The sequence below is a fragment of the Protopterus annectens genome, chromosome 7.part0, assembly GCF_019279795.1.
Source record: "Protopterus annectens isolate FY-2018-M chromosome 7.part0, PAN1.0, whole genome shotgun sequence".
Lineage (NCBI taxonomy): Eukaryota > Metazoa > Chordata > Ceratodontiformes > Protopteridae > Protopterus > Protopterus annectens.
The window spans coordinates 355,197,552-355,269,640 of NC_056739.1; positions in this window are offsets into that span (position 1 = coordinate 355,197,552).

The following is a 72,089-nucleotide window of genomic DNA, read 5'->3' on the forward strand; positions in this document are numbered from 1 at the left end:
GTATGTCTATTTCTCAAAAAAGTGATTTGTTTATTAAATGTAGTACAGATATGGCTGCAGCACACAGGGCTAAAGACAATATCATAATACATCTTTGACACTTAAATGTATAAATGTGTGATTTACCAAAAAAAAGGTCTTCTGCAGAGGGCTCACCCCTTGTACCCAAGCTTGAAAAGCCACCCTCCACAGTTTTACTGTCAATTGTGAGATCACAGTACCTTTTGTGTAAAAGGAATTGTCTGAGATAGTGAAATCATGGAATCAGTATACAGAAAATCTCAACTTAGTTGTCCCCCCCCCTCACATGCAAGTGAGAAAGAATTGTGTAGAGCAAATATCAGAGCAAATAAGTCTACATGGCTGCCTGTTCCTTTTATCTATCTACTATATTACCCCTTAACCATAATGGTACTAGGATTTAATACTTTTTGGCAAGGTCCACAACAGTTTATTTTATCTGTCAACTGTATTACCCCTTAACTATAATGGTACTAGTATTTAATGCTTCTTGGCAAGGTCCATGACAGTTTCTTTTATCTGTCGACTGTATTACCCCTTAACTATAATGGTACTAGCATTTAACACTTTTTTGGCAAGGTCCATGACAGTTTTATTCAAACTGCATATACATTTAGTTTTCTTGCAGTGTGTTTGGTTTACAACTTTTATTCTACACGTTACAGAAACAGTTGGAGAATCATCCTTTTAGAAAGTCAGCAGAATCTGTCTCGAGAGTGTTAATAGCTGATAATACCATGTAGCTGATTCTGCTATATCTGCTGCATGGATTCAGAGCTATAAGAAACATTAAAAACTACATTATTTAATTACTGACAGTGCACACTAATAAAAATATTGAACACCAAACTTAGAACTTAATATGGATTGATGGAACCCTGTTTTAGTCAAAGAGAACTCTAAGAGTCCCAGGAATAAGCAAACCATTTTACAACTAAACCAGAATGGGTAAGACATGTTAACATCATCCCAGGTGAGAATCTTGAAAAGGCGTCATAGCAAAGTCTCTTGGATTTACCCCCACTGATTTAATGAGTTTTAAATAAACCACATCTCAGAGGGAAATTCTTTAACTTCTCAAATGTCCTCCCTGAGAAAATCGTAATGTATTCTTTTTGGTGTGCCTGTCATCTTCAAACTTCAGTCAAACTCCTGCAGGATTACTATGTGTTTGTAGTTTGAAAAGACATGCAGAAAGAAAGATTAAACATTCTCAGAAGATGAAATCATACATTTTTAATACCAGATAAGGAAAAAAAGAGCAAGGCGTTTGAGGCATTTTTTTTCAGAATTATGAAATACATAAAGAGGAGTGCCCCTATGTCTAAGGGATGGTACTATATACTGTTGTGTGTCCTAATTAGTTGAGAATGAATACAAAATAAGCTCATATGAACTATCTCTCGTGTGTATAGGACTGAGTAACATTAGCTGGAGGGGGCCATTAACACATGATTAGATTTTTAATTAATGTCTTTTGCCCCACAATTTCTACTACTTTTAACTTTTATTTTCAAACAGATATTTTCTATATTATCTTTATGATGTAACACAAATGTGCCGAACATTGCTTTTAAAAGATTTTTTCTCAGCAAAAATACATTCTAAAGACATGCGTCTGGAGCATTTCTCCCTGGACCTCCGCTGAAAACAGGCTCTGTGGAGCCTAGTCAGACTTTCCCGGTCAACAAATGTTAAATAAATAAATAAATAAACAAATAAATTATTAGATGGGATACAAAACAATTTTACAGAAGAAAATGTTTGGTGAACTGTATTAATGGCAAAATATTAAAACAGTGATAATTTTCAGTAATGCAAAAATGTCAATTTTCTGAATAGCATTTTTTTTCTTTTTCAGTAAACGTTTCACTGAAATGGCTATGGTAACTGTGAAATATATATAGGTATTTTCAGATTTATTTCAGATTATCTACATGATCCATGTCAGGCCACTGGAAAATGTTACATACCCTTGTAGTTAATGAGCACAAAGCATATAAAGTTATCCCAGAAGGGATACCTCAAAGACTTCAAAAGGTAATTTGGAGGATGACCAATTAACTTTTGGCATTTCTCTGCAATATGGCAGGATGTCAGACCACCCAGTAAAAGCCCATGTTGATTGAGAGAGGACATGCATACTCTGCACAGAAGGTGCTGTAGCTCAGTGTCAGACTGGAAAACCACGTTATGAGACAGCGGTATTAACCACGGTGCTACTGTATTGCACTGATGTGACATCTGAGAGGCAGAATTGCAAATACTTGTGTTAAAATGCGAAGACAGCTAATGGAGGAGGCAAGGTGGTTTGCCCTGATTGAGGACCTGAACATTATACTAGGTAAATGTTAGTGTGTTGTTGAAAATATTTTCATATGTTTTAAACAGTTGTCCAAGTATTTTTGCAATGCGGAAGCAATTTATATCAGTACTAGTAAAATTTTTTATTCAAAATAATAAAAAAGTTACTTTAAGTTGCACAGCAGTATATTACACTGTTCACAGCAATATTTGAAAAGAAGCTTAATGTGTATGTATATAGTTGTGTTTGCATACATAAAATCAAACAAGCATAATTACCTCAGTGACTATCCCCAGGACAATGTTGATTTTACTTTGCAACAGACAGCAGCTTCAGTGATCATGTTCTGCCTTGGAGTGCCATTTTACATCCACTTCCCCAACATTGTTTATTAAGCACTGGTTTGTGAACACTGTCATATGTGTAATTAATTAAGGAGCTGTAGAAGTTTTCAAAATGGGTGACACTTTTACAGAACATTACACATAAGGTTCCACAAAGCTGCCACTTTAATGTCACTCCTGCTGTAACACTCTGACATCCATTTTGTATGCTGTACTGCAACATAAAATTATTTCAAGTTCTACTTTTTTGGGACTCTGGTAATGTATTGTACCACAGCCGTGTGTACCAGCAACAAGTACTTACTGCTCTGCTATGAATGTATGCCTTTTTTGACAATGTCCAGCATTGCATTGCTGGTGCAGGGGACAGAATACTGCAAGTGTATACTACAGACAATTCAACATAGTTGCATTCCTACATCATAAATATCAGACTAATCATACTGAACATTTGAAAAGGCCTATGCTTTTGAAAAGCATTGCCTTGTTAATCTTGTCAAAGAAGTCCACCAGGTTTAGTAGGTAAGACCTGCCTTTGTTGAAACCAGACTAGATTGGGTCCAGTGTCTGATGGTTTCCTATATCATTGTCATTCACTTCCATGATAATTCTTTCTTTGGCATTGCATATGCAAATAGTCAGACTAATGGGTCTGTAGTTCTTGGGATCCATTGATGGTCTACCCTTATTCAGCCTTCCATTCATATGCGATGAAGCCTCTGTGGAGGCTATAACTGAATAGTTATGAGTGGCTATGATAAGTCATATTTTAGGCTATTTAGGAGGCATCCTGGGATGTTATTAAGGCCCATCAAAGTTGTATTCTTGGCTTTAGACAGTGCATCTAAGACTTGCTCTCTACTGATAGTTGGAAGGATTATAGTAGATGATGTTTCCTGGGGTGGGGGCAGCTGCAGGTGATAGAGGAGTAAATTTGGAGCAAAATTTGTCAGCCAGAAAATTTGCTGTATCTCCCATTTCTGAGAACTTGTCTACATTTGCCAGCAGTTTGGCACACTGTTATATGCTGCCTTTGCACTTTCAGATATAACTCAAGAAGGGGTCTATATCACTTCATCGATGTTTACTTGCCTCAAGTGGCTATGCATTGAATCAACACCATCAAGCAGCCCTTCATCAAATGTTCACATCAGTGAACGTTTTTCCTCACAGTAAGAAATCACTTGGCCAGCATACCTACCTACACACACGCCACAGTACATCAAACCCACCAAAGTGGGAGGGCTATGTCTCCCACATCCCCTACTTATATATGCCAACTCCAACATCACACTACAGTGGGGAGAAAGGCAAATTTCTGTATGTTGGCCAAGTGACTTCCTTCCCTGGGAAAAACGTTCACTGACATGAATGTTTGATGAAGGGCCGTTCAATGCTGTCAGTTCAACGAATAGCTATTCAAGGTAAGTAAACTTTGATGAAGTGATATAGACCCTTCAAAAAGGTCTTATGGTTACCCTTGACTTGAGGTGCTACCTTTACTTCAAAATTTGCTTTGTTGGCCTTGATTAGTCAGTTGATGAGAGAGTTTTTTTTAAATCTTTTTTGGTGTTACACTTCCTAATTTTAGCTATGACTTTCTTCTTTTGTTGTGCAACCTGATTAATTTTGGATTCTACCAGTATGGTTTGTTTTTAAGTTAGTTTTGGGCTCACTTGTGGTAGGTACACCAGCTTCTGTACATTCATTGACATGGATCTACAAAGCATCTCTGAATAATACTGCATAGATTGCTGTGTCTGGGTTTAGAGTGTCTTGAAATTTTGACAGGTTATCACTTAATAAAAGGGTGTTTGCCATGGTGTAGTTTCTAACTGTTACAGGGTTTGCTTTGGTTAAATAACTGATTCTTATTTTGGATATTGCTTTGTAGTCTGACCTTACTACAGAGGGCACAACACTGAGGGAGGTGTGTGTGTGTGTGTGTGTGTGTGTGGGGGGGGGGGGGGGTTGCAGATTTCATCCATATTTGTGATTACCAGATCCAATATGTTTGTACTTCTAGTAGGAACACACATTAACTAGTCCAGGGTGCTTGTGTTTACAAAGTCTAGGAATCTCTGTACCTGCACCTGGAAATTTGGGGTCACATAGGATTCCCAATTTATAGAGGGATAATTAGAGTCCTCCATGCGTATTGTATTTGGATGAATGCTGAGTGTCTCTGACAGGTCTAACTATGAGCTATGGTTTTCATGGGACATAGAGGGAGGCCTGTAGCTTACTAGGAGATGGTAAGTGACTTTGTCCATGGTAATCTGGATGTGTGGGAACTACCTTCTTCCTCCTACTTTCCGGTCCTTTATTCTCTCCTTTGCTCTCGCATTATTTTGTTTTGATGTGTCTGGAGATTGACATTTACATATTTTTCTTCTACCGTAACTACAGGGGCACTTACCCATGGTTCTGACCCTGCCTATTCCCTTTCCACCTTTATGGAGTGGCATCCATCTTCTTCTCTGATCATATATTTGATAGTATCATTTATGTAGGTTACTGTTCCAATTCTATTGCTCCATTTTGTATCATTCCAGAAAAAACAGTACCCAGAGCACCTCCATGTTTATACTAAGCATGCTGCCAAAGTGCCATCATGGAGCTCAGCCATGACACTCCTGGGTACTGGGATTATATTTGTTACCCTGGTCTGAAGACTATTTCCTCTTACAGGTAATAAACTTATCAACTTTCATAACAATGGCCTATGTTTTTGTGATGCTAATACTGTCTACCCTCCTGCATCAGTATTTGCAGCTCCGCCATCTCTCTTGCCAAGTAATTTACACTGCATGATCCTTTCTTGTCCTCTGCTATGCACTGCATCTGTGTTTTACCTTGTGTCTTTCACCAGAATATCACCTCCCCATCTACTGCTTCTATGATGATATTATTTCATCTCAGTCATAATTTAAAGGTACAAGCACTGAGCTATGGATTTCCAACCAAGTACTAAGTATGGCTGTGCCTTCTGGCAAAGGTGGATCACCTGTCCCTGATATACAGCTAGTATCTCTGTCATTTCTCCCCACTTCATCCTACCAGTACTAAGCCCCTTCTTCTTATCCACTGCTACAGGCAGTTATTATCCTCCATTCCATGTGCATAGTGTGTTAGGTAACGGCACAAGTCATATTTAAAAGAAAAGGACTTCCAAATTCTTCATCTGGCATCTCTCTGCCATTTCCCTGGCCATTCTTTGTATCATTTTAGATCTCTTCTCTGAGAAGTCACTCCCTTCCATATCTGTGTGTGTGTGTGTGTGTGTGTGTGTGTGTGTGTGTGTGTGTGTGTGTGTGTGTGTGTGTGTGTGTGTGTATAAATACATATCCTGCAGAACTCAGTTTTGTTGTTATTCCCTTCTTATGCACAGGGTAAAGGTCTCAATTGACTACTGGAAGTTGTATTTTTTGCCTAATTATATTATCTATTTACCAGAAATTTGATAAAGAAAAATTATTTGGCATAATAAAATTATACCGACCTTACCAGGTAAGCAGGATGATGGAAGTATAGAATATCTCAATAATGAGAATGATATTCTAGTTGCTTAGTTGCAAATGGAACCACTTATTTATTTATTTTATTTTGAATTTGTTAACCAGGAGAGAACACTGATCACCATACATCTCAGCTGTCCAGATTTTCACAGAATGTTAAGATTTTTACCTCTTATTTTTGGTCTGTTCCTCATGAAATGTGTGGTTTTCTGGGAAATCAGTGCTGATTGAAGTCACTAAATAATACTAAATAATAAGCGATGTGAGTTTCAGACTTTAAATGCTTCAGAAAACATAATAGTGTAACATCTGTAATTTTAGCAACTTTCTAAGTTTATAAGGGAAATATTTAAAATCTGTCCTTATTTTTGGGCCTTTGTTCCCCTATTTGTATTGACTTTGTCCAGATTTTCAGTGCTGAGAGGTTGAGAGGTATGCTGATCCTATTTGACCTATTTCATTCTAGCCCCGGGATTTATATACTGTACACCTTTAAGAATATACAGAACAAGAACAAACTGTTAAAGGCTGCTTTAGTAATTGCCTTTTCACTAATATTAATATTGATACCATACAATCTGTAATTTGCTAAACCCATCCTCAAAATAATCAAGTAAAGGCAGCACAGTATCCAGAGATGAGTGCCCATATTAAGGGAAGGGGGTAGTCCACTTCTGATGTCTGATACCTGTGCAATGAATGCTAAAAAATCACATCACTGGTGTCAGTGGAGATTATATAACAGGAATGTTGAGAAAAAAGACATGTAGGGATACACCCTGGGCAAGGGTGAATGAAAGCATACATGACGTTGTGAGGGGTGAATGAAAGGGTAATGCACAGGATCATCTAGTATGCCTCCATACATGATGGAGCGGGGAACAATGCAGGGCTTAGAGTGCCACTGGAATGGAAAATAACTGGGGATAGATACAGGAAATGTAGATGAAGTGTTGCTGAAGTACATTGTTTGATTCTTATTTTCATTTAAAATAAAAATCACACTGATCATCATATTGCTATTGCTACAGAACATGGAAGTATTTATAGTCCCAAAGCAGGCAGAGTACAACATTGATACACATGATAGTATGCCAGTACAATCCATCTAAATGTACCTAAACGTAAAACAGTGATTTTAAATATATGTATATCTCTCTCTCTCCCTCTCTCTCTCTCTATATATATATATATATATGTGTGTGTGTGTGTGTGTGTGTGTGTGTGTGTGTGTGTGTGTGTGTGTGTGTGTATGACTGCACTTTTTTTAAGTTTTTGAACAGAATGGTTTTGTTGCATTATTGTTGAAACAACATTTTAAAAATAAAAGCAATGAGAAAACAGTGAAAAACCATTGACATCACTGTAGCAGAATTTTAAACAATATGTATATACAGTTAAGACATAACCTACAAGAAAATGTGCTTTAAACAAAGGAAACACAGTGATAATCAAGGGTCATTCATAATGATAACCTGTAGAATAAATGACCATTTTGATACTGATGCAGGAGTTGCCTAGGTAAATAAAATGTTTAACACATAACATGTTAATAGCAGTCATAATTATAAGGGAGGAAAAAAGCATTAAAATATCAAGGTGTACCCCCTTCCCCATCTAGAATCCATGAGCTGTCAGGTGAGACCCTACTGGGAAGTAAATCTAAAGATTTTGACCACATTTCCACATTCTTCTTGAAGTAATCTAACACTCAAAGAGACGGGGATAGGCACCGTTGTTGTCCTTTATAACACAGACTCGCCCTAGAAACAAAATCCTTAAATTAATGATGTGATGTGTCAAAAATGATGTTATTTTGGGAGGGCCTTAGAGACATGTTTGTTAGTAATGTTTAAATACTATTTCTCACAAGAGACCAGAGAGCATTTTGACTTTGGACATCCAACTTACCAGCACTCTGCCTTATGCTTACATGTAAGTTTTAACACTATGATTTCTTCTAGGAATAGTTAAAACTAATAAAGATTAATTAGGTATTTTTCTTTAAAATCAGACCTGTCCTATTGTATTATTTTAAGTTTCTGTGTGATCTCTGAACTCTTAGATATCTCTGTGGTGTAGTAGTTTTGTCTTGTGTTTTAATTATTCATTATTAAATATTTTTGAAACCTTCTACCTGTGGCTGATTTGTGTAGAGATAAGCTCTAGAGTACATTGCATATTTATATAGGTTATTGCAATAGGCCACTCTAAAGTAAGCCTTGACTGTTAGTCATACTACCATTGGATAATAATATTGCACAGTAATAATTGGACACCCTTTTAAGGGCCTTTTAGTAGCTGATATTATTAACTGGGTGGTGGCTGTGATTACTACCGTATAGTCTTGGTAAAGAGGTATAGCTGGAGAATCTGTGTCAGCCTTTCCCAGGAGTGTCTATGAAGTTGTATAAATACTTATCTCAAAGTGTGTGTGTGTTGTGTCAGCTACTTGGCTGGGATACGAACACTGGTTGGACAGAGAGGGTACTGGAGGTTCTAGCTTGCCCAGTTAGGTTGAGACCTGGACCCTATAGCTATGCCAGTGGGGAGTCTTACTGGGGACCTGGTGAGCAAAGGAGCAGCCAGCCCCAGACTGACTGATCTCTGTGTGCACTTAAGGGAAAGTGTACCTTACTGTGTGTATTAGTTATCCTTTTCTCTTCTATGAGATGACCTCCCTGGTGTTAGTGGTGAGGATTGATGCTCCTTAATTTTTAGGCCAGGGCACAGTCATCACAGATGCATTTCTAGGTACTGATCTATACAAACAGCTTGCCCTGTGGCAGCCCGAGACTGAGATTCACAGTTCTCAGGGGACTGGGTATACAACCTAATTTCAGCATGTTTTAGAACAAACATTAACCAGGTATAGGGGATATCAAGACATAATGGCTGGAGTTTCTAGCTTTCTGCATGAATTGGAAACTATTCTATCTTTCTGAGGTTTTCTTTGAGGCCCATTAAAGTCTCAGATTGTCTAATAAATCACTGAATAACTGGAATGTCTGAAGGTGGTTCATTTTTTAGTAATAACCAGTCAACTACAGAGTTAAGTATTTTGACCACATCTGTTATGAAGCCATTCAGTATAAATGGTAGGAGTGAAATGTTTACTCCACAATCTTCAAAGGCTACCTGTAAAATTTTATCTAATGGGATAGTGCATAGTTTAGCTTCAAGCATTCCCCACATGTTTTGAATGCAATGTGGAGGACTCTGGAAGGAATACCATACCAAATGTACTACAACAAAGATATCTCTAGTTAGTCCTTGAGCTCGCCTTAACCTTATCCATGCACACTGGCATGCCAGTAAGTACAACCCTCACCCAATTCAGAATAGTCCATTTTCTCACACCAGAAGCCTGATTCCCCAAGCAAAAAATGGCCTCATCCCTAAACTGGAATATGCATTTCCTTTACTTACCTTTCACTATGCTTCCAGCATCCACAAACTTCCAAAGGTGAAGAACAAACAATGCAGATTTGTACTCCTAACGGACTCCCATATACATCACTGCAGAATTCTAATGGAGGCCAGCCAATGCTAGAGCCACTTTTCTCTTTGACACCTCATTATTTAAAATACTTTGTCAGGGCTGTTGTTCCACCCCATGCTGTAAACTCCAAATGAGACCCCTCCCCCACAGCTACTTCTCTGAGAGACAACAACTAAAATATTATCTCCCTCATAAGAACCATATTCAAAACCACAATTGTAGAAAAAGCCTTCTCCAATAATGTGCCCTCCCTTTGGAATCACTTACTTAATGAAGCATTTAATACTAAACTAAATAGTATTTTCTGAAGAAGCCAAGGGCACATGTTTCAAGACAACAGTAATCTATTTGCAGTGAAGGTTATTTATGTGAATGACCAACCATTCCTGTATAAAAAGTAAAATGCTTCCATATAAAATACAAAACCATACTATCTAAAGATGCAAAATATCTTCTAATGTTTACCTGTGTTAAGTGTTTACTGCATTTGTAAATTTGTAAATTACAATGTTCTTACTGTTCCTCAGACTATCGTGGCCAGGGTCATTGATGAAAAACATCTAACCAGCTCACTTACCTGTTCTTCAAACTGCAATAAATAAATAAACAAATAAATAAATAAAAGAAGGTATCCCTTTCTGCTACTTTTCTGTAAGTATAAGGGTAGTGACAGCTTGCCATTGATGGGTATGTAGGCTGGTAGAAATCTGTACAAAATCCTGACCACCTGAATGACTAGGTCAGGCATTCTAAGAAAGTACTTCACAGATCACTTCAGCTACATGGAACATTGTGGACATCAGAGCATTCTTTCTCAAAGCAATGAGTGCTCTCACATGCCAAAGATATATTGGGCATGAATCTCACCTGTTCAAAACCTACCATCACTTGAGGAAATGCTTAGATCCTTTTAGTTAAGATGGAGGCACACTATTTAAAATCCATTGTAAAGGATAAAAGAAAATAAATATAAATTCTTAATAACATAGGACTCATACTAGATTTTAGAAGGATGATAGGAGGGGAATACTTGAGGAATTCATCGTGTGACTGAAGACCTTTGTGAGTTCAGTGCATAAACGCTATTTGGGAATTTTACAGATAATAGCATTTAAGCCATCATTGCCAGGAGCCATTCTTTTGAGAGTTGAATGGTTGGTGTGGTGAACATCCGTTGCTACAAAGGGCACAAGCAGTACTGTGAAACATTCAGGAAAGCAGACTGCCAATCTGTATGATAGGTCCTATCACTGGACCATAGTACTCACAGATAGCCCGATTCAATGAACATTTCTTATATTGATCCATGACATTGTTATTATCTGAGATAATCTGGACTGTTTTATTCTAGCTGTTAACGACCTGCCCTTGAGTATTACTGCCGATCCTCCGCCCACGGCAGCAGAGCAGCTCTTTTTTATATAAAACAAAACTATATCTCATCAGGTAAGTACATCAGGACATATTTAGCTGCGCATTACTTCTACATTTTCTGTTTAGTCCTGAATGCGTGCTTGAAAGATCCGCTCTTCACTGTGTTCACTCTGCTTTATAGCAAAATACATTTTATCTTGAACAAGTGCCTTGGCAGCTTCCGAGCTGTCTTTTATTTCTGATTTAAAAAACAAAGATCACCAGTGGTTATGGTAAATCCTAATCCTCCACCTTAATAGTGGGGACAAGTATCTCCTCACATCTCTTTTGTTATTTCTGATTTAAGAGATTGTCATATATTTCTGAGTTCATGTTGTCTGGGATGATTAAAATTAGAAAAGTCTTTAATATTAAACTGGATCAGCCATACTGCATCAGGGTCTGGAGAAATAAAAAAAGTCCTATGTACTCCACATCTACTTCCAGAGGTACAAAACATAGTCCTATCACCTGTCACTCTTTTTACAAGATTATTATAGCAATAACCCACACCTGGAATACTGGATTTACCCACGGTTGGTATGGTTTGGTCACGAGGGTGAAGCCCGAGTAGCCAAACAAAGACAACCGTGGGTAAATCCAGCATTACCCACACCCAGAAGTGGGTTATTGCTATTATACAATGACATTATTTAAGAAAACAAATACTTACTTTTCTTAAATAATGGCATTGTATAATGCCTCCTTGCTGCCCTTCTGCAGCTGTCTGGTAGTCTGTGGCAGTTCTGATGTACTGCGCATGTGTATGCTTACGCAGTACATCAGAGCTGTGGGTGGAAGCAACGGAGAAAGCAAGATCTCCATTGGTTTTTACAAAGTGTCTCACTATGTTAAAGGAGTTTAACATAGCGAGACACCTTTAAAAAAAGCAACGGAGATTCCCCATTGCTTTTTTTAAAGCTGTCTCGTTATGTTAAACCCATTTAACATAACGAGACAGCTTTAAAAAAGCAATGGAGAAAGGAAGATCTCTGTTACTTTTTTTAAAGCTGTCTCGCTATGTTAAACTGCTTTAACATAGCGAGACAGTGTCTAAACAGCAACGGAGATCTTGCGTTCTCCGTTGCTGTAAAAAAAAGACTTATACTAATGGAAAAAGTCTGGGCGACCGAACCTTTTTCCATTAGTATACGTCTGATTTACAACGTGCACGCTGACCAATCAGCATGCATGTTTTGGAATATTAATGGGGGGTTGTTGTATAATACTGTTTTAAGCACACACTAGGGACATTCTTATACTCTAGCTGGTTTTATAACATTACAGTAACCCTTCACCTATATATTTGGTCAACTGTCTGATAGATTTTCTTAGACTTGACTAGGAGTCAAAGAATAGCTATCAGTTTAACTAGCTTGGTACTACACAGTAATTCTGGTTTGTGTGTGACATCATGGGTTCATAATTCTTTCCTGCCCCATTCTCTTATAGCTGTAGAAGGTGTTGAGCATAACTGCTTCTTGCCTTTCCCTTCAATTCCCCTGTAACTACAGGTTTAAAACTCTACCTGCAGCTATTTAGTACCCCAGTTTATTCAAACAGTACAAAGCACTGGTTAAGTAATTTTGTTTAACATACTTTGTACATATTTTCAAATGGGTAGACGCTATGAACATCTCTTGGGAGGGTTTTAAGAAAGTAGCTATTAAACATCTATTAGCTCACAAAATAGTAATGGATAAAAGAAGCAAAAACAGAAAAACTTGAGCAACTTGGGAACAAACCTTTAATATCATACTAGCATAAAACGTCATGCACACTATAGAGTAACGTGTTGTAAGGGAACCTAGCAATATACCCACAGACTCACAATAAAATATGGTATTGAAAACATTAATGTATGTGTTGTCTTTATACTGTTTAAACTTGTTTGAGAAAGCAGCTATGTATATAGTGTAAATAGGTTTGTTATATGACCTTCATGTTTCTATATTGACTACAATGTACAACTTTCTCTTATGGTTATGTTGTAAATATGAAAATTTTTGTGTCTTTTATAAATGCAAAATGAAAATAAAAATTATTGAAAACAAATGTATGTGTGTATTTAGTAATGATTGCACAAATGGAATCACTAGCACCTTTGTTTCTCTCTCTCTGGCTTTTGTTAATAATTAAACTGATCATTTGGTTGAGAACATTTTGTATCCTATTGGTTTCTGTCAACAGTTGCATTGCTTGTTTAGCTGAGATTAAATCAATATGTGTTTAGCTGGTTTTATTTTAAAACGAGCATTTTTATTATTGTCAACATACTGAGTTTTATTGCAGTTAGAGCACAGGTAGCAGACCAGCATAACAAGGCTTTGTTTTTATAGTTTGTACAGCTACATTGAGGTGTATGCATGGTAGAGTGCAAGCTCTTACAATGTCTAAACTTCACAAAATGCAGTAATTCTCTGTTGCCCATGCTGTAATGTACATAGTATCATACAAAGTTGCTAGGCTATTGGCCCTGAGGCCTTTATAAGCCTAGCCAAGAGTTTAGCCCATGTTTAGACAAGTCAGCATCCAAAGCACCTGTCCAGCAGGGACACAGGTGTGGAATCCCAGGGGTGTATTTTCTGTTTCCCATCCAGTTATCCATGTTGTGCTTAAAAATGGATAATGAGGTACTCTGCTTGAAGTGGGGAAGGAGTCTGTTCCACAGATGGGAGAGTCTCTGGGGCATATAACAGTAATACTTAAACTTTTCAGATGGTATGGGTTTGGTTGTGTTTTGGTATTTAAAAGTATGTAGCAGAAGAAGGTAGAGTCTGACTAGCTTTGCTCATGTAAATTCTTTGCAGTTTACAACATTAAACTTTGATGTCTGATCTTAGATTCTCTCCTGCCTTAGGAGAGAATGCAGCAATAGTCTCACCTGAGGCAGACTGTTTTTCTTACTCTGTCTGGGCACCCCTAACATGGGTAATTGCCCTTGCAGCTCTCTCAAAAGGCAGTACGATTAAACTTTTCTCCTTACAATGTGTCTGATTTAACAAAGTAAAACTGCACAAATTTAATGTACATGCTATCTTACCCTCTTGCAGACCCAATGTCCAGACTCCTGTGAGTGTACCCCCACCACAAGCATCAGCATAACTAAAAACAAATCAGTGCTACAGAGCCCCATGCATTAAAATATGATTTTTCATGAAACAATTGTTCTAATTAAGGATGCTAATTCCTACTTGGCCTTTGAGATTACCTACTGCAATCTTTTAGTGGTGATGTTCATAGATGGATTTTATACATAAAGGGCGTTGTGTAAGCTGCATGATCCCTTCCTTACATCAATTTTGTACACCCCCTTTCTTTGCCTTCTGCTTTACTCCTCTCCTAAATCCCTTCATTATATTTTATATTATTGCTGCTACAGTGTTTTCGCATACTTTTATTCTACCTCCCTGTATAACTGTGTGTTCTTCTCTGTCTCTCTGTCCATAAATAAATTGTTCCTTCTACCATATTTGTTTACATTGCTGGAATTTTGTGCTGTTATAACCTTTTTCAGCTTTCTTTGTATTATATCACTTTTTATAATTTGTTCCTGTAACACGAACATCAGGGTTGCCCAGTACACCACAGTTATTATCCTTTTTTTTAAACAAGAAACATCTTCATTAAGCTATCACAACATAGGAAATCATACATTTATATAAATGAAAATGCAGCACGCTTACACAGTCCCAGTTGCAAACATTATACATCAGTTATAATCTACGCAGTCATTTTCAAACATTACACAGCTCATTTAAGTCCTGCCTTCTTTTAAACCTCATTCCTCCCCTGTATTTGTGAAACAAGTCTATATTATCCATATAGAAACAAGTCATAGTTAATTCCTTACAAAATTTCGCAGCACTTCTACTTGCACTGTCTACTGATCCATAAACATTTACCAACTTTAGCCGAAGTATCTGTAAAGTGAATATATGCTCTGTTGGCCTCCTATATGCATGCTTGTTCTCCACTTAGCTAATGCATAAGTACAAAAACAGTACATATAGTTTCACAGATGACATCCTCCTGTAAGCAGCCTAAGATGCTTGGTACTCATTGATTTAGCAAAAGGTTTCTATTTTGTTGACCATAATCTATTATATACTGCCATAAATGCATTAGGAATAAGCCCCAAAGCACTGTTTCACTCTCCAAAGGAGTACTCCGTGGATCAGTTTGTCGTCAGTCTTTTTTAACAAACTTTTCATTGAAGCACAATAACTGTCACTCATGCTTCAGCACTACTGTGTAGTGATAAATGTACTAAAAAAAGGCCTGTCCCATCTTTGCAGCTAGCTTCAAGTGATGCGCCTTCTACTAAACAGGCAAGCAAACAAAAATAAACTAGATCTGAAACCCAGCTAATCTCTCTTCTATACCATCACACTGGCACATCATTTGTAATAACAAACATCAGCTAGAGCCAGTCTGCCATGTCTGCTGTCAAGGAGTATGGCTTAATTAACAATTATGCTCCGATTCATAGACAAGTTGTGTAATATGGTGTGCATTTGCACCTGAATAGGCACAGACTAATGCAGGCCATCAGAGATTTATAGTCCCATGATCTGCTCCAGTGCACTGTGGCCAAATGTGCAAATGAAGGTAGATGCTATAATGACATGCATATGAAACTGGGTTGGGAAATGAGGTCCTAATGAAATGCAAATGTATGCAAGGTGAACACAGTCAAGATTCATAGTCATATGTGAAGTAACTTGTAGACCAGTCTTTGCCTGACTAAGAAAGCGCAGAGTATGGCAAAAACTTTGGGGATGAGCCAGCATTGTGCAGTGGCACACAGTCATTTTTAGCACCACTAGTTCCCACTAGTTTAAGTGAAGTGGCATCCCATGCCAATAGACACATTACCACCAGCAGATGCCGTAACATAACTTCACTAAATAAGAAATCACTAATAACTTTACAGTTGACTGGGGCATTGTATGGTGTCTTAGTTGGGCCTATATTACATGTTCGACAGCTTAGGTTGTCGAATCTCTAAACATTGACACCTAAGCGTCGAAAACTTAAAATCACGAATGGCCATTCTTTCCTTGGAAAAGAATTCGCTAGGCCGTTGTGAAATAAAATAAACTTCTGAACCCAAACATAGTGGGGGGGGGGGCTTCCCCTAACTAAATATACCGACTCTGAGATAGCTCTACATTGGGGAAAGGGCAAATCCCTGATAACGGCCAAGCGAATTCTTTCCTGAGGAAAAAATTTGCATATGTGGCCATTCACAATTTTAAACTTTCAACGCTTAAGTGTCGATAATTAGGCATTCGACAACCTAAGCTGTCGAACATCTAATAGGAATGCTTTTAGTTGACATATGTTGCTCACACATGGAATCAATATGAATGGGTATTCTTCTCATACATGTAAAGATCACACTGTATATAGCTGTTAATACTATAGCTACAGTCATTATTCAGTAAGCAACTGGGGACCCATATGTGTTGCATAGGCATTTACATCTAGAATATTCAGCATGTTCCATATTCTTTCTCTGACATTGGCTACCTCCCTTATACATGTGTCATAGATTGCACACACATAACAATAAAGGCCCACCCAATCCATGGCCGCAGAAGGTTGCAGTCAGAAAGGGCTACCATTCAGATAACTTTTAAGTAGTGATGGCATGCTTGGCATCATAACTAACATATCTGCACAGCAGTCAGCAGTTTGTATGATTCATATATACAGCATACATGTCAGCTTTGTCATCACTTCCTGCACAGTAAAACTTGACAGTGCTATCTATCTGGTAAGTGTAGGCCCTGCAGGTAATATTATGGTATACAGTTGCTGTTTGTAGACATGTATTATCCACCCAAATTTGTTTTACTTTATTGCATGGGATGGTGAATAGCCACTGGCTTATGGCATCCATTTGAAGCCCACAGAGTGTGTCTCATTTTTAGCCTAACACCACACATGCTCAAATCCACAATATTGTAGACCATGTTTTTGGCCTGCTCAAAGCTCATGTCCACTGCTTTAATGTGTCCAGGCTGCACTTAAGTATGACTTTGCTCCACTCTGCAGGATGTTTGTTGCATCATGATGCATGTGGCAGAGCATTGTACATTTCCAGGCACAGATCAAGGTTGTATACATCAAGATGATCCCTTTATATGTCCAGCCCTCATATATACAATACCCAGACCTTCGATAATACTGCTACTATAGGCATTGATGGTGACAATGGCAATCCTGAAATTGGGAAAGGCATATGTGCTGCCATAGAACTCTTAAGACTAATGATGCCTGTGTCCCTAGACACTATGTCATCTTGGATGCCATTCATTGCAGAAATCTACTCCATTGTCACCTAGGTTGCAGCAGATTATACATTGAAGATACTGTAACATATATTCAGATGAATCATGAGAGTAGCCTGTATGTTAAGGGCGAGCTGTGACACGGGATGGTGTTGGTCACTCTTGCAGGATGGGTGTTGCTACCTTGAATGCAGTGTACTGATTCACTTGCACATCCATAGAGGGACCACCACCATTAGTCAGCTCCACAGAGGTCATTTCTCCCAGTACGCTGGATGAGGACTCAGACTCTTAAGCCTAAGTGTCATTTTTGGGTGTGACCACACTTTAATCCTGTACTTTTCCAGCAATCACAGGGACAGTATCAATGTGTTATTAGGCTGTCATTCAAGTAGATGTATTTTCTTATCATCTTTATTCGACCCTGCAGGGGTGCCAACATCCACCTCGTGCCATGCCCTAACTTCTGCAGGTGACATTATAACAATGGCCTGCCTGTAAATACACAGCAAAAGGTACACAGGAATGAGATTAAACATCTGAACAAAAACTGTGCCCATGTGGTATGTGTGCTAAGGATGTCTATGCAAGATGTACCACACAATCTGAACCTACCTCTCCTGCCACTCTAACATGGCTGTATACTGGATATTGCTGTAACCATAAATGGATAACTCATATGCTTTGTTTAACCTACCTTCTGCATGTGCAGTGCTACTGTGAAGAAATCTGTTGAACAAGATGCTTAACCTGATGCATCATCCATAGAGAACTGTAGGGGTATGTCCATCCTCAAATCAGTGTCTGTTCATCAAGGGAAGATTCCAGAAAAAAAACTCCTTTAGCATGCATAGGCAGCCTTCTGCTATGGGGTACACCCAACCATGTGGCCAGCCTGTCAGTTGCCAAGCAACATAATTTTGCTTTGGTATTGTATAGCATGCTGGTAACATGATTATGATACTGTTGTAATTTGTAGTTGTGGCCCTCATGGAATATATGTCATACACTTCTGCCTCTCACAGCTGGTCCCACAAATTCTGGTCAATAACCCTTCTGTCTCCAACAGGAGCCATCAACATGTCCTGAGTGCCTGTTAACACAACATCATTTTTTTAATATGGCTGTCAATCTAACTCTGACATCCACCTTGTCCTGTGGACATGCAGCTACCATTAAAAACATGACATAGAGTTGTAGACTGCATACTAGTGTTACTGGTAGAATAACAGCTATAGACAAAGTGGTAACCTAGTTATACAGTACTTTCACTACAGAGATGCCTATAGGAATATGCCATAAGAAAGATGTAGAGACATGTATGTGCATATATACAGTATGGAGATATGCCACAGATTGGTATTTATGAACACCCCAGAGGGACATCCATTTTGTCAGGACCAACAGGAATGTACTGGTATGACTGTCATCCTTCCTGTCAATATGAGGGAACACCTTGGGAAATTACAGTGATACAGCCCTGTTCTAGTAGATTGAGTGGAATAACTTTTTGTAGGCATAGGACTGCTATATATCTATAGACCACCATATTGATTAGATAGACTATAATTTCATTATAAAATTTAGACAGGAATGTACAGGAAGAAGTTGTCCTTATATTCTGCACTGCTTGGCTGCAGGCAGGAAACACATGAGGTACACATCTCCATATTGCTAGCATTTCCTAAGATGAATTACAATGCAAGGGCACGCACCTTTAGGATGGAAGACTACAACAGCTTTTAAAGAAGTATTTGCTTTCTCAGAACTGTCTATAGGTCTAGGAAATGCTGCTCTGCTTCCTAATAGCATAGGTCCGATATCCAGCACATTCCAAACTCTGCAGAACCTAGCAAACAAAATGGTAGTGCTCCAGTAATGTAATGCAGATTTATGCCTGTTACATGGTGTATAGACGAAGTCGAACAGGTTTGATTTGCAGCCAATCATCTATGATTTAACTATCAGCTTGCTTCCTGGGCTCACAGCTTACAACTTACAACCATGAGTTCATGCATGAGATACACATGTGTATGCATGTCATGCTTGTGCCTGGGCTCACTGTTTGCAACTTATAACCATAAGTTCATGCATGAGATACACATGAGTATGCATGTCATGCTACTGCCTGGGCTCACTGTTTACAACTTATAACCATGAGTTCATACATGAGATACACATGAGTATGTATGTCATGCTACCTGGGCTCACTGTTTGCAACTTATAACCATGAGTTCATACATGAGATACACATGTGTATGTATGTCATGCTACCTGGGCTCAGTGTTTGCAATTTATAACCAAGAGTTTATACATGAGATACACGTGTGTATGCATATCATTCTACTGGTCAGTTTTATGTTTTAGTACTAGTGGTTCAGAAGTCACACTGTAGGCATGAGTTGGTAAGCATGAATCCTAGAATACCATTTTGTTCTATACTAAAGTGGCATTATATTCACTGGATATTTGGAAGAATGGTACCTTCTGTTAGTGCCCGCCAGAGGCCTCCTGCATGATGCATGAATAAAATCAACACCATGCTTTATCCCTTTCACAGTCATTCCTGGGAATGTCTATGAAAAATGGTACTGTGTATTTACCTGGTTGAGGCATTGTCATCAGTCACAGCTGTCACAAAGATGGGGAAAATCGCTGACATGGTTTTGGGGACCAGCGGTGCAGGATCACTAATGATCTTCACACACAGGAAGTGGAGGTTAGGCAAAATCACACCGAATGCTGAGCAAGTGCATAGTACTGGGATTTTTTTTATCACAATACATGTTTGGAACATGATGCTGCTACTGACAAGTATTTGCAAAGGTCAGCTTAGGAAATATTGTTTTCTACTAAATAGACCATCAATGTCAGGTAAAAATTGTATTAATGGTAGTGACACTTCATGTAATAGGACAACTGTCATGTGCATCCTGTAGGGACCTGTTCTGGTATGCAAGTAAGCTGTAGCAACTCACTGAGTATGCCACTGTGCCATATCTGTGTGCATATGGTGGCATATGTGCAGGGAGCACACATTTGTCTGCCACACAGCTAACTGGGAACGGGTATGTGATTATGATTTGTATTTGCTGTTTTAGCAACATTCCTTACAGTTGTCACAGTTGTCTGATGTGCAAAGTTAAAATAATCATGGCTGCTAACATAGGATGCAGGAGAGGTTTTTGGACAGCAATGGTTTGCTCCAATTACAGGAGGTGATGTGTTTCTAAAATTGCAACTCACTGTCCAGAGCAAGTCACTTATGATAAACTTCTGACTGTTTCCTTCACTGCAGATCTATATGACAGATTTGCTTAGCAGGCAATACCATCATGGTCTACCCCTGCTAATGCTGCAGCTGAGGAGCATGAGGGTGAAGAGGCTGGAGCACTCAACAGGGGGGGGGGGTCATATGCCTCCATGAGTTTGTAGCCTACCAGCATTGCCTGAGATAGCCAGCTGCACCTGAAGTAAATGACTATGGCTATGGTTGGAGATAGCAGTGGACTACCACATATACTAGATAAAGTGCCTTCTGGTGCAAATTGCAGTTCCACTTACCCAGCTTGGCCCCTGCCTGTGAACTAGGAGGAGAGGGTGTGACCCATATCAGCAGCAACCCGATCTGTTTCATGGTAATGGGTTCCTGCCATGTCCCTCTGGGCTATGGTGGCAGATAGGATGTAACACAAGCAGCAGCATCATGCATTCCAGCCAGGTGTGCACGTTCCCTCCTGTGGCAGACCCCATACCCAGTGCAAGGTGCATCCTTCCCTTTCACCATTCCTTTACCCTTTGTTTCTCTCAGATCATCCTATATCTCCCCATTCATACCATGTGCTCTTCACATTTGTTTATCTGTGTTGTTCTGTGTGTGTCTGTCTGGCTCTGATCATCATCCTAAACCCCTTTTCCTACCTTGTTTCCTTCTCAGTGTTTTCCTCTTCCTTTCTCTCTATATAAGTAAAAGTGGGTCCCAGTCCTCATAAAAAAGTTGCTCTTCTACCCCTCATCCTGCACTCTCCTATATGTTCTTTTTTTGTCTGACAGTTTATTTGTTCTTCCCTTTTTTCCTACATACTTAATCATCCTTTTCCTATACTCTTATTCATCTGACAGTTGTTCATATAGTTGAATACCAAAGTGTTGCAGCTCAGGTATTTTATGCTATACAGAGTTTTGCAGTGGTTTAAGCTACCTTGCCAGATGGATATGATAGCACACATAGTCTTACAGCTCTTTATGTTTTCAGATGTATTAGCCAGTAAATTTCTGCTTTATTTTGACAAGATAATGCAGTGGGGTCCTATATTTCATGGTGTGTGTTTTCCCTGCATGGAAGGCCTACTTGTATAGTTTCACTACACACCACTACACTTGCATAGTTGTGGCTCTGCTTATTCATCTAACCAGTAGCACAGCTAGCTGCATATAACTAATGCATTTCTCTGGTTATTTAATGCTTCACTATGTTGCCTTGCAGAGCCATTTAACTGAGCAAGGCTTGTAAAGAAGTGCAGCATATCTCTGTTACTGTCAGCCTTAGATTTTCAGCAATATATTAGTACACAACAAGCCAAAATGAACTGAATACTTTTCTGGTGTATAAAAATGTTGCATTTCATTGAGAAAGCAGAAGTAAAATTAGTAAAGGAATCCTGTGCAAGCAGCTAGAATTTGCTCTATTATTTCCACTACCTGAAAGAAAAACCTATTTAACCTGCAGGTAGTTAGCATCCAAATATGCAGATGTATAGCCCCATCCTCCAAAGGGAACACCCTTATCTTATACTAATCAAAACAAAATAGCTAAGTATAATTCAAAGGCCTTGGCTACTTCAAAGCTCCCTCATATTCAAACCTATAAAGTTATAGTCCTTCCTTTTCTCACCAGTCATCAACACTCATACTCTCAAACTATTACCTTAGATCACTTCCCATATCTGTTCCCACACTCAAAACATCATTGATCAATTTCCATACTGGTGATCATAGTTTCTCTTTAATTGCTCTAAAACTTTAGGAATCTCTTCTCAGTCTTAGAAAGTGTTCAGTCCATCACTAAATTCAAATCAAATATCTAAAATGATATATGGAGTCAAAGTGTATATGCTTTCCTTGCTAGGAAAGTACCTGGGCAGTGTGTTTCTGTGCAATGTCCACATTAAATTAATTCATCAAAAATACGTAATGTAAAATATGGTAGAATAAGAGTAATCCTTAAGCCAAACTCTTTCCCCTTCCCCTGTCTTCCATTTGCTGTCATCACTTTCTGTTATTAGTTTTGCAAACCTGAATAACTGACCACTGAAATACTTTACAAGGCTTTACAAAATCAACTAGAATGTATATATTGACTTGCACCTCCAGACTAAATGTCCTTTTTTAAACAAGAAACATCCTTATTAAATTATCATGTATGACACAGGCAATCATACATTTATATAAATGAAAATAAACCATATTGACATAATTTTAGTTGCAAACATTATACATCACAAATAGTATTGACATAATCTTAGTTGCAAACATACATCACTTATAATCTATCCAGTCATTGTCAGTCAAGCATTACATAGCTCATTCAAATCCTGCCTTCTTTTAAAACTCGTTCCTCCTCTGCATTTATTGTTCACACAATTCCCATTTTTACTATGTAATTTGCTGCTACCCTTTTCTAAAGATCCCAATTCCAGTTGTTTTATCTCTATTACTATATTCACTACTTTTAGTACAGTTGATGTAGACTTTGATTTCCATTTTCTAGTAATTGCTTTTTGGCAGCCACCGTAATTAGACTTAATGAGGCCTTACTATGTCTATGCAATTGCGATTCTGGATCATAGCTCAAAAAATCATTTCCTTACTTACAGCAATTTGCTCACCCAGTATCTCTGACAGAATAGTCTTTAGGGAATCTTTAAAGTCTGTCAACTCATATTACTCCCAGAAAATGTGTTCTCAATTAACTCTTTCTTCCACATTACACCTCCAACATTTGCTGTCTAACTGTGGAAAAATGCTTTGGAGTCTACTTTGGGTATAAAATACCTATATAAAAATGCTTCCAAGCAAAGATCCTAAATCTTCTAGACTTTGTTGTATATCTGGGAGAAATACATATATCTGCCTATTGTTTCTTTGTGAATTGCTTATCCAAGCTCTTATCTCAATCCAAACCTCCTGTGATTGATTCTTATAGTTTCTTACAGTTTTCATGCAATATTTGGTATGTTTTACTAATTATTCCTTTTTTAAAAGCAGCTTCTGTTCTAGATTCTACTAAAAACTCTACCAGTGCTGGTCTTTCACTTAGGATCCTCCTGTTTCTTTCTCTTTGCCTTTACACTGATATCAATCCCTGATAGGGAAGGCAATCTCTAGCCTGCAGTCCAAATAAATTATTGGCCTCTTCCCATTCTATTACCTTTCCCTCTCTGATTATTTGCTCCCAATACCTTGGTTCATTTGCCAGTTTTCTCCAATAAATTCCAAGCACATTATACCTCATTGACCTATGCTTGTGTGTTGTATCTTCTTGTTTGTGTCTTTCGGCTTTTCCCGGTTAGGGGTCGCCACAGCGGAACTCTGGTCCGCTAATGATAGGCAGTAGATTTTTACGTACTGGCTTGCTGGGCCTAATGCACAACCTTCAATGAAGGAACGCCCATTCATGCATGTCGCTACACAGAAGATGCTCAAACTGAGAATCAAATGGGCAACGTCTAACTGTGAGGTGGCAACGCTACCGCAGCACCACCACCGCAATCTGGTTCATTATTCAAGTTATTGTTCTACAAATTATATGGAGTCTTTCCAATATCTGTTTTCATAGTTCATAGGTTAGTAATAGGCTAACTGCCCTTGTAAGCCATTGTAAGCCTAGCCAATTATCCCTTGTGAGGCTCAAACCCTGCATCTTGTGTTTGTAATTCAAACACCTTAACCATCAGGCCACCCGCCCAACTCATGATTTTTTTTCCCTGGATTATTTATCCATATATTTTTATAGCTTCTGTAATTGTTCAATGCTTTGCACTCAGTATGTTGTCTTGACAATTGTCCCTTTGGATCAGTGCTCTATATTAGAAATCAAATTTAAAATAAATGATTAATTTGTTACCTGTGATCACCAAGCTGAGGGGCACTGTACTGGGATCAGACAGACAACAGGGCCCAACTGATAAATCCTCCGTCCCTGGAATGTAGCAACCAGTCACATTTGCTGTTGTTTTGCAAAAGGGGAGATGTAAAAGTAAACCCTAGACTATGAAGGACTGAGTTCTCTATAGGTCATCTAGGCCGCATGTTTGCTACATGTTTCTCATCCTGCAGATGCATATCAAGAATGTCAGTGGCAATATTATATTCCGCACCAGTTATTACTGGCCCCTGTGTTGCAAATTCATCTAGTGTGGTAAACATGGATGCAGTGAAGTTAAGTAAATCATAATTCATATATTTCCAATGACTAATTTTCTTACACTTGTCTTAAATTTGGCACCTGCACACCTACTTGCAGTGTCTGAGATGCTAAATTCTGATATCTAGTACATCTTTTTACTAATTAGAAGCAACCCCTCACCCTTGGATAACTATGAAAGAACAGTATGTGAAAATGAGTCAAACATACCCCTCAGCTGTCCAGATTTTTGCAGAACATCCAGATTATGCCTCATATTTTTTTGGTCTGCTCCTCATAAAATTTGTGGTTTTCTAGCAAATCACTGGGATGATCTGATGATTGAAGTCACTAAATAATGATGTATATTTGAATTTCAGGCTTCAAATCCTTTAGAAAATGTATGTTTACTTAAACCCTGTATATCTTGCAACTTTCTAAGTTTGTAAGAGCTATATCTGAAATCTGTCCCTATTTTTAGGCTTTGTCAGGCTTTATCTGGATTTCTTGCACTAAAAGGATATGTAGCCAAAGGATATGTTGCCTAGGCTGTATTTATGCCTTTTGCAAACTTTAGTTCTTGAATTATGGCAATGTAGACTTTAACCTTCTCAAAAAATAAGCAATTCATATATTTTTGTCATGGAATTGAACCCTTACATTTATGACAACCAAATTTACCATCACAACATTCAAAATATCAATGCTATAACAGTACCACTATTTATAAGTCTGAGGAGGGAAAAAAGGTACAAAGTCCCACTGCACATGCTCTAACTCTCTCACATGCACCATACATGCTTGTCTGTTGTGGAAACAAATTTAGTGCAGAAGGCAGCACAAAAATGCAGCATTATGAATGTTTACTACATTGACTGCTGATAGTCTACAAACCTACAGTGTTTGTAGGCAGAAGGTACACCATAAACCCTTTAAAGAGCAACTGCCCTGTACTCAAGAATTAGGTTGTGGTGTTGCAATGCTGAAAAAAATCACAAACACCACGCAAACATCTAAAGATGTTTTGCGGGCTTACTAACACTGTCCTCCTGAGAAGCCAAAACTCTCTGTATCCCCTTGATATAAAATTGAGGCATGAGTGGATACCATTTCAATTGGTTGAATCATGGCTGTCACAGAGTCCATGATCTCCATACCACCTTTGTCTTCTGATGCTAGAGCATCAGACATACAGATCACTTACAATCAGGCTGGAACTGCCATGAAATTCCTGAGGTTAATAATGTTTTTGGACATGTTTAAAAGCAAGGGAGAGCTTGAGTTCTGCTTAGCTGTTCTTGGCTTTCTCAAATTGACAACAGTAGGTAGTTACAGGTGCACCCTCGGGCTACAAGTCTTAGGATTATTAATGGTTCCCTGTAAACTTTCTCCAAAAAGGTTTGTCAGTCAGTCAAATAATTCCACCAATCTATCCTTCACATAACCTTCATAATAGGTTCACCCGTACTTGCTAGGCTATTGCTTCAAGAGGATCTTTAGAAGCCTAGCAATGCATTCCCATGAAGTTTTTAATTATTATATTTTATGTATGAATAACCCTGAGATGAGCAGAACATTTACTTTTTACCCCTATCCATAAGCGACAAGGTTGCTAAACCATGGAATAATTTGTAGATACCTATCCATTCACCCAGGTTATGTTTGAATTAAGTAAGAGAATTGCTTCACTTTATATGGAGTGAAAGATTATTCCAAAGAAGTGATATTCTCTGTGATACACCTCTGTCCCTCCAACATGTTCAATTTATGTTACAAATGAGATTTAGATCTCTTAAGAGGGTGTTTATGCCCTCATTGGACTTGTAAATGCGCAGTAGGTCTGGCAGGATAGGGTCTATCTAATCTAACATTTTCTTTCTGTGTCTCCACTCATGTACAGATTCTTTGTTTCTCTTCCTCTTGTCTTCCAGTTCTATTGCCTTGTTAGCAAACATAGTTAACTTCACCTGCAAATTATTATCTTGGTCTTCTGCACCTTTCTCTTCTTCCCCACCCAAAAAAGTGACCTCTTCATCTTTGATCTTGAGTAAAATGTCAACATCCATTTGACTATGGAATTTGGCAATTGGCTGTTGACTTTTAATAGTTCATGCAATACAGTCTGCAATGACATTTTCACCACTGCTGCTTGAGTAGATTTGCCAGATCCTTCTTGTATACCAGTGACATCCATCTATCTGACTACCATGCAAGTAAACACACCACATCACAATTTTGCAAATTACTACCTCTGAACAGTTCTCTTCATACAATTTAATGAACATAAAGTACTTCACTTGTCAGTTCAATATATGTTACACTAACTCTTTAAAAAAATAATTTGAAACCACTGCAATATCTCCTAGGACTTTTAAAAATGATTATTTTGTAATTTAAGTTCAATGAACTTTGTGTAGACATCTTAGAAGTGACATTGTTAGAATAATAAAGGGTCCTGCTGACACTGATTTTTTTCCTTTCATGCATACAACATAGATAATGTGACAGGGTATGCAATGCTGAATGCAGTAACTTTAATGATGGTGTTAGAGCATTTAGATACGTGCTGTTTTATAGCAACAGATAACTGGGTGAAAACAATGTATGTGAATGTGATAGCTATGTCATAAGATCATTGCTTCTTCTGGGGATAAATGCATGGTCATGTTATGCACTGTGTTAGAAAATTAGTTTTTTAACCCATTTGGATAAAGGCAATGTAGCTTGTTTACCCAAAATGTCCAATAAAAGGCTGAGCTCTTTTTTTTTTTCTTTCTAACAGGTAGTAAATTATTTACACAAAGAAAGCTAGCGTTTGAAATTGATCTCTTACTGCTGCTTCGGCATTCCCTTTTCACTTTCTTTAATAATAACCGCCATTCAATATGCAGGTACCTACATTTATGTCTGCCTGCATTATTTATAGTCTGAATATGTGGAAGAGGACCACGCTGAGTCACTAGTGAAGTCTGTCTAATGTCTGTTATTACCCAAGGTAATATCCTGATCTAATCCTCTTTCATGTGCTATCATGTATTTGTGTAACAAGCTGCTAAGAATAGTAATGAAAAGTTGACTGTAGTATCAGCTGTAGGCAAGACCAGCCTATTAGTTATAATAAGATGAAGCAAGCTGCTTCAAACATGCAGAGGTAGCATTATATTTTAATAGTTACTACTGAAATTGGTTAGGTTATGAAACTCTAGTTGACCTAAGGTCACTGAGCATGTCTGAGAGGATATCCACATCTAAAAACAGGGATCAAAGGAATTATCTACATCAATAATCTTATTACTCCTGGTGCAATTCTAATAAAGTGACTGTGCTTCAAAGCTAAAATGTCTATGTTAAAATTGTTTGAGGGTGGGGAAGCCCATAGTATATTAAAGTTTCAAAAAAGTAAGACATTTTCCATGAACATTATTGACTCTCCTAAGCATGGTATCTTTTTTAACTGTTTTACCACCACCACCACCAGTATCTGGAGGTATAGGTAACATTTTACTGCCTGTGATCTTAGGTGATTGGTTCCTTTATGTCAAGGTGAAAACTTATATAATGGATTTTTGTATTAAAATTGCTGATACACCACCTGTCCTTCAGGAGTTATGCCCCTAAGGCAAAACACATCAAATGGCTTGGTCATAGGTGACTCCATAGTGAGATACACACATGTGCCCTTACCAGACTGGACAAGGAGAAGGTCACAGTCAGCTGCCTTTCAGGTGCCAGGATGTGACAAATCACACATGCACTCAAGTCACTCAACAACAAGCACAGTTATAACTCTGTCATAGTCCATGTTGGAGTGATTGACTTGAGACATACCAGAGACATAATGGAACTCTCTGATTATGAGTCCCAGACAGGTATGTCACTAGCCCTAAGCAATACTCTACCCTCACCCAGAATGATGCCACAATATAAACAAAAATGATTGACTTCAGCAACTGACTCAGCTTCTGGTGTCAGTCCAGGTGAATCCAGTATCTGTCAGCCTGGGAGGATTTGATAGACAGACCTTGATGCTTTGCTAGAGATGGTCTGCACCTGTGCCCCCTAGGCATTTGGATACTGACAAAGGCCCTTGCCTCCCCCATAGTGCTTTTTTTAGGCAATGTTAGAACAACAAATTTTCCAGCGTAACAAAGTCTTATCAAGACACACCTGGGGTCATGCTGCTTAATGCTAGGAGTTTAAACATGAAACTGCACTCCCTGGAAGCACTCCTCACCTTAGAGGATGTTGATGTCTGTGCAGTTACTGAGACATAGTTCATGGTTACTGGGAGCACCCTGACTGTGTAAGGCTACAATGCCTTCCACACGGTCAGACCTCAAAATGAGCATGAAGGAATCAAAGGCAGAGATGTATCCATCTTCATTAAAACCACATACACCTCCAGACTGGTCAGACAGCATGACTCTCTCAAACTATTCCATGTCCAGTAAACTAACTGAGAAATTACCATACCATATGATTCCTACCTATAGATCTCCCACCATGACCCAGGATAAGCACACCGCCTGTTTCAATTTCCTGGAATCCCTTCCCATACAGCCCAACACCTTAATCATGGGAGATTTCAACTATCCTTCCATAGACTGGGGGACATACACAAGCAAAGACACACTCACCTAGAGGTTTCTGGACTTTGTTAACACAAATGCGCTGTAACAGATAGTCTGCACCCCCACTAGGGGCTCTAATGTTCTGGACATAGTACTCACCAACATGGAGGGGGGTCACTGTACTTCCCCAAGCATGATGCCCTCCCTGGTTAGGTCAGACCACAAATCAGTCTGATTTGAAATAACTGATGGAACTGATACCCTCACAGAAACAAAAATTATAGAAAACTTTACCAAAGCTAACTACAGCCTACTGTTTCCATTTATTGAAGTAATGCTAACATTTTAACATTAACATTTGTGAAGTGCAGTAGTTCTTGCATTTAGTGACAGTTTCCTTTTTTAAAAAAAGCAGCAGCTTTGGCATAGAGAAGGCTACTGTTTTGTTTTAAGTTGGTTGTTACTGTTTCCCATGAGCTGTCTAAATCAGTTTGTATCAAGGTATTTTCATTAATGGACTTTATTTATGTTATTCCAATTGTGCCTTAGTAAATATTTTGTTTATTGGTTGCTTGGGAAATGTGGATGAGTACTTGACACTGTACTTTTTGGATATGGAGAGCAAGAGAAAAAAGTAAAACCTTCTTTCCCCTTCATGCTGCTGAGCATCTGCTGCTCTATGTAAGCCCTAGTGGATTTTTACCTGCGGTTTTCTCCTGGCCACAGTACAGGCAGCACAGGTTTGCGGACCTTAACAGATACCCTGCAACTCTAACTATCTGTCTGGAAGCCACCATTTTAAGCTTAAAATAATACCACTGAACCCTAGTGGATTTTTTCCTGCGGTTTTCTCCTGGCCACAGTACAAGCAGCACAGGTTTGAGGACCTTAACAGATACCCTGCAACTCTAACTATTTGTCCGGAAGCCACCATTTTAAGCTTAAAATAATACCACTGAAGTATGTGTCCCAGTAAATAACTGCTACATAAGCTAATCTTTTAATTAATGCTAGACTTTATAAGCACAACAAGAATTTACAGTGTTTTTTTGCTAGTCAACACGAAAAGCAGATGACAGCAGCTCCTATCCTTTCTCTTTGGTTACCCACTATCCTCATACTGTTTCTGTGTATATTCTCCTGTTCTGCACTTTACCCTTCCCTGAATTCATTTCTAGCCTCACTCATAATTGCATTTCCTAGTGCACCTGCCCTATTTTACTGTCTTCAGACTCTTACATATTAATGTTTTTTTTTATGTTTTGCCGTGCTTTTAGCTGCTAGTAATACCTCTCTCTCCCCCTGCAAAGCCCCACTCTATTCTAGCTTATTTTAACCATACAGCACTGGGTTTCCTTCAAGTAAATCTACTTGTGTAGCTTGAGGCCAGTGTCCTTTTGTAAGCTTACTTCTGCTCATATTTTATTTCTTTTTATTTTATTTCTGGTGACTATACCTTTAGAAACTTTATATCCTTGTCTCTCAAGCTAGTTTTTCACTATCTTTTCTGATTGTTTCTATGACTTCATCTTGACCAGGGTGCTAGCCCTGTTCCGTTCGCCCTCGCTACGCTCAGGCTCACTTCGATCCCCTACCCTACACCCATTCCCACCCACCCCATTACAATTACCTTTATACCTAACTATCTCTCCCCTTCCTGTCCCACTAGCCACTACAATTCCACTTCCTGACTATTGCCACAACTACCTTACTAATCTGTCAATCTTATCACCACTTCATCTATACCACTGTCTCTCTACCTACTCTATCTGACCATATTTTATTCTAACATGTATTATTTTCTAATATCTTCTACACTACTCCTTATTCTCTCTATCTCCACCTCTTACAACTCCAATCTCTCTGACCCACTCCTATGTTCACCAACTTCTCACTCATACAACATATATCCAACTACTTCATCTTTTACTATCTCCCCTAATCTCTTTACTACCTCTATCTCAAGTCTATATAAACTATCCATAATACAGGTTTTTAAACCTTCCCACAAAGCTAAATCAAAACTATACAAACTCCATCTAGCATCTACTACACACTCTCTCCTCACTAAAACCTACTTTGTTCTGGAGATATCCATCCCAACCCTGGCCCCTCTTCTCTCCCCAAAACTACCTCTACCCTGCCCCCCCATCTTACTCCTTTAACAGTCACCAACCTCAGTCACAACAATCATCTCCATCCAAATACTTAACTATTTACTCAATGAATATTCAGAGTCTAGCAAATAAAGTCACTGAGCTGCACTCATGGATATCTCTCAATACCCCTCACATCCTCTCCCTATCTGAAACCTGGCTCAAGCCACACATCTCAAATAGTGAAATACTCCAACCAGGTTATAATATCTTCCGATCTGATAGACCTGTAAAAAAAGGTGGTGGCGTGGCCATCCTCTACTCAAACATTCTTAACATCTCACCATATCCTTCCCCAATTCCTGACTTCCTCCCAGCTGAAATCATCATCCTTAACTGCCATCTGAATCCCCACAAAAATCTTGCAATTGCCTCTATCTACCTTCCTCCTGGTAACAATCTGCCCATTCTTGAAAACATCCTATCCTGGTTCTCCCACAACATACCATATGAGACACTTATTCTAGGTGATTTCAACATTGATTGGTCCAAACTCACAACTGACTCCCCCCCACTCAGTATCCACCTACACGGCTTTCACCAACTTACAACATCTCCCTCTTGCTTCCATAAAAATTCCTCTTCCAGCTCCATCATAGACAGGATCCTTACCAATTCCCCCCACCAATACCACAATCCCACCACCTTACCTGACTCCCTCAGTGATCATCTCCCTACCACCATCTTAAGACACTACTCCCATATTCCTAAACCCCACCTTATCAAAGACTGTCGAAAACTATCAACTTTCAGTTCATCCCAATTTAACTCCATTCTCCACAACATAGATTGGTCCATTCTAAAACACCTCCCCCTAAACGATGCTGTAAGCACTTTCAATAGCATCTTCATGAATACTCTAAAATCCTTAGCTCCCTCTAGGAAGATCAGAGTAAAATCAAGCCATGCTCCCTGGCTCTCCAAAGAGACTAGGTCCCTTATGAAACAAAGAGATCATGCTTGGAAAACCTGGACTAAAACTAAACAACCACCTTTTCTTAAAAAATACAGGCAACTGAGGAACCTTGCAAAAAAACATACAACTAATGACAAAAAGTTATACTATAGCTCTGCTCAGCTTAACAACAAATCCAATCCTCAAAAATTTTGGTCAACTCTCAACAACATCCTCTATCCTGGATAGCCCTCTAATCCCTCCCCATACCCTAACTCTTCCTCTCAGGAAACAGCTACCCTCCTGAATAAACACTTTATCTCTTCCATCCAAAATCTGGTAACCTCTAAGCCAAACTCTACTTCAACACCCACCTCTCCAAGTTCCACTAACACAACTTTGTTTTCTTTTGAGCCAGTTCCCATTACTTACATCAAATCTCTACTACTCAAGCTAAAACCTTGCTCTCCTTCCACTGACAATCTATCTCCTACATTCCTCAAACTTGCTGCTGACTCACTTGCCTATCCTGTAGCTATACTAATTAATCGATCTATTCTGGAATCAACTGTCCCCACCCTTTGGAAATCTTTCTTCATTATCCCTCTTCATAAAGGTGGAAACTCCACCGACCCCTCAAACTACCGACCCATTGCCATTCTGTCCCCCCTCTCCAAGATATTAGAAAAATGTATTCACTCACAGCTTCTCAATCACCTCCTCACACACCACTTACTTACCCCTACCCAACATGGATTTTGTCCTCACCACAGCACCACCACTGCCCTACTCTCCTTCACTCATGTCATTGCAGAGGCCCTAGACAACAATAAACTCATTGAAGAATAACAACGAAAAAAAGCAGGATCCAACACTCGTTTATTGGATAGTCTCTCTAGCGCCTCGGCTTTTGCCTTCTAGGAGAATACTATCTGATACATTCAAACACATATTTATACCATTCAATTAAACTTATTTAATTAAACAATTAATCAATTAATTATAAAAAAACTTTCCAGTTGCATTCTAAATTAATACCTCTAGGTGTCATAGTATCAAATTTAAGTATAAAAACTGTTTCTTTATACAGCAATTTCCTTTTAACTATTTCATCTCTTTTATTCACAACTATATTTTCCAAAATAGTAGCAGATATACCCTTTGGATCACTATTATGGTGATCCCTAAAATGTATTGCAAGTGGGCTTTCTATTTTTTTTATTTTTAATATCTCTTAAATGCTCCTGCAACCTTATTTTAAAAGCACGTTTACTTTCCCCTATATAAAAAAGTCCACATGGACATCTCAATGCATATACAACTACTTCCGTATTACATGAAAAATATCCTAAAGGATAAAAACTCTTCCCATTTATATAGTCAAATGTTCTACATACATACTGACACTATATATATTTGCCACATGGATAAGTTCCCAATAACCTCTTATTTATATCCAAATTTATTTTAGGGGTAAAAAATCCAGCATGGACTAGCATGTCTTTAAGGTTTCTCCCTCTTTTATAAGAAAAAGTAATATTTTTTGGAAAAGTTTCCCTTCGATCCTTGTACTTAAATAATGCATTCCAATAGAACTTAATTACCTGGCTAACTTTTTCTGATAACAAATCATAAGTCATTAACATATATATTTTTTCTAAAGCTTTCACTTTTTGATTTCCATAGGAATCATTATAAAATTTCTTTTTAGCCTTCCTTATATTACTACCGACCCATTGCCATTCTGTCCCCCCTCTCCAAGATATTAGAAAAATGTATTCACTCACAGCTTTTCAATCACCTCCTCACACACCACTTACTTACCCCTACCCAACATGGATTTTGTCCTCACCACAGCACCACCACTGCCCTACTCTCCTTCACTCATATCATTGCAGAGGCCCTAGACAACAATAAACTCATTCACTGTCTCTTCCTAGATCTCTCCAAAGCCTTCAATACTGTCTCTCATCCTCTACTACTATCCAAACATGCAAATCTCCACCTATCCCCCTCCACACTTGCCTGGTTTATTAGTTACCTATCTGGCAGGGAAAAATCTGTCAAATGGCTCTCATCCTCCTCACCTTTCCTTCCCATCTCCACTGGTGTTCCCCAAGGCTCCATCTTGGGACCCCTTTTGTTTAACATCTTCACCAATGATCTTTACACCTCATGCAAAGAATCCTCCCTTATTCAGTATGCCGACGACTCCACACTTATATCCATCTCAAATAACATTCCTGAACTACACTCCCTGACCCAACAGACCCTACTATCCACTGAACAATGGCTCTCTCACAACCTATTGATCCTAAATCCCAAAAAGACCAAACTCCTACTTTTCCTTCCCCGTTCTCTTTCTCATCACAAAACCTCCTTTTTTATTACATCTTCTAACAATACAAATATCCAACCTGACACCCACACAAAACTCCTAGGGGTTATTATCGATGATGAACTCAAGTTCAACCTACACATACTCCAATGTATAAAAAAACAAACCAGAAGCTAGGTCTGCTATATCGGAACAAAAAATTCCTAACCCCTGAATCTAGACTTACCCTGGGCCAGGCACTCCTCCTTCCCTCCCTCTTATACGCCGCCCCAGTTCTTACCAATATCCAGGCCTCCACTCTAAGCAAACTGCAACAGACTTACCATAAAATAGCCAGATTCATTACTAACTCCCCATACAACTCACACCACTGCATTTCTTTAAACTCTCTTCAATGGCTTGAACTGCCCCAGTTTCTGCTATCTTATCAATTTCATATGCTACACTCTATTCTTTATAAACCCTCCTTCTGTCCATCTCTATCTTCCTTAGTCTCCATCTACATCCCATCCCGGACCCTCCATACTTCTAACCAACAATTACTTAATATCTACCACCCAAAAAGGTCAGTAGGCAAACTACTCTACAAACACTCCCTTGCCCATGCTTGGAACAAACTTCCCCGTGACTTACGTTCAATCTCCCACACCTCACACTTTAAAAATGAACTAAAAGCTTATTTTCTCAATTCCAGAACCTGCGCTTGCCATGACCCTACCTAGTCTTCCTTCCCTTTATGTACCCTCAAAAGGACCATACTTAGTACCTCATTACACCTCTCTCTCCAATGTGTCTACTATGCATTTGCACAATTTTATACAAACAAAAAAATGTTCATTGTTGACCTGTTGAACTATATCAATATATCAATTGCTACTTAGCTTCTTTTTAATGCAACTTTTAACTTTATGCATGTATCCAAACATATGTGAATTGTTTTGCTATAACTGCTATTATATCAATATTGTTTAAAATTGTACTTGTTTTGAAATGTATTACTGGAGCTTTTCTCCTCGGGTCTCCACTGAAAATGGGCCACAAGCCCAGTTGGACAAACCCGGTTAACAAATATCAATAAATAAATAAATAAAATAAATAAAATGGCACACGTCTTACGTAAATGGTCATTTAACCATATGTGTAACAATAGTTAATGGTCAAAAAGCAGAAATATGAAGAAATCAGCAACGACACACTAATACTGTGCTGCAAATGAATGAATTACTAAGATTTGTTTCATTGTTAGAGCTTGCGTGACAAAAGCAACATAAAATGTAAACTTAATACCAATATAAATATAGCTATAAAACTAATACCGGATAGTTCATTTTTACAGAATTCTCATTTAAACATGAGTGGGTTAATACCTGTCAGTGTGTTGATGCCAAATTTAGACTTTGACAGATACAGAGTTTGAGTTTGGGTTCACTTTTAAAAATAATAATGCTATGAAAAAACGTTGTGCCTTTTGTTCACAGCATTTCTGAGTTATCTGAATTGCTTCTATGTAAGAATTGGGTTTCAAGGCCTGGGGAAGAAAGCATTAGTCACGTTACTGTTTAGCAAGTAGTAGAAATAGCATTAAATCAGGTTTATGTTCCAGACTGGACCAAATCGAATGATTTGTTGGGAATGGCAATTGTTCCTTAAAAGGTTCTGTTGTAAAATTAAAATGATGGACACCTGTGATGCTAAATCATCTATAATACTGGTTTCAGTTCAATGCCACATGGACAGTCTGAGGGTCTTGGTCAATACTGGCTGAACACCACCATATAATCTAATAGAGATGATGCTGGAAATAACATTCTCCTTATCCAAGATATACAGCAGGGATTTCTGTTAGGGTTAAAAGCTGAGTTTGTGTATGTGTGTGTGTGTGTGTATGTGTGTGTGCGTGTGTGTGCGCGTGTGTGTGTGTGCGTGTGTGCGTGTGCGTGTGTGTGTGTGTGTGTGTGTGTGTGTGTGTGTGTGTGTGTGTGTGTGTGTGTGTGTGTGTGTGTGTGTGTGTGTGTGGTATAAATTTTATGTGAGGCTGGCTCAGATAATACCTAATACTCACTGAACTATATTAATACATATATACACAGATACAGCTCCTGTTGCAGCTGTTCTTCTTAAATGCGGATATGAGCTTTGACTGTTGAGAGATCTTTTCCTGTATCCCATGTAATGGAAAGTGAAAGGAACTGGACCCCTTATTGACTCTTGAGGTTGGCAGTTTAGGGCAGATGATTAAGTCTATGAGTTATTGTCTTTCATCCTATTGTTCTTGGTTGATTACCTCCATTTCTACTTGCCCAGTGCGTGATTTTGAGCAAGTCGCACGACAATGCTCCCAGGTTGCCACTGAAAAGACACTTTTGTGTAGTGGGTTTCTATGTCAAATATGATTGATACTGTTTCCCATGGAATTTTATAAATGGGAGGGTGAGCTCTTGGTTAAGCTATTAGTCCAGGTCTATAATTTGGATGATATGGAGGCCCCTTTGGTAGCAGGGACCAATCAAGCAATTATTGCTCTAATCCCAAAAGTAATGTCCTAGCAGATTGGATATGTTCCTCCCTTGGTTTATAGGGCATTGCCAGACTGTCTTTGTTAATGGGACGGAAATTATGGATTTATTAAGGTAGGAGCTTGTTATATTCTTATTGAGGGAGGGTGGTATTGGTGCTAGTAGGGATATGGTACTTCTTGATATTAAGAAAGTACTTGACTCAGTAGGGTGAGACTTTTTGTTAAGAGTTTTGCAGTTCAGGGATTTTGGTGACTACCAATCTCCTCTCCCAAATTTAGAGTTTCTATTAATGGAATGCTATCAGACCAAATTCCAGTAGCCAGATGCACCATGCAAGGCTGCTATTTATCCCCAGGATTTTTTCTTTTGGTTATGGAGGAGCTAGCAATCAGGGTTAGGGAAATATTATAGTCTATTAGTTTGCAATGGGTAAGTTAAGTTTTTATTTTTTGCAGATGATTGCTCCTGATGAGCTCCTGCCTTTCAATGGTCTTCAGGAAAACTATCGATGTGTTTCATAAATTTGGCCAGGCATCTGGACTGGAATGTAATTTGTCAAAGGTGATGGTCTCAGATGGTCTGAAATTACAGGGTTGTATAAGGGAACTTTCCTCTGAAGCATGTGCAAAGTGCTTATATTTGGGTCTGGAACTGAGGGTGACATTTATGTCCACATTGGAAGCCAACATAAATAAGTTGAGCTTGAAAATGTCTAACCTTTTCCCAAAGCTCATCATTTTCCAAACTATAGCAGGAAAAATTAAGGCCAGCACAGTCATGATTATGCCTCATGTTTTTTATGTCTTCCATAATATTCCAATTTTTTATAACCATCCATGTTTCTTAAACGTACAATATTTGGGCTTCCATGCCATATATTCCCAGCTTCTACAGAAGGTATGGGCTGCCCTACCTAACATCTTATCTACTACCCTTTCAAATGAGCCAGCTTGGAAAATGTGGGATTGGTATGCCCGCTATAGAGGAAGTAGGTATCAATGTCCGTCAAAATCAGATAATGGGAATTCCTCAGGAATGAGTAGCTCACATGGTTTCAGACTGCCACGGACTTGAGGACCTTCAGTGTGGTTCAGATCCAGCAGACATAATATGGCTTAACCAAGGGTCTTATAGGTTCATAGGTTCATAGGTAGGTACTAGGCTATTGGCCCTAGGGCCTATATAAGCCTAGCCAAAAAGGTACCCTGGCTTTCGCCACCCAAGAAAATTATTTTCCTGTGCCCCTGTCGAGCAGAGCCACAGAAGTGATCCCCTGGGTGAATTTCCTATCTCCCATCCAATCATCAAGATATTTCTTGAAGAGTGCTAATGAAGAGCTTCATTTGATATAGATAGGTAGTTTGTTCCGGAGTATGGGAAGTCTTTGGGACAGAAATCTATCCCTCCAGCATGTTCTGTTTATTGTGGTGACAAGGTTTAGGTCCCTAGAGCATGTAGCTCGGAGGGATTGGGATTTCTTTAAGTGGAGCATGTCCAACAGCTCTGGGTTTGACATAGCTTTGTATGTTAGGCAGAGATCGCCTTTGAGTAGGCGATATGTGACGGACTAAAGCTGGAGTTTTTTGAGATGGTCTGTGTAGGGCATCTGTTTGAGGCTAGTAATCCTCTTTGTGAGGTATTTCTGCAGCCTTTCTAGTTCTGGTAGATGTCTTGTGAGGTACATATCAAAAGGGGCATTGTACTCTATAATGGGTCTAATGAGTGACGAGTAGAGGGTAACAATGGCCTCTTTTTTTCCTGGATGAGAAATCTTTTGTGATGAGGTGCCATGTAGAAGGATTTCCTGAGTACTGTGGCAATGTGATTATCAAAGGAGAGACTACTGTCCACCTGTGTTCCAAGGTCTCTTATCACACTTTCAGTGTTAAGTAGACTACCGCCTATGTGGTAGTTCTTAGGTACAGAGTTTTTACCAAAAGGGATGACAATGCACTTTTTGGCATTGAGCTTGAGGCCATGACTTTGACACCAGGCATCTGTCTCAGTGAGGCCCTTTTGTAGGATGTCCACATCATTAGGAGTTGCGATTATGGCTCCTAGTTTGCAGTCATCTGTGAACTTTGTTAGCCAAAGACCTTCTGTGTTAGCCTGTACTTCTGAGAAGTAGATACCAAACAGGAGAGGACCCAAGACTGAACCCTGTCGTACTCCACCTGTCACTGGTCTGAAGTCGGATTTGGAATCTGCTACTTTCACAGTGTGGGTTCTGTCAGTGAGCCAGTTGGCAACCCATCTTGTGACTTAGGGATTTATACCTAGTTTAGTGAGTTTATCTATAATTCCAGAGTGGGGGATGGTGTTGAAAGCCTTGGCGAGATCTAGATAGGCTGTGTGAACCACCTTACCCTCATCTACAGCTTTAGTGACTGCTTCAAAAAAGTCTACCAGGTTTAGGAGACATGATCTGCCTTTTACAAACCCAAACTGGATGGGGTCCAGAGTTTGGAAATTACCAATGTCATTGTTTATAAGTTCCATGATGATACATTCCATAGCCTTGCAGACCAGGCTCATCAGGCTAATGGGTCGGCAGTTCCCGGGGTCCGTGATGGCTCCCCTTTTGTGGAGTGGGATAACCGTAACTGTCCGTCATTCAGTGGGCACAAAGCCTGAGGTGAGGCTATGATTGAACATGGTACTTAGGTGGGGTGCCAATTAATTCTGTATTTCGTGTAGAACACAACCTGGGATATTGTCAGATTCCATGGATGCTGTGTTCTTGGCTTTGGTGAGTGTGGTTTTTACCTGTGCAGCCGTGATTACAGGAACTTTGCATTCTTCTGGTATAGAGATGGGCCCTTTAGGGGGTGAGAGGGGGGTAAAGTTAGCACTGAACCTATCTGCCAGGGTGTTGGCAATATCAGTTGGTTCTGTATATTTAGTGCCATTGTGCTGTAACTCAGAGCAGATCTGAGTGTTGCCATTGAGATTCTTGACATAGCTATAGAATGCTTTGTGGTTGTCTTTAGAATCAGTGAGGATTTTGTTTTTGTAACTAGCTTTGGAGGATTTTATGAGGGATCGCAGCTTTTTACTTAGGCTGACCAGGGAGTTCCTCCAATCATAGGATTTTACTCTTTTTTGCAAGTTTCTTTCCTCTGTTGTAGAGTTTGTGTATGGCAGAGGACCGCCAGAATGGCTTCCTTTTTTTGGAGGAAAGCATCTTGGTTCTGTTAGGGATTGCATGATCCATGCACTCATGTAAATGCCTATAAAGTGCATTTGTGTAGGATTCAGCAGTCATATCACTATTGTCTGTCTGCATGGGTGTCATGAAGTTTGCCACTTCTGTCTTAAGAAGCATGAAGTTGGCTTTGGAGAAATATTTTACGGTGGTTTCCCTAATGGGGGGTGGGGTCGGGATATGGATGTCTAGGGTGATTAGCTTGTGGTCAGATCTGACCAACAAGGAATTGACCTCTGATGTGGAACACTGGTTGCCCATGTTGGTAATGACCAGGTCTAGGATTTTGCTGCCCCTGATGGGGGTGTGGATAAGTTGATCCAAGACATTGGAATTTATGAATTCCGGAAAACATTGAGCAAAAGAGTTGGTTCATAAGTAGTTTTCACAGTTAATGGTGGGGTAGTTGAAATTGCCCATTATTAGGATGTTAGATTGTACCCTAATATTTTCCAGTGTATCAAGAAATGAGGAGTGGGAATCCTGGGGCATGGTGGGGGATCTGTAGCAAGCTACAATTTGGATTGCAGTCTTGCCCAGAGTTAGTTGCACTTGGATAATCTCGGATGCAGTATGCTGAGCAACTAGCCTGGAGGTGTGGATATCCTTAATGAATATGGACATGCCTCTGCCTTTAGTGTTTAGGTCCAAGTTAGGTGGCTAAAAGGTGTGGTATGAATTATAGCCTGGTAATGCAGGAGTGCTCTCTGGAGCCTTGAACCAGGTCTCTGTCACTGCACAGATGTCGATGTTCTCCATTTTAAGGAGCGCCTCGAGTGAATGCATTTTGAGGTTTAGACTTCTAGCATTAAGTAGCATTACCCTTAGATTTTGCTTGCTTGTACCTGTTATGGTGGTGAGTTTGTCATTTGAACCTTTCCTAAAAAAGGCACTATAGGGGTGGCAAGAGCCTTAGCAAGTATTTGGAATCCCAAGGGCAACAGGTGCAGGCCATCTCTGGCAAAGCATCGTGGTCTGTCGATCATGTCATCCCAGGCAGACAGATACTGGATCTCCTTAGAATGACACCAGTAGCTTAGCCAATTGTTGAAGTCAATCATTTTGTCCTTGTACTGAGGTATCATTCTGGGTGATGGCAGAATGCTACTCAGGGCTAGGGTCATACCTGCCTGGATTACAAGATCAGAGAGCTCCTTCATGTCTCTTTTCATGTAGTCCAGGGAGGTACGTCTCAGGTCATTCACACCAACATGGACAATGACAGAGTCATATTTGCACTTGTTGTGGAGTGACCTGAGTGCGTGCATTATGTGGCGGATCTTGGCACCCGACAGGCAGCTGACAGTAACTTTTTCCTTGTTTAGCCTGGTGAGTGGAACATCAGTGTGCCTGACTATAGAGTCACCTATGACTAGAGTGTTGGGTACGTTGTTATGTCTTGTTGGCTGTGGTTGAGTGGCACACTGAGTTTGTGGGCTATGTGTCATTTGGGTTGTGTTGGGAGATAGTTGGATAAATAGGGAGATAGTTGGATAAAGGGATAATCAGGTCAGCTCAAACCATCTGGTCCAGCCTGACCCCACCCCTAACTGTTTCTCTGATTAATCTAATGAGTATGGACTGGAAGCTAAGGATTGGTTTGTTTCTGAACAGATTAAACAAATTTGGTCTCTTCGGATCAAACCAAGGGGTGATCACAGTTATTTTCTGCCTTGGATGAAATGGTCTGGATTCATACTAGGTAGGGCAAATTTGATTCATAAAGATCTCTGGGGAAAAAAGAGACAACACTTAAAATTTTAATGGAAGGTACATTAAAAAAAAAAAAAAAAAAACAGGAGGGAACTATATCTATGCATTTTTCTAAGGAACAATGGAATAAAGTCCAGCTTTTTCTCCTTAACATCTTAGAAACATCATAGATATTATGACCAAAGAGTTAAGGATCCTTTTACATTGGCAACTTACACCGAGATGCAATGGTGAGCAAGTTTAATAAGTGAAGACCACTGAAGAAGATGTAGTCAGGATGGACCCCTGTCAGATTATCGAATGTCCGGAAATTCGAAATGCATGTGACTGAGACCATATGATCGAATTTTTGGAAGTTCAAACGTTTTCAGTGGAAGTTGCTGTACAGCTCAGAACAGGAAATTTACAGTATTCCTCACTGTAGTGCGATCTTGGAGTTGGTATATTTAATTAGCAGGGTGCGTGGGGGAGCAGGTGGGCTTGTCCCCTTGCAAAAATCGTTAAAAAAAGAAAGTTTTTGTTTTTCATTTATTTATTTTTTTTATGTTCGAACTTTCAAAAATTTGATCATATGGTCTGGTCTCGGCCATATGCATTTTGAATTTCCGGATGTTCGATAGTCTGATAGTGATCTGTCAGGATGGTGCAGGCAGAAGACTTCATTTGTATGCTCTCTTACTACCCCAAGGTTAGGACCTATTTTTTAATAGTTGTTGCTCATTAATCCTTAGCATTACCACTCAACCTAGAATGGCATTACTAGCGTCTAGGGATATTCACTGAGTGATCTGATACTTGTTCCACTAAGTCAAAGGTAGGCAGGGTGATAGCTCAACTGATGTCTGCTAAGGGCTGGAAAAAAAAAATCACCCTCCGCAATAGCACAATTTGATAATTTTCTAAAACAGGTGAAGAAAATTGTATTTGCTTTTAAATGTACTGACGCATCTATGAGAATTTCTGTTCCTTGGAGTGATGTTTTGCTGAGTTGTAGTCTTAGTGGTTAGACAATTTTGAAATTTCTGACATTGTGACTTGACTGTTAGGTAACTGGACTTGTACATATTGTAAATATGTTTCCTACTCCTGAATTACTTGCTGTATTGTTATGCTGTTTATCATAAATTTGTTTTTCAATTAGTTTACTGTTGAAACAAAATACAGAGAAAAAAATTATTGCTGTTAACTCTTAAGCATCACAGATTTAAAAGTACAAGAGTACAACAGAAAAATAAAACATGGTTCTTTGAATGGGAAATCAGTGTAGGAGTAAAGAGCTGGGTTCTGGAAATGATCTACAAGTTATCTGCCATGGTGAAATGTAAATAATTATTTAATGGTTTAGGTAGCTTTGGTGAGGGTCCAATAGTAATACAATGGGGAAAACACTGACTGTATAGAGAACTCTAGCAAATACTGCCAGGTACCATAGTGGACAATACTGTGTCCACCCATTTTCAGCAAAAGTGGCATTGCAGAGATCAAGGTGGGAAAATTTGTTTTGCTAATGTCACATTGACATATAATGGAGGTGATACAGAAGATAACAATGTGAACAAGTAATGGCATTTGATTATTCATTTAATTTTGACTGGCTTAGCTCCACTTGACTTGTGACCTATTTTCAGATGAGACTTGAGGGAACAGTTACAGAACTTGGGGGGGGGGGGGCATGTTTCCAGGACACTACTGTACTGTTTTCAGTAAGTTATGTGATATTTTAGAATCCACTTAAACTGCCCCTTACCAGGAAGATTAGATTTCAGTTTAGCTTCACATCTAAATGAGTGCATTACTTCTGCTATGCCGAACCACTATATCAGTATTAAAACAGGAATCCAAGCGCTTGGAAGGGGGATACAATCCACGACTTTCTGATTTTCTTGCCATTGAAAGCAAATGTGCAATTTGCTAAACCATCAACTGGTAGGATTAGTGAAATAGCTTAAAAGATGACAAAAAAAAATAATGCTTACAAAAAGGGAAAAAGAAAAGCAAGTAAATCAGTAGCGACACATCTGGAAGGGACAAAGTTCAAACCTCTCCACTGTCCCTATTTCAGAGAAATATAACTAATTTCAGGCCTAATTTATCCTGCACATTATGCAGTTATTTTAAATCTATTTCCCTATTCTCAGGCTTGATTTATCCTTTCACACAATTTTCTGATTCCCTTTTATCACAAATGATTTTTGAAGCTATCTAGTGCAAAGAAAATCACACTACGCGACCAACCCACTAGTGGCACAAATAATGTAATGACAGAGAATACTGATCTTACATCTCTCTTTTTCTGAAGCAAAAGTAAATAACATTGTGTGTTGGAATTTTGCAATACAGTTAATTTTTTAATGCATTTCTGAGCCATATCCCATATTTCTACTGGAGGCAGGAAGAATTCTGTACTATTTTTTACTTAGATTTTATGCCAATTAGATGTCTAGAATTTTGGCTGGATGTACCTACTTTTCTAGAACCTTTGCACTTATTTTCAATGCCCGCAGGTTGAGAAGTATGCCATAGTCCTAGTTCTATTGTGCATGGGGATGAAGTCCTAACTATACCCAGGCAACCAGAGTTTGATAAGTGGCTCAGATACCAGAAGAGCTGGGCTGAAGAAGGGGTGGAGAAGAAATGGATTATGCCACTCACCCATCCTGGGGGGAAGGAATGTTGTTCCTTGCTGGCTGCTTTTCACTTACATGATAAGAGACAATAGGCCAGGAGGCAGGGGCCCATGTGTATGGTGCTCGCAAGTCGGTGGTGGCAACCCTCTTTAACATGTGTTGAAGTACACATGTACAGTAGGATGGCATACAATGCACTCACAGAGATGCAGGTGCCCTTATCATCCACCAGTAGAGGAGGTTAGAGCCTGAAAAAAATGCTCCATATTCTATGCTGTACTCGAGGCTTGCTTTCACTGGGAAAAAAAGCTATGGAGCTTTGGGGCAGAGGCAGAAGGAATGGCCTCAATATAGCCTCTGTCTGTGGTATAAGCCTGACTGTCTCAGAAAAAGATAAGATGTCTCCCATAACACTGGCAGCCTCATTTGGAGGAATGAGAAAGGGCCTGAATGATAGTCCCTCTGGACGGCTTGTGAAAGTGGCTCATGTTCAATCAGAGAGGGCTTGGTAGCTGGCAGACATGGGGTAAAGAACACACAAAAAAATGTAAAAGGAATCTGAATGTCACTAAATTACATGCTACATGACATAAGTGTAGTGTACTCAGCTCATAATCAGTGCTCTCTGAAATTCTAATTTAACGGTGTGAAAATGTAAAGTTTAATCTAACAGCAAAATGTATGTTATGAATTTGTATTACAAACTGTACGCAGTGCTACACAAAACCAAACTCTAGTATGACGCACAAAATAAAACAAACAAATATAAGGAAATCCATATGTTGATCTGCAAGGCTGTGCCCCTAAAATCTTACAACCCCACAAATGTTGACTCCAAAGTCAAATTATTTCAGAGGCAGACCATTTGGTTTTCCATTGTACTCCATTTTCTCTGATACAGAGCATCCTCAGATTTAATATATTTAGTTTTTAGAGCTAAGGAAGCATAGCTCCCATGTGGTAGGGCAGAGTGGCACAGCTGTCCTGTAAAACAGATGTTTTAAAACAATGTTTTACTTACTCTTTAGTTTTTGAAAAGCCACATATGTCACTTTCACATAGCTGTATGTGCAGCTTTGTTTTTCTGCTACTTAGCATTTTATGGAATTGTTGCTGCCTATTAAATAACATTTTCTTTTACATGTTACTAATCTTTTGTTATGCATGTTCATTATGCTGCTACTGCAGCTTCAGATTTAGTATAAATGCAACTAAATTATGTATCCTGTAGTTTCAGTACTATTGTAGGTAAACTACTTGTATTTTAGATTCAAAATACTAAAACTGTTTAATAAGAAACCTAAAAAGTAAAGATAAGGATGCTAAAGCATTTGTTAATGCATATTTGAAGTTCTTTGCAGTAAGTACTAATGAAGTTGAATTTCAAAGACAATTAAGTGATTGCAATAATCATTAACAATGCATTATGTAGCTATAAATATAAGCAAGTAAAGCAATAAAACAATGTCCGGTGGAAATTTTGATGCAAATGAAGAAACTGCCACTGTAAACGAAAATATTATCCCTCTTTATAGGCATTTTGTAAGACATACACTTAGGCCATCCAGAAGGGCTGTCATTCAGGCCCTTTTTCATTCCTTTTGTCAGTGTTATGGGAGTCGTTTTCTCTTGTGATGTTTATTTACTGATGTTATTCACTTCTGTTGACTTACTGAGCCTGAATAGACATGGACTGTTTTCAGTGTCCAACCAAGGTGGGACTCCTGAAAGGTAAAGAAATTGGCCAAGCTGCCATAGGAATTCCTCTGCTCTTTTGCAGATCGCTTAGAAGAGCTGAAGATGTGACAGGATTGCACAACACAACCAAGATTCAGAAGCTTTTTCAGTCAGTGGATGCCATGGAGCAGATCAGAGGAAGATATGTCTAAAATACAGCTTTAATGGAAAAAGTTAATAAACAATAAATGCTTGAAATTGTGTTAAAGAGGTATACAAGTTAATTGGATTTGCAAAGATGAATTCCCATATAAACAATTCCTGGCAGTAGATATAGCAGAGAATTTGCAATTTACGATGTTCTGACTGTGGACAACAGACTGGCTGCAGGAGAGAGGTAACATTACTGTAGCACCGGAAAGAGGAAAGAACTGAACTGATATGACATGGTATATCGAGACATCCCTTAGCCAAACCCTGAAATGTAATGGAGGTAAATGTGGCTATTATGAAGGAAACATTTGTTGATGAGAAACAAGAACAGAAAAAGCCACCTATAATGAGCCTTAAGAGATATTGTCAATGTTTTGTGATTCTCTCATTTTATTTCTCACCCATATTTGTTGTCACTCACCTCTTGTCAGTTATTTGTGTCAGTAAATTGTGTTGTCAATCAATCATTATATAATTATGTATAGAATATGGCTGGGTATATGGGAAGTTTTTGCTGAATTATATATTCTGAGTGGACAATATGTTGATTTTGATAAGGTTATTTGTGTTAAAAATTATAAAGAAATATTAAGATATAGAAGTTACCACTTAAATGTTATGCATGTAAACAAGTGTGGCATAAACCTTTTGGAAATGTGAAAAGCCAGGAAGTGCAGTTGTTTAAGATGAACATATCATAACAGTAGATGTTTGAATGATCACTGCTGCAGTAGCCTTAGCTATATAGGTTATATCCTGCCAGAGATAAAACAGATGGCCAGCTTCCAAACCTGCAGGACACCTTCCATGCACCCAAACTATGAAGCAGCTCGAGCTGAGCTGACTAAAAGACAAGCTTGGTGTTAAGGCCTTCGGAGCTTTCCTGTCAGCAGATAGAGGGAGGCTCAGCTCTGAAAGGGCAAGGCTAGGGATAACAAAAAATAAATATCCACACTCTGGCATAAAAAAACAAACCAAAAAACAAGGTGGTGGAAGGAGGGAGCAGCTACTGCAACAGTGATCATTTGAACATATACTGTTATGGTAAGTTCAGCTTACACAACTTTACAACATTCTTCATATTGATTACTACTGCAGTAGTTTTAGCTAACTATATTTAAGAGTTGTAAGAAGGATTCAAGAGCCCATTAAGAATGTTCTAGGAAAGCATGATCTAAACCTAAGGAGGGAATCAAAGCTTATGCACAGAGGATCAAGTTGTTGCTTCTAGAATATTTCTAGAATTCAACCCTTTCCAAAAAAAAAACGAACCAAAAAAAAAAAAAACAGAGGAAGCCAAGGTCCTTGTAGAAGGGGCCTTGACCCTGCCTGGAATAGATTTATTATGATGAGTATAACAAAAGGTAATAGTCTTTGACAATCATTTCAAAACAGTCTGTTTTGACATTGGCTGTCCCTTTGTACCTTCATAAGAAAGGAAAAACTGATCCGATGATCTGAAATATTTAGTTCTGTCAAGGTAGTACTTGAGTTTTCTGTGGACATCCAAGGCATGGAGTATCCTTTCTCCCTCATTTTTAGCTTCAGGAAAGAAAACAAAAGAGGTGTATAGATTGACTTAAAGTAAACACGGATACCACTTTAGGCATAAAATAAGGATTAGCTCTCAAAAAAAACTGTCATTGTGGATAATCATGTAGGTTTGACTCATTGTAAGATCTTGCAACTCAGATATCCTTCTTGCAGAGGTCAGAGCACATTCAGTTGCTCCCTGATTTTTATCTGCTTCCTGTTTGATTTCCATTCCCACTTGACACTGATATGCTTCTGCTAAACTAAGCAGGGCAGTCATCTTAGACTTATTCTCCTCATGTTTTAAAACTTTCACTACATTTGGGTCTTGTGAGGTCAGCAGGTATCTATGTAGTCCTACAATTGCAGATCTATACATGTTCATAGGTTCATAGGTTCATAGGTGTGTACTAGACTAATGGCCCTGGAGCCTTTACAAGCCTAGCCCATAGGATTATCCTGGCATCGTGCCACCCGACCTTAGTTCTCAATGCCTTTGTCAAGTAGAGCTACTGGAGTGATTCCCACTGTGAATTTTCTATTTCCCATCCACTCATCAAGATTTCTCTTGAAGAGGGCCAGTGAGGTGCTCTGTTTGACATGAATGGGAAGTCTATTCCATAGCATGGGCAGTCTCTGGGTTATGACCCTGTCGCTTGAGTTGTTCCAAACCCAACTAACCATAGTTGCTACCTCCTACCATATCCTTGCTAGCTACAGATGCCCTAACATGAGTCTGGAAAACCACACTTCGTACCTAAACTTACTGGAATCCCTTAACATTCTTATGGTTGACTTCAACTATGGTATTGATTAAACAGCTAGAATGTATAACATACTTAACAATGAGTTGCAATACATAAGAGTTTTTAGGAATGAGATTAATATTTCTTATTAATAAGTGTGATTTATACTTAAAGGATTTAGTTGAGCAGGGTAAGATAGAATACAAGTTGTACACGTTTTTAAAGGCTGACCGTCCATTAATTCCAGTCATTTAAGGGCATTAGTGATCCTCCACATGTGATCAATAGTGGCAGTAGCTGGATCAAAGACACATACGCTATCTATCTACATTGATGGCACTTTTAAAACATTTTTTTTAAAAAGTTACCCATATAATCTTAGAGATTCGTGGGACTTTTATCACGATGAATGGCTTTCAGCTGCTATCATTACAGTAGATTTATTTTCTTCTATCCCCCACAGTACTGATTTGGAATGGTTTAATGAAGCCTGCCTTACGATTAACACTCTTGAGGACAGGGACATTAATATACTGGTAGAATTAATGGAAACAGTGCTTCTTAATTTCTTATACTTTGAGGGGAACTACTTCAAGCAGACAGTAGGTACTGCAATGGGGGCAGCATGTGCCCCCAATATGTCAATTTAATACTATGGTATTGGGAGCAACATCAGGTTCTTAGATCAGAATACAACTGTCACACAGTCACATTTTTATGTTTTCTAGACTATATATTTGTAATATGGAAAGGGAGTGTAACTCAGAGAATTTCATTACATACCTTAATTCTACTACAGATTTCTTGAAATTTACCTACACATACTCTGTGGAAAGCATTAACTACCTAGATGTAACATTGCTAAAAGATTTCCAGCATCATAAATTTAACTCCAAGTTATTTAGAAAGGTTACATTTTCTAACATATATTTTCATTGTTCTAGTAACCACCGTTTCCATAAAAAAGTCTTGTCAAGGGTCAGGTGTCTAGAACAGTTTCAGAGGATGACCAATTTATGCTGGAGATCAATAAGTTAATTGGCATGTTCATTACCAGAGGGTATGTCACATTTGCACTTAGTGGTAGTTTAACAACTGTATACAGAGTCCTCTTAGAGATTCATTTTGTATTTGCATGTTCACTTACTATTTGTTTTTTTTTTTTGATTGGTTGTATCTGCAGTAGAGTATAACTGATGATGTTGATTAATGTATCTGCTAACAAATGCTGATATAATCATACCCCCCCCCCACACACACACACACGTATTTGGGTATCTATGATAGGAAGTTACTAGGCTATTGGCCCTGAGGCCCTTACAAGCCTAGACAAGAATTTAGCCCATGTTCCGACAAGTCAACACCCGATGCCTCTGTCCAGCAAGGACACAGGTTACACTCACACACAGAACTTTATTTCTTTTCACAGCTAAAATACCTTCTTATCCATTTATCTCTTGCTAAATAGGCCCCAATAAATTACACGTCAGTACAATCACCAGTGCTCACCTATGATATGTTAAAACGCACATACATAAGTGTGTTTATGTGTATGTATATATGTATGTATGTGCATGACTTTACTAGTTAATTATTTCTGATGCATATCTACACTACAGCCTTTCTGCATGCCTTGTTAAAAAATGAGGAAATATCAGTCTGCAACATATTTAACATTCTTAAGACTTTCAAAAGTGTAGGTACTTTCCATACACTGTTTCCGAAACAACATAAGTCAACATCCCTTTTTGTAGAACAACCTTCAAGCCACATACCCAAGAATGTCAAACATTAGTCAACAACATTGTGTGTTAAAAAAATTATGCACAGTCACATGATATGGAATGCCACATAAACCCTCAATGGACAAACTAGAAGTACTTTGTAAGTATGTATCAGATGTTTACATACCTGCACAGCTGTGTTCTCAAACTACAGCAGAAGGTGAACTGTTGCAACAGGTGGATTTTGCCTGTTCCTGTCACACAATAACGCATAGTGCTTACTGGTTCATGAACGGCAGGAGGAGACAACAGTGGACCAGTTGTGCTCAGTAGACTGTGGTCCAGATTCTAGAAGACCTGGTCTCAGTGTAAGTGACTTACTCTAGTGTAAGCCCGCTTTATACATAGGACTTCTACTAGAATAAGTTATTTTGAGGAGGCCCATACCTCCTTCAAAACATGGAATATATAGTCTTGGTATACACTGATTTTTCTAAATCATTTGATAAGCATGAAGCATCCGTCTGATTTTCCTGTCCAACTGATTCAACATCTTTTGGGGCCAGCCAAATACTCCAAAACTGTAAGTTGGGACAGGAAGAGCAAATTGGTTTACAGCTTAGACTTTACTTCCAGATATCAGCACTGTTTTCAGTATTAATATTAGTCATCTAAGATTTCATTTACTAAGTTTTATTTGCATTTGTTCATGTTTTATTGTGGATCCTTCATTAGTTCCCAAATATTTATACACTCCTTCTTGCTCAAGTTCTTTTATATCACATTCCTGTCCAAGGCTGATGTTTCCTTGGTGCTGCAGCTTTCCTAATTTAAACGTTGCCTTTGTACATTTATCAAGACCAAATTACATTTTTATATCATCTGAAAAAGTTTTGACCACTTGGAGTTGTGCTTTAAGTTCCTCATCTGATGAACTATACAGTTTTAAGTCATCCACAAAAAGAAGATGAGAAGTCTTTCCTGGGAGCCAAAGCGTAGCCATGGCCTAATCTGCTAAGTACACAGCTTAAAGGGTTAAGGGCAACACTAAAGAGCAACAGTGACAGAGTCACCCAGGCATATCCCCCTTAGAATGTTTAACCTGGAATAATAATTTGTCCTTTAACATGGCTCAACTGTAAAGTGGTTTGCCACTGTTTCATGTTCACTGTAATGTAATTGATCAGTATAGGGTGTATCTTATACATTTTAAGCACTCTTTTATCCATGAATCTGGGATACTGTTGCATGCTTTTTTGTAGACTAGCTACTGCTCTTTTAATTTCTCTAAGTCTTTTGGGTTTCTAATACCTTGACGGGAATGGACACCATTCCTAAGTCAAATTATGATTAAAGTTCATGAAATTATAATTGTTTGAAACTTTGATGTCAGCTAGAAGTGCTCTTCGTAGGACCCACAATGTGCCCAGTAATGACTCTTTCTGCAATTCGTACGGAATTACATGTATCGGTAACATATCGAAGTATGATTGTAAATTCTTTTTTATAAGACCCGTTGCTCCTACTGGAGCAACTGTCTGGCTATCCTTCTTCTACATTGCTTTAATTTCTGCCTGCAAATCCTGGTAATTTATGACTTTGCATTTCTCTGTTTGTAAGACACTGTAGTCACTGAATGTAGCAATTTCAATGATCGATGCTACTTTTGTCTTCCTCTCATGTAATATTATATTTGGTTTTCTCGCATCTATTTTTTGAACTGTTGGTAATGGATGATCCCATGTGATATAAACATCATAATTTTCTATGATGCTTTGTGGCTCATGCTTCCAGTGATTTTTAGCTACTTCAATATTATAATGTTTGCACAATCCCCAAAGCAACAGTGTGCCACATTATTATGCCTTTCAGCATACAATCCTTCTGCCATTAGTATATGACAGCCAGCAACAAGATGTGCAACTGTTTTCAATTCTGTTTTACAAAACCTACAGTTGGCTGTTTTTCCCATATGTTCAATGGACTTTGTAAACCAACATGTACATAGTCCACTGTCATGGGCCCCCAATATTAACATTTTGTCTTTGGTTTAAATTCATCTCTCCTTAACCATTCCTACACCCTATCCTGATCCACATAAGGTTGTTCCAAGAACTTTCTGTACTTGTGACTATATTTATGCATTTTCCACATATCTTGCTTTCTCATCTGATCCTTCAACTTATATTCTTTCATTTGTTTTTTTGGCACATTCACTTGCTGCCTGATTTTTATCTACTTCTGGTTTGATTTCCATTCCTACTTGATGCTGATATGCTTCTACTAGACTAAGCAGGGAAGTCATCTTAGACTTATTCTCCTCGCGTTTCAAAACTTTCACTACATTTTGGTCTTATGAGGTCAGCAGATATGTATGCAGTTCCACGATTGCAGATCTATACATGTAATCAATTTTGAGGAGGCCCATCCCTCCTTCAGAACAGGGAATATACAATCTTGGTATGTGCTGATTTTTATAAATCATTTGATGAGCATGAAGTATCCTTCTTGATTCTTATCCAACATGTTCAACATCTTTTAGGGCCAGTAAGTCACTCCAAAACTGGAAGCCAGGACAGGAAGAGCAAATTGGTTTATAGCCTGGACTTTGTTCCAAGATATCAATGCTCTTTTCAGTATTAATTTAAGTCTTCTAACATATTCTTAAGTTTTATTAGTATTTGTTCATGTTTTATTGTTGATCCTTCAATAACAAATATTCATATGCTCCCCTCTTGCTCAAGTTCTATTATATCACATTCCTGTCTCAAACAGATGTTTTCTTGGTGCTACAGATTTTTTGCTTTAAAGGTTGCTTTTGCACGTTTATCAAGACCAAATGATGTTCTTATATCATGTGAAAACATTTTGATCACTTGCAGTTGTGTTTTCAGTTCCTCATTTGATCATTTGATAAACTATACAGTTTTAAATCATCTACATAAAGAATATGACAAGTCTTTACACTTTAACATGAAATCCAAAGCAAAACCCCAGAACAAATAACCAACTCACAACAAAACAACCATGGCACAGAATGAGAGCTCTAGCAGGCACGGTCCAACAGAACAGTGAAACAATTTAAAAGGGAAATTTTAATAGAAAACTTAAAAACTTAATAAATTGAATAGCAACCATTACAAGTGTAAATAATCCACCATACCAATCACATGACATCAAAGTGGATTATTTACACTTGTAATGGTTGCTATTCAACACTCCTGAAGAAGTCCTATATTTTTGGATGAAAGCGCTTAAGTTTTTAAGTTTTCTATTAAAAGTTTCCCTTTTAAATTAAGTTTCACTGTTCTGTTGGCTGCGCCTGCTACAGCTCTCATTATGTGGCATGGTTGTTTTGTTGTAAGTCTTTACACTTTGTTGTTTTCTGGGAGCCAAATTGCAGCCATGACCTAATCTGTTAAGTAGACAACTTAATGGGTTAAGGGCAAGACAAAATAGCAGCGGTGACAAAGAGTCACTCTGGAATATCCCCTTTGAATCTTTATCCCTGCAATAATAGTTTGTCCTTTATCATGGCTTAACTGCAAAGTAGTTTGTCACTGTTTCATGGTCACTGTAATGTAATCAATCAGTGTAGGGTGTATCTTACTCATTTTTAAGCACTCTTTTATCCATGAATGTGGGATAGAATCATATGCTTTTTTTATAGTCTATCCATGCCATACTTAGATTCTTCCCCTTTTTACAGTTCTCCATTATGCCTTTATTTAACAACAAATTATCCTTTGTTCCATATGACTTTCTTTTATTACCCTTTTGTTCTGTTGCCATGATTGAGTTTTCCTCTAAATAAATATAAACTCTGCATCAATTCCAGCGTGTAGTTTATACATCATTGGAAGACAAGTTATTGGTCTATAGTTTTCAGGTATAGGTGTATTGTTTTTTCTGTTGTTAACCAGGCTGATGTCTGGTCACGGTGTGCATATAAATAGTTCTTACTCATGGCTAAATCTTCATGTAAAGATGTTAATACTTTTAGCCAGAAGTTAGGTACGGCATCTGGGCCTGGGGTTTTCCAATTAGGAGCTTTTCTGAGCTCAGTTTTTATTTCTCTGGCCATTACGTCATCTCATTCCATAACCTGTACATTTGAACTTATTATTATTTCTTTTACTTCCATTTAGCATCTTTTTTATGTTCCATGGGATCTTCAAAGATATTTCTCCAAAATGTATCTTTCTTCTTTTTTGATGGTGTTTTATTTCCTTTTGCTCTGTTTCCTAATTCTCTATAAACCTTTTTGAGTCATCCAGTAAATTTCTTATTTTGTACTTTTCCTTTATATGAATTTGCATATCTTGTAAGTTTTTCTGTCTGTGCTGATATTTTTAGTTTATTATTTGCAATAGTGCACAACAGATCCTGATCTTTTCTGGTACTGTGCATTGCTTTTATCATGTCTATCTTTCTGAGTATGTTTGCTAATCTCTTCCCCCTTCTATAGTCTTCTAACAGTGACACTTCTTGTCTTAATTGCTTTATAGTTTTCTGTATTCAATACTTCCATGATGGCATTCGATTTCTCGCTTTCCTTTCCCTTAATACTCTATGTTTTTGTGGCAAAACTTTGCCTATTATTAATTTAGCTGCACAGTAATATATCTTATTTACTTCTGTTATACCACATGAATCTCTATGGACAATCCTAATTACTGTGTTCATTTATTTTATCAAACGTCTAACTTTTTGGGTTTTACTGACTTTCTGTAGTCTATTTCTTTCATTGATCTTAATATGTCTGTTCATTTCTATTAAATCAAGCAACTCTTCTCTTAGATCATTTTCTTCTAAACTGAGGGCATATTCTTTGTTCTCCATTTCCTGTAGGCATTCTATAGAAAGTTCCAAAGCATCTTCCTGTGCCACATTCTCTTCAGTTTCATCCTGTGTCTTCCATTTGTCTTTCATATGGCCTATCTCTGTACAACATTGACTGGGTCAGAGTTGCCACCATTTCCTGTTCCTTCCCTTGCTGTGCAGCTCCTACTGAATGTTTGTATTGGGTTCCTATGAAAGGCTCCTAAGTATCTTCATATGCCAACTGATCAGATGTTTCCTGCTCCACTGGTTTCTCCTTAATTTGGGGATCCATTGCTCTATCCTGCTGTAATGTTATCTGAGTTAAATTTTCTACACTAAGCCCTTCACTTCACAGATAATCCATAACCTCAGTTTCTATTTCTTTAACTTCTCCATTACTAATCCTCTTTTTTACTTTTCCTCTTTGTTTTCTTATTTTTGTATTGTAAACTTTTCCATGTCTGAATGCCTTTGCTTGTATTTCTCTTCAAATATCTTTGGTGCTGCTCTTATTGTATTGATTAGTTTTGCTTTCTCCTTTGCATAAATATTGTACCATATTATATCTTTTTTTCTTTCTCATGTCCATATTTCTTCTTCAGATATCTTCTGCCCCTCCTGTTTCTCCTTACTTTGGGGACTTGTTGTTTCATCATGCTGTGATGTAACCTCTGTTAGACTTTTTACATTAAATCCTTCACTTCACAAGTATTCCTCTTCTATTTTTTTAACTTCTGTTTTACTAATCTTCTGTTCTACGTTCACTCTTTTTGATCCTATTTTGATATTGTGAATTTTTCCATATGTGCATGCCTTTACCTGTATTTCTCTTTGAATATCTTTGACACTGCTTTTTTGGGTTGATTAATTTAGCTTTCTCCATTGCATAAATATTGCACTATATCAGATCTCTCTTTCTTTCCCATGTCCATATTTCTTTTAATACCTTTCAGAAGTCTTTAGATTTTGTTCTTTATATTTTCACATTTCCTCAATCGCCTCTTTTTCTGAATGTCCCAATGTTTTGTGGTATATATAATGTTTTTCATAAATCTGTTGTATTAATGAACACAAATTTTTATTTGAAGCTTCAAACACTTTTTTTTTGTGGAAGTATTTTTCTTCCTCTAATTTCTCTCATTATCTTTTTGAATATCTTCTGTCTGGAAATTCTGGGCTTCATGCATAATTGTAACAATACAGGATTTCTTTTTAATCCTCATTAGTCCACTCTATCATCTTTATGGCTCTTTTTTGGCCTATCAGTTTTTGTGATTTTCGTGTACTGCTGCTTCCCTCTACAAAATTGTTTGTGGGGGGCATCCTCCCCCTGGGCCTGGCCTAGCTCCATTGTAGGAATGTTTCTTTGTCTTGAAGATTCTACACTGTCATTTTTTTCCAGTCCTGGCACCAGTGCACCTATCAGGATTGGACACTTTTTTATCCTGGGTTTTGTGCACCCAGCTATCTTTTTCATTTTTTAACCTACTTCTGTTTTGTCCATGATATATGCTGAGTTATCTCTCCATTCGGACCCCTAGTCTATCTACTGCCTTTTTAAATTTCTCCAGGTCTTTTGGATTTCTAATACCATGACAGAAATGGACCCCATTCCTAAGTTAAAGTATGATTAAATGTTCATGAAATTAGTATTGTTTTAATCTTTGATGTTAGACAGAAGTGCTCTTCACAGCACCCACAATGTGGCCAGTAATGAGTCCTTCTACAATTTGTATGGAGTTGCATGTATCAGTAGCATATCTAAGTACAACTGTAAATTCTTTTTTATAAGACCCATTGCTCCAGCTACTATTGGAACTTTCTGGGTATCCTTCTTCCACATTGGCCTTGTTTCTGCCTGCAAATCCTGGTATTTTATGACTTTGTGTCTCTCTGTACGTAATACACTGTAGACACTGGGTGTAGCAACTTCAGTGATCAATGCTACTTTTGACTTCTTTAAATGGACCACTATATGTAGTTTTTTCCCCATCTATTTTTGGAACTGTTGGTAATGGGTAATGCCATATGATATAAACTTCATCATTTTCTATAATACTTTGTGGTTCATGTTTCTAGTATTTTCAGCTACTTCAGTATTATAATGTTTGCACAATCCCCAATGCAACAGTTTTGCCACGTTATTATGTTTCAGTATACAGTCCTACTGCCATTAGCATATCACATCCAGCAACAAGATGTGTGTCTGTTTCCACTTCTGTTTTACAAAACATGTATTTGTCTGTTTCTCCCAAATGTTCAGTGGCCTTTGTAAACCAGCTTGTAAGCAGTTCACTGTCTTGGGCCGCCAATATTACCCTTTCATCTCTTGGTTTAAATTGAGCTCCACTTAACCATTCCTGCATTTGATCCTGTAGGAACACACTTCTGTTACCTGAGATTCTAATTTGGATAAATAGATTAATAAAAATGAATGACGGTATTTTTTTGGACAGAAAAGGTGACGGCTGACTGAAGCAGCTTTTCTTAGGAGGCAAAAAGAGAAATATAATGAGAAACTCAAGAATGCATGGGACAGACATTTGAACAGTCCTTAAGCATAATCTGGAGAAATAACTTGTTGGGTTAATGAAATGTGTATCTTATACACTAGATAGGGGAAAAGGGGCATACAAGTTTCTCTAAGTAATCTCTATTGTCCTGAAAAGTCTGCTTGCATTTTTCTTTGATGAAATGTGCATGCTGATCGGCCTATGTACAAAGGGTAACAGATGGAGTGGATGTCCCAAATTAGTAACAAGTATAACATTACCCCAAAGTTAGTGAGTGAAATAAAAGTGAAGTTTTATTCCTATAGCATAAGTTGTTAGTCATCTGGGCTCTGTCCAAAGAAAAGGGAAGGCCAATCTTCACACAAACAGCACTAATAAACACGATGAATGAGGTAGAAGGCTGTGAAGAACCACACGATAGGGACACCCCTTAAGTGCAAAACAATTTAATGAAACCACATCCACATAAACTCTCCAATTTAATACGTTTTCATACCAATGGACTTTGTCAGATGAGAATAATAGTGGCAAACAGTCGTCTTATATTAACTTAAGTTCTTCACAGCCTTCTACCTCATTCATTGTGTTTATTAGTGCTGTTTGTTTGAAGGCTGGTCTTTCCTTTTTTTTTGGGCAGCTCTCTTAAACATATTAATTACCACTTAACAGGTAAATTAAGAGTAGGGTCATATGTGCAGTGTCCTTCAGATGACATCACTGCCTATTTGTGGAGCAGAAGCTCAACTAGCAGATGTAAAGTGAAACCCTTAAAAATTACCGTGCAGACTGCTCATTAATGGCTTACCCCCCTCCTCCACTCACTGCCTATCCTATATGTGCAGCCATAGGAGAAGAACCTTAACTCTAAATGTTTTACATCCCACATTTGATTGTGATTTTGGAGAAAAAAATTAATCTCTCAGTAGGTATTTCCATATACTTTACAGCAATATTACTTACTATTATGGATAATGATAATACTCTTAATTTACAAGGCTAGTCCGACAAGATAAACCTTTGTATAAGGTAAAATCATACAATGTAGGATACCTGCTCTGTTCTTGACTGAAGTGGTCATACTAAAAATATTTTCATTTATTGTAGCTCATGGCATGGCTTAAAGTCATCAGTCTACCTGTCTAGGCAATCAATAAATATATAAAATGCAAACGACTGGGACCTTGGTTCATCAGACTGCAGCTGGAAGCCAGACAGTGCAGAGCTGGACCACGATAGATCCCACCTCATTTATTAAATAACTACATATACATATGCAAAATGTTATTTCCATGACCATAAATCACCTCAGATAGGAAAATCCTGTTGCACCATCTCTGCATGATATGATATAGCTACAAGTTATAACCCCCCCTTTTTTTGGAATTACCTTTGATATAATGGAATGATAGAGCGTTTACCCAACCTTATTTAATTGTAAGGGCTTGCCAAATTGTCACTGCCAGCAGCAAAGATTGTTTTACATAGGAATTTCCTGTGCTTGCACAAAGAGTTAGTTATCAGTGGAATCATTAAGTATTTCAAGTAAAATGTCATAGTGAGAAGGGCTGGGACGATGTATGTTTACTATTGGACCATCAACCACATTTATTGCAGTCTGCAGCAACTCTTTTTCTACTGGAATGTGATGTGATGTGACTTGCACTAAGAATTCAAACTATTTTTCTTTTTTTACTACAAGAAAGAATTCACTGCCTGGTATGTCACCTGCTGCTGTAATTACTGTGCAGTTGAATGAAAGGTCCTTGTAGTAAAGGGGTTTGGCATAATTTATTACAAAAATGTAAGCAATTTGTTGCTAGCAGTGGTGGTGGACTGTTCTAGAAACTGTTGTGCCATTATTAGGAAAGGCTAGTAAGGTTACAGTGTTATGATGTATAAGTTACATGCTTGAATTCAATGTATTTTGTGTCAGACTTGACTTGAACATTGTTTGTTCAGAGTACAGAAGAAAAGGATGAATACATTCAACAGGTAATGTTCTAGATACCTAAAGGGATACCACCATATGAATGAGAGAGGGAGAAAGAAAAGCTCTTCTGTAACAAGTAAATCTGATTTTTCTTTAGGATAGCAAAAATAATTTGTGAATCTTAGATACAGCAGTCATGTTCTAATGTAAAGGATCTTGGTCACTAGCATAGGACTAAGAACATGCACCACAATACTGGATGATAATCCTCTTTATCTGTACCAGTGGTATACTGAATAGCAGAGACTAGCAACAGGTTTACTCACCTTAGCTACAGCTTGGGGGGTCCTCCAGCTCTGTTACCTTCAAGACTGGTAATATCATGATGGGTATTATCACAGCTGACCAACACACAACACAACACACGCACACACACGCACGCACACACACGCACACACACACACACACACACACACACACACACACACACACACACACACACACACACACACACACACACACACACACACACACAGTTTACCTTCATATGTGTGAAGTGCACATCTGTGACGGCAGATATGTGAAAGGAGAATTTCAAAAGTCCGTAATGATGAACCACATATTGCTGAAATCACAACTGAGTGAATGCCAGTGTGCATTCGCTGATGTGAGTTCGTCTTTCTGAGTGCAGCTCGCACTACAGTGGGGGTCGGAACATGTACCCCTTCTCTCACTGTAGTGCCATCTCAGAATTAGTATATTAAATTGGCAGGTGTGTGGAGATGCAGGGGGGCTTACCCCACTGCATAACGATGTTTGGAGACATCAGGAAATGTCTTGTAAATGTCACAGGGAGTGCACTGTTGTGATGCAGTTTGAAAATGGTCGAATCTGGGTTTCCAGTAAACCGTTTTCAACATTTTGATTCAGACATTTACCGTTATTTGACATGTAAAGTCGCACAAATGCATGATCGCACAATACAGTTTCATACAAATGGAGGTAAACCACACACACACACACACACACACACACACACACACACACACACACACACACACACACACACACACACACACACACACTCTGTTTTCTTGCTGTCAGATGTGGTATTAGAATTTTGCATTCTTGACACTCTTTATACTAGTAAAGGGTGGAAATATCTCTCTGTTCTGGTAATTGTCCAGACATGTCACTGTCACAATTAAAAAATGAGTGCACCAGCATTTCAGTATATATTGTGGATTGCCAGCTAGCTTTTTGCTTACTCTGTCTTGACACCCAGTGGGTCAAGCTATCAGTTGGCAGTTATGGCTTAGAAAACAGAGACACCAGCAACAAAACTCAGGAATAAATCACCTGTCACAAAGAATCATATTCAGCATAATATTTCACCTAAAACATTATCCTACTAATACTATCCTAAGGCCTTGACAACAACAGCAAAGAGCAATTTAAATTTAAGACGTTGTTTAGTCTTTGTTGTTTATTAATGAAATAATGAATGATGTTATTGTCTTTACACAAATGCCATAGCTATTTAGACAGTTTTGTGTGGAACATTATTTATGTTGTTACTAGTATACTGTAGTGTTTTCATTAGTACAGTTTTGGTTAAAAAAGATCTTAAGGCCTGCAGAAGAAATGTTCACAAGTCTGTCAACTTAAGACCTACTGAATTCAGGAACATAAGTGCTTAACTTTCAGAATAATAGTAAACGCAACCCTAAACATTTCTGAACAGCCATTAAAGAAATCTTGCATCCTGTTCATAAATTCAGTCATAACCACTCTTCCAGCTTCATAGATAGCACGGCATTTCTAACCAAGGATTTCCCCAAAACTAATCCTAACCCTGCCCACAGGCCACGTACCCCCATTCCCATTATCACCTTCAAACCTGTGCCACATCCTATATAAAACTACTCTTAAACTCAAACCATGTTCTGCTTCAGCTGATGGCATTCTAAGCAAGCACCTTAGCATTTCCTATCCTGTCTCAATTCTTATAAAAGGGTCAGACCAGGAATCCCATGTTCCCTCTCTCTGGAAAAAATCACACACTATCTCTCTGCACAAAGAAGGAAATTCAACAAACATTACCAATTTAGACCTATGGCAATCTTATCCCCCCTGTCCAAAATTACTTGAAAATGTATTCAAAAACAATTGTTAAACTATCTCCTGCAGGAAGAACTCCTATTCTCCACACAGCATGGCTTCCATCCTTCCCATAGTACTAACAATGCACTTCTGACCTAGCTAGATTATGTCATTAAAGCTAGAGATAACAGCAAACTAGCCTCCTCTTCCTTATCTCTATAGATGTCTAAAGTCTTCAGCACAGTTCGTCACAGCAAACTTCTGCTTTAAATGTCACTGTTAGGTCTCTTTCAGCCCAGCATTCTATGGTTCAAACGCTATGTATCCAATAGGTATCAGTCAGTAAAATTGCACTCCACCATCTCTCCATAGCTCCCGGTCACCACTGGTATACCACAAGGCTCTGTCCTTTCCCCTCCTCTTTAACATTCTCATTAACACCCTCCACAGAACAGGTCTCCCTAATACCACACTCATTCGCACATATGACAACATGGCATACCTCCAAAAAATTACTCAGTAAGCTTTAAAAGTGACTGAAACATGGATTTGTAACTCACAACTCATTATCAAACATAAAAAAAAAATTACTACTTTTACCCCTAATCCCTCTCTGATGAAAAAAACAAAATTTCAAGTCCTCTCTGGATAATAAAAGCATTAATTTCTCATAACAAATTATTAGGGATGATAATGTTAAATTCGACCTACATATACAAAATTACATAAGAAAAACTCATCAAAAACCAGGGATGCTTAGTAGAACCAAAAATGTTTTCAGTGATGCAACCAAAACTTGTCACTACTTATCCCCTCCCCAATCTCTTTATGGTTCTCCCATCCTTACTAACCTTCAGGCATCACAAAAACATAAATTTGAATAATTCTATAACAATGTTGCTAAATTTGCAGTATATACCCCTTTCAGAACCCAGCACTGTGTAGCACTGAAAAGCCTAAACTGGATAGAACTACCCCATCAACTAACATATACACAGCTCCTTACCACCTATAAAATTATCCAGAATCTATCTGCTTGTCCAGCACTAAATAAAATTTGACACAGCTATGTTCCTAGTCAGTCATTATGATCCGATGACCAAAAACTCCTGCCTGTCCACAAAGCTATCAAATCTGCTAGGCATTGTCTGTCCTTGTATTATGTTGCTAAGGACCTGGAACTCCTTACCTGTATCGATCAGGTCAATACTCTCTTTTCTATCCTTTAAAACATTTCTGAAAGACTTTCTGTCCAAAAGCTGGCTCTGTTCTTGCTCAACACCAGGATAAACTATATCCTTAAATGTGAATAAATGCCGATTCATACCTTATATCTCCTTATTCTCCCTTCTTCTCTCACTGCCTTACTTCCATTTCTTTCCCCTGGCTTTCTCTCTAAATATACCATAACTCTGCTCATCTCCCATTTCATCTTGCAGTTCCTGTTTGTATTATACTAACTTACCTTTAATTTCTCTATAAATTGGCTAAAATTGTTCTAACTATTAATTCATTGTTGTATAACTTGTATCTATTGTTAACCAAGGTTTTCATATTATGTCTAATTTGATATAATTATTTAAACTGTAGTTGTTTTTTGTATTAATTTTAAAGACTGTAAAAGTATTGTTCTTAAACTGTTCTGTAATTCTTTGGAGCTTTTCTCCCTGGGTTTATGCTGATAATGAACTCCTTTCCAGTCAGACCTTCCCATAATCAAATGTCAATAAATAAATAAATAAAACTCGTGTTCATAGGTACTACTTTACATCCATGCATGAAGAAGTTAAGAATTGACATATTTTGATTGCAACAGGACGTATGTGCCATTACTGTAGATGAAGTTGCATAATGTTTATTTCTTTCTGTAACTGATCGTTATTTTCAGTTTTACCGTTTTTTGATCTGGTGTTACTGCCCTCGGTCATGCATTCTGTACATGGGCATTCGACAGGAACTATAAGAAACAGAATATAATGGAAATACCCAAATTTTCAAATTGTTCAGACTGTCAAATCCTATTATTTTAGTACCAGTATCTTATTGAATAAAATGTGGACCGACTTTTACTTTGTCAATAATATTCTGTATGGAACAGTGTTAAATGCCTTAACAAGGTAAAGATAAGCAATATATTTACTGTTTGTCTTTCAAGAGCTGTTTCTACTTCTTATGAGAATCCAGTGAGATTCTAAAGGAAAGATCTCCCTCCAAAAAAAAAAAACTAAAAAACAAAACTCATATATAGTTCAATTATGGCTCTATCAGCAGGATTTTATATGTTACCTGGTCAGGCTGATGGTATTTCCAATCCAATAAATAGATGTAGTTAAGAAAGTATCAAACTGTGGCGGTGGCCCTGCAAGAAGCTCATAGTTTCATAGACAAGTATTAGGCTGGCTGCCCTTGTGGGCCATTTTAAGTCTAATTTCTCATTTTGTGCCCAAAATAACCTATCCCATTTGGTTACAGATTGGTGTTACTCATGCCATGGCTGATAATTATATATCACCCCGAATGAGAATAGCTAGGATCATACCATAGATAATTTGAGGGGACCAGTGAATGGAATAAAGAATTTAGGAGCTGTCTCTTTCTATTGGTAGTACAGGAAGCAGTATCAGGGTAACTTTTTGGTTTTCCATCCATAAAACTAAGTTGTGCTTGAATACGGACAAGGATGAGCTTTTTATATGGATAGGGAGCCTGTTGCAGAGCAGCAGAATTCTTTGCAAGATACTTGTCCCTCCAAACTATTCTGTTGATGTTGCAGAAGAGGTTTAGATTCTTAGACTGAGTGTTTCTGATACCATTTGACTTGCTGATGTACAGCAAATCCATCAGTAATGGGTCAAAGGATGCTTGTATGCCAGACACATGTCATCTCTAGGCAGTCTGTAGGATTCTGATTATAGTGATAGGTTTCTGAATCGGTCCATGTAGGACATGTTGTTTAGGCCTTGTATCCTTTTAGTAAGGCATCTCTGTGGGCATTCAAGTTGTTGCATGTCTGGACATTTATTCATTTGACTAGCTTAGAATATATGAAGCTAGTTTCTTGGGGGGATTACATTAGCAGCAGCCTCTAATTATGCGGGAGCATGAAGAAGAGAGCTAGCCCTTTCACTCTCAAAAATTTTGCCTAAGAAAATCCAAAGTCATAAAAGATAGATTGGGAGATATCTGAGAGCCAAAGGATGATGTGAGGAGCAGTTCTGTAACATGGCTTCTGTCTATATTCCAATTATTCCAATTAGAGTGGATGAAACCAAAGTAAAGGGCATTGATTTAAATTCAAGATATTTCAACAGGGACTGACAATATTTATGAGAGATTGGAATATAGTGGTCCAGTCTGTCGATGCTCATATCAAGCCTAGAACTACAAGATTGTCAGATAGTGAAGTTTTTTTCAGGTCCTGTTCTAATCCTTATGGTTTGCTCAATACTTATGCAGTTTGTCAGTCAGAGTATGTGGAGGCATATATAGCTTATTACTCCAATAATTATACTACATGATTGAGTAATCTCATGCTGCCTTAAAAGTAATGGTGAGATCTCTTAGTAATTGGACCATGCACTTATGATCCTGGAGGTATGCAAAGGAGGTTTACAGGCATATAAAAAAAAGTGGGGGTTCCCCTCTGTATGGAGCGTGGTTTGGTAGTTCTCCTCAGGAATTCATTGTTACATAATATAAGAGAACTGGCAAATGCTCTCCCTTTTAGCTTTACAAAACACTGAAAAAATAAGGTTTGGAATAAGGCTTGGCAAATTAGGAGGGATGAGAGGGACTGATATTTTACTGCTATACATAAGATAAAGCAGTTCCATGTAAGACTCATACGGCTATTGAAGGATGATGAACTACTAAACAGAGTGAGGAAGGATGCTGAGAAAAAGTTTTCAGTTCCAAAGGGCAGCTTTTAAGGAAATCTCTTCTGATAGTTCTCTCCATTCATTGCAGTCACCTGGTTTGAAACTGAAGCGTTATGTAGCTGAGGATGCCAGTAATCAAATTAAGAATCTCAGTCATAGAAAATACAAGGCAAGTGGGTCATGTGACCATTGGTGCCTTGCAAGTGTCCACCCTTAGACCTTATGTACTTTTTCAAGGAGCGATATGGCAGTCATGGTAGGAGGGGGGAATTTATGAATACCCATTCAATTGCCAGACATAACTTAAGTCTGACTATTTACAAGTACTAACACAATGGTCATGAAACATCCACCCCACTTTAACAATGATGTGCCAAGATCCAATGCACAGGAGATTTGAACCCACTGTTTTTAGCACCTGTAACCTGAAAGGAAATGCTACCGAAAGGATCTTAATAAATGTTTGGAGGTCAGTATTAGACCCCTTATTTTTGTAATTAACTCAAATGAATGAGGCTATTTACAATCCGATAGTGCCTAATTCATGGAGAGAAGTGAGTTTTGTCCCAGTTATCCTAAAGGAAAAATGGCTCCTGGGGTTACTTATAGCAGTATGGAGAGAAAGGTATACTAGTACCAGGCGGTACAGAGGTATCAAACTCCTGTTACTGTGTATGAAAGTTCTGGAGAGGGTGATTAATAAATGAATACACAGAGTAGTAGAAAAGTAAGCTGGAAAGTCAGCAGTTTGGATTCGGATCAGGATGCAGCACAACTGACCCAATGTTTGCAATGAGACAGATACTTGAGAAGAAGCTTGAAATGAAGAAGGAGTCCAACTGGTCATTTCTAGATTTGGAGAAAGCATAGGACAAGGTGTCCAAAAAAGCTTATTTGGGCAGTGCTGCCATAGTCTGAAGTCCCAGAATCATTGGTAGAATTAGTGTCATCTATATACAAGGACCCAGTGACTCAGTTACAGTGTTCGGTCTCTGGGAGTGGGTGTAAAACAGGACTCAGCCCTGAGTCTACTGCTGTTCACACTGGAGGACTACATTAGCAAACTGGTCAGAGAGGATAGATCAACAAAGTTGCTGTATGCAGGTGATGTGGCATTGTGGGCAGACTCTGAGAAAGAACTTCAACAAAGGATAGGAGAATGTAATGCAAAACTGAATGCAAATGGGTTGAAACTTAGTACAGATAAGACAGTTGTAATGGCAGCATATGGGGTGGGGGTCAGAATGGGTTTCCAATGCCCTTTATAAACATACTTTAACACACAAAACTGCTAAATTCACCTTTACTATAACAGACCAAATTCATATGAACAAGTCATGTAAAGCTTCAAGGCACAATTTATTAAATCAAAGAGAATCTGCTTGGATTATTAGGCTAGATGCTTTATTTAAATCAGGCTTGAATGAGTTAAGTTAGTCTGGTTTAGATTAATTGATGGATTACTTTAACTCAGTGAGATATATAAGCAGCAGCAAGGGTTTGCCCCATTGAATACATTTTTGTTGCACTGAAGAAGGCTATAACTGTTTAGCCAAAACCGGTTTGCTTTATTGTATTTATGGGTTTTGCTACATTAAATTACTAAATATTTTTACCTTTCCCATGTGCTCAACATTTCTTTCTTGCCATGTAGATGATGCTTTGGTAGAGCTGCATTATACAACTCATCTATCCAGATTTGTGCAGAATGTTGAGATTTTTGCCTCATTTTTGGTCTTTTCCACATAAAATTTGTGGTTTTCTGGCTGAGGAATGAAGTCACTAAATATTGACATGCATTTAAGTTTCAGACTTCATATTCTTCAAAAAAATGCATGCTAACACAAATACTGTTATTCTAGCAGCTTTCTATGTTTATAAGAGCAATATTTCATATCTATGATAATTTTGGTGCCTTTGTCCCCCTATTAGTTTAGGCTTTCTCCAGATGTCTTTAAGTAAAGGTTGAGAAGTATGAGCTACATAGAGTTTGAGCTCAAGGGGTAGAGTTTGTATTCAGGATGATTATATGAGGTGTCTAAAATACTTAATGAGCCATTCATATTGCAATCTTATCTTTAAATATGTGAATTTTGAAGGCTTAAGACTCCTGACAAAGTAGCATTAGTGATGGAAGAGACCCAGTTTTGCTGTTTGTATTTCACTATCACTAGATGTAAATTTGCATTAAAAGATTAATCTCTAACTGCAAGGTTTGCACTTTTCATACCACCTGTGGTAATGTTGTACTGCTAATGTAGCCGCATAAGTCTGAAGCAAAACTACTGCGGATAAAAGCTGTATTAGTACAAAGTTTCATTCAGTTAACAAGTATGGCATATACAGTGGAATAGAGAAATATTTACTCCTCCTAAGTCTGTAAGATTGAATTATTTTGTTGTGATGAACTGCAATATTGTGATTGGTTTGAACTAATATTGTGATGAATGCCTTTTTCTCCGGTATGTAGTTAAGGCAACTACAACAGGTTTGCTTTTTCCTAGGATATCACTGTACCTCAAGTGTATTGTGAAGGATGGAGTGAAACCAAGTACCTTGTGTATCTGGAAGGTAAATATATATCATGATAGAACGCATTCAACTATTCGAATACAACTAGTCCTGAAAGCATAATTTGTGATTCCATAGTTGCTTGATTGTGGTATATTGAATGTTTTTTTTTCCAGTATACATTTGTTATGCTATTGAATTTTTTCCCCATGCTCTACTGAAATGTTTCTTTTTACTTCATGATCGCATGATCACATGACGCTACACAAATTGCAAGATATTTTTAATATGCTTCTCATTGCTACTCCTTTTGCAAGCTCGAATTCATTCTGCGCACTTCATCCTCTGTTATTGGTCCAACTTTTCCTCCTTGTTCTCTACCTCTCCTTCTTCTTCTTCTTTCTGCCTATCCTAAAATGTTTCCTCACAATTTAGATTTTTTTTTTCTGGCGTTTTCTCCTGGGGCCTCTGCTGAAAATGGATAGCTTTGTGCCCAGTCAGACTATCACAGTAAGCAAATGCAAAAAATAAACAAAAGCAATAAATAATAGACGACAGATTTATTACAGTGTAAAACTAGACTAAAAAAATAAAAATGTATGTGCAAACTGCTCTATTTATAGTTTACTGTACTGCATATTAGCAACTTAATTCCATATTCATAAAATAGAACAGGGTTACACAAATAAACTCCCTCATTTTATTAAACCCATCACATAATACTACAATTTAAAGCTGATTAAAAGTCTGTTACCACTGATAAAGATTCACTCTTTGATTAAAAAAATGTAACAAGAACTACATTTGTTTGCTGCTGACATATCAATAAATACAAATCATAGATGTATTCATGTATTAAATAATGATAGCTAATAAGGGTTGTTCTCTTGTCCTTATGGATACAATGTTGCTTAATAAAAAGATGTTGGAAGTTACTTCTGATGATGCAATTTACAAAAGAATAAATAAAATAAAAATAAAATAAAATTTATGTTACTTTAGCACACAAACGAATAATGTGTTGTTCGAAGAAATGCTAGATAATTGTTGTATTTCCTTTGCTGATTTTGATACAGTATTTAATCAAGAAATACTTGATTTGTCTAGAAAAGAAAGGACTGCAGATTTGCACTAATTACTGAAGGTATTAATTACAGTCTAATTTACCAAAACAGTGAAAAAAATTACCAGTATTTTTGAAGAGGGATGCGTGTGTGTTCTGCAGTTGATTCTAATGTGGTGACAAAAAAGTTTTTCTCAGAACTGGAATACTATTATGAATAGTTGTTAAAGGTGGTTGTCTGTTAACATAAATTTTTGTATAAAAGAGCTAGGATCCAAAGACGTTAACGTTAATCACATGGGAAGAGAAAGATAAGGATACTTGGATACTTCGTTCAATGAATCAGCCCTCAAATAATGCACTTCTGGGTGCTGCTGATTATAGATTTTCATGTGCTTCTAAGAGCAGAATGCATATATGAATGTTTAAGGTCTAAAAAATAAATAAGGTATCTTGTTATCTTTAGGCATTCAGAATAGAAAGCAAAGTAAATTGACCTAGTTATTTACCATCATTTCTTTTTTATTTCATCTAATTTTGGTTCTCTTCACTGCTGTGCATCATCTGCTACATTATGGGTTCTTTTTAACACACATGATATTTGACTGGCTTACCCAACTGTTAATGAGCTTCTTGTGGAAGATTTAGTGAGTGGGCATAGATGGTATCTGGGTGATTTGTTACACTGCTAATCTGACAGTGTTTTGGCCAGACATCTGTTGGCATGGTGCCACACTTTTTTCAGTAGGATTAGACTCCCCATTTTTCCTTAGGGACTTTTGTCTGGTGCAGATTATACCAGTCCTCCCAGGATAGGTGACCTGATAAACTTCTGTTATGACCATGTCCTACAGCTGACTCCTCAGGGACCAAGTCTGCTAACTGAACCTGGGATGTGACAGTCACAGCTCTGTGTCTCTGCACCACTGTGGTAATCTTCTTTTAATACTAATGTCTTTCGGCTTTTCCTGGTTAGGGGTCACCACAGCGGAACTCCAGTCCGCTACAAATGCCAAAGTATCAGAGTGTAGCCTGTACATAGCATTTACCTATAAATTCATTAAAAGAAAAAAAGGACATGTGAGGCAGAGTGAAAGTGGATAGATTTAATCCCAGATTCCATATTCAAAAACAATTTTCACTCTATTAACCTAAGTAAGCTCGGGGCAAGATATTGCAGAAGATGTCAGTCATTCTGTGAATATTTGTGAGCTCAGATTAATGTCTTGCCTTAAGCATAAATTGATTAATAATCTAAAGGTTAGTTGATGGACTTACTTAATAATAACAATAAGGAACTGCACTTGATATAACAAATCCTATAAGAAATTAAAGTACATTCTGAGATTGTGTGGAGATCACACTGGGTAGTAAGGTTCTACTTTGACATGTAGGTACAACTCTTACTGACATACAACCAGTGACTGAATGGAATGCAGCATAAATCAAATGATACAATGATGACATAAAGTATGATCTGCTTAGTCAAGTCTTGTTTTGTACAGAGAGGATGCCTTGCTGCAGCCCCTTATAAAAGGGAATTATGCTCCAGCACACTGCTAGAATTATATGGAAACTTTTAGGTCATACAGCTTTGGGAAAAGATGGACTCCTTTCTGAAGCTGATGCAGCTCTTATAACACCAGTAAAGAGTCACTTTGGAGATAGATCCATTACCAGGTTATTGAGACACTGATGTCTTCCTGCAATGCTCGTTTCTGTGCCTAGTTAACTTTGGAAATATTTGAGAACTGCAGATCTGGCTGACTTGTTAGAGGATCTCCATTTATTAGCTGATTGCAAGGCTGATGGGAATGTTTGCAGGTATTTTTAAGCAGAATCATTGTTATCCTTTGTTATTGCATGGGTGAGTAGCCTTAGGCAAAACCATGAGAGCAGCATTTATGTTTGTCAGACTTAACTTCTCAGATGACTCATACACAGAGCACAATTTATCTATCATAATTAGTTTGCATTGTGGAGGTGAACACATTACACCCCTGCAGGATTATGGGTAGAAGCAGAGTAAAGAACTGAATAGTGTGATTGTCATCCTTTCTAAACCATGTGCTTCATTCTCTATAATTACATCTCTCTCCAATATCTTGTCAGGATTCCAATCAATTAAGTGGATGTAATTCCTATTTGTCTGAATGCTTGTCTGTTTGTCTCTCTTTAAACACTCTTACCCTCTCCAAATCGCCTACTGCCACCAAATAAGCACTGGTTGTTTGCTTCCTTTCACCATAGTTGTTTTTTTTCTTCACTCCTTCCAGCAAATTTGAGAACCTGTCCTTTCCTGTATCTGTCTCTGTATGGCCACAACGACCTGACTGTGTTCTCCATTTGCAGTTCCACTTAAATATTCGTCTCGCTTGCTCCATGTTCTGTCCCTCTGTGTTCATGGAATTCTGTGTGTGTGTGTGTGTGTGTGTGTGTGTGTGTGTGTGTGTGTGTGTGTGTGTGTGTGTGTGTGTGTGTGTGTGTGTGTGTGTGCGTGTGTGCGTGTGTGAGTGAGTGTGTGTGTGTGTGCTTGTCTCCCA